Source organism: Dipteris shenzhenensis, chromosome 32 (genome assembly GCF_047967505.1).
Source record: "Dipteris shenzhenensis isolate YYH24624 ecotype China chromosome 32, Dip_SZ_1.0, whole genome shotgun sequence".
Lineage (NCBI taxonomy): Eukaryota > Viridiplantae > Streptophyta > Polypodiopsida > Gleicheniales > Dipteridaceae > Dipteris > Dipteris shenzhenensis.
Genome location: NC_141627.1, coordinates 35,605,184 through 35,677,272, shown reverse-complemented (window position 1 = coordinate 35,677,272; position 72,089 = coordinate 35,605,184). Strand labels below are relative to the sequence as shown.

The 72,089-nt window shown below is 43.2% G+C and overlaps 1 protein-coding gene across 2 annotated transcripts; it reads right to left on the bottom strand.

Annotated features, from left to right (window-relative positions):
- Positions 1-14,621: 14,621 nt before the first annotated feature.
- Positions 14,622-55,821, bottom strand: PIE1 (SNF2 domain-containing protein / helicase domain-containing protein). 2 transcript variants are annotated; one of them, XM_087370420.1, is made up of 15 exons: positions 55,762-55,821; positions 55,325-55,432; positions 49,333-49,413; positions 49,090-49,178; positions 48,289-48,811; positions 48,036-48,171; positions 44,647-44,756; positions 44,401-44,536; positions 41,577-41,669; positions 38,439-41,354; positions 37,268-37,329; positions 34,597-34,655; positions 33,657-34,410; positions 32,869-33,494; positions 14,622-16,139 (listed from the first exon to the last, which is right to left on the bottom strand). In XM_087370420.1, the coding sequence occupies exons 1-15, from the start codon at positions 55,777-55,779 to the stop codon at positions 15,050-15,052; spliced, it is 6,801 nt and encodes a 2,266-aa protein (XP_087226546.1). In that variant the 5' UTR covers positions 55,780-55,821; the 3' UTR covers positions 14,622-15,049. The 2 variants fall into 2 exon arrangements, with proteins under 2 accessions (XP_087226546.1, XP_087226547.1); XM_087370421.1 differs by having other exon boundaries at positions 44,647-44,747.
- Positions 55,822-72,089: the final 16,268 nt, after the last annotated feature.

The following is a 72,089-nucleotide window of genomic DNA, read 5'->3' as shown; positions in this document are numbered from 1 at the left end:
CAAATCAAGCTTTTCAAACTCTTTCTTTCCCCTTCTTTTATGGGCTGATTTAGTCTGCTTCCCATAGAGACAGTGCTCACAAAATTCAAAATCAGAGAAGCTCAAATGCGGTACATAACCCAAAGGGCATAAGAGTTTCATTCCATTCTGGCTCATGTGCCCCAACCTGCAATGCCACAAAGAAGTGCTTGGCTGCTCGGTTATTGCAACAACATGATCAAATACCCCTGATACATGTAAGGGATACAAAGTCCCACACTTGGCACCCCTGGCCAAAAGCATAGAGCCCTTCTGAATTTTCCAACTCTGAAAGCCAAAAGTGGTGTGAAAACCAGCATCATCTAGCTAACCCACTGAAATAAGACTCTTGGTCAACTTAGGCACATGTCTCACATGTTTCAAAATAAATGTAGACCCATTTGCAAAAGAAAACTTTATGTCACCTACTCCCACTATGTCACATGCATAGTCATTTCCAAGATGCACACAACCTGTCTTTCCACTGTCATAAGTGGAGAACCATTCCCTATGGGGAGTAACATGGAATGAAGCACTAGAATCCCAAATCCAATCTTGGGAATATGCGTCATCTGAAGTGGTAAGCAACTCTGCAGATAAACTAGACATGAAGAGAACGTCATTGTCACTATCATGTGTGACTGCATTGATCTCCTCAATCTTCACTTTTCCTTTGTCCTCCTTTGGACTCTCTTCCTTTTGATTTGCACCACAATTTGCATTCTTTTTCTTATCCTTTTGCTCTCTTTTCAGCTTGTAGCAATCCTTTTTCATATGACCCTTCTTGCCATAGTGGTAACACTTAATGTTCCATGCCCTAGATTTGCTACGAGACATCCCTCTTTCTTGGGACTTCCCCCTAACTGTGATCTACCCCTTTGCACATTTAAGGCTGCATCCTGCTTATTGCCATCCATAGACTTCCGTCTAATCTCCTTGGCCAACAAGCTACCCACAACATCATCAAATTTCAGTACTCCACCAAGTGCAGAGTTACTGACAGCTGTACGGAAGGTATCCCATGAGGATGGCAATGAACATAAGAGAAATATTGCCTTAGTCTCCACATCAAAATTCATCTTCTGAGCCTGAAGCTGGCTGAAAATAATATTGAATTCATTCAAGTGAGAAGCAATGGAGACCCCTTCCTTCATCTACAGCTCAAACAACCTCTTCATGAGGTAAACTTTATTAGAGGCAGTTTCCTTCTCATAAGTGGCACACAGTCTCTTCCACAAATCTTCCGTAGTTTTCTCATTTACTACTATGAAATAAGCTGACTCTGCAAGATAAAGTCTAATAGTAGACTTTGCTAATGCATCCAACTCATTCCAATCATCCTCAGACATATTTGCAGGCTTAGCTTCAATCCCTACCAAGGGTTTAATCTGCTTCTTTTGAATAAGCACATCCCTTATCTGTTCTTTCCACAAAGAAAAGTTTGCCCCATCAAACTTTTTAATGTTGAAAAATTCCTTTTCAGACATGGAAGAGGATGCCATAATGCAAATAAAGCAAAATCCCAAATGCTAGTGCCTACAAGAGAGAATCACACCAAATACCAGGTGCACCCAAATGTGTATGCCACAATGGAGTGAAATATCACCAAAACTCATGTCTCAAAGCATCAAAAAAAAAGATGCAGCTGACTCATGTGCATGTACTATGCATCCATATGAGCAAATCTGGCCCAAAAGAAAATGCCAACTGCAATGACAACCCAAAATGCCAATAGGTGTCCAATGGCTCAAGCATAAACACTGTCCATGGGCATATGCATCAATAATATCTCATCCAAGAGAGCATAACACTATCAATGCATCACCTGCAATGTGTCAAAGCTCTCCCTCAGCATAAAATAGCATCCATGTGCAAAGCGTCCATAAAAATAGCATCCCACAAGGTAATTTGGGCCTATCAATGCATCCAATAAGGACCGCAATGCATCCAAATGGCCTATAAATCATCCACTGCAACCCAATGCACACCATGAATGAGCGCACACTGCTCAAACTGCAACCAAAGTGATCTGCATAAGGTATGCTCAAGAAATCATAGTCCCATGGTAATGACCGCTACTGAAAATAGAACCTAAGATGCCTCAAAACATGGGCGCCATTGCATAATCGGACTCAGCAAGAAAATCTGCAAATATCTCTTCTCTTTCGGAACTCCAAAATCCCAACCGATGAGTGAGAAATGGGAGTCAACACTTATCCACTGCCATGTGGCATAAATCTAAGGTTTCAAAACCCTAGAATGAAAAATGCATAACAGAGAGATGAAATTGAATACACAGAGATCTATTAATCTGAAAATCCTCCACCGAATCACGTAAGAACTGACAGGTAGGGGTTTTTGGGCGTCCGGAATGCAATGGGATAGACGGTTTTGGAAGCCATGGTCTCAATCACTGGGTCTAACACACGGACTGAAAAACGTTTTTGGAAACAAAGCTGTTTGTAAACTCCATCGGAGTGCGAATGATGAGCAACATAGAAGTTTTAGGACTCCTGAGTCCATCGAAACTGACAGATCTGCAAATGGTTACTCCAAACTTGAGTTCCGACACCCAAGCAGAAAAACGCAGAAACTGACACAGTGAGTCAGAAATCCAATGAAATGATCCCAGATTCAAGAATGAAGGTGTTTCCAAGCTCCTAAAGTGAAGTGGATACCAAAAGCAAGCAATACTTACCTCTACAAGTCAATACGGAGTCTTTGTCATCGAACAGAACAGGGAAAAGCTCAAAAAACGACTTTTTCTTTAAAAAACAGGCTCTCAAAACCACTTCGCAAAGCCAAAGTGATTTTTCCAAAGGTTCCTCCAAGGTCTCTACACACTCGGATGCAAGTAAAGTTGCCCACAAAGCTTCCCACAAAGCTTCTCCTTCGTCCCACAGAGCTGCTGAGCTTCCAGGTATTCACGCACACTCAGCTAGATCACCCAAGCTCTGATACCAGTTGAGAATGCTCTCAAGAGAAGCAAGAACGGAAGAGGGAGAGAGAGAAATAGAGAGCCACATAAGTTTTGGTGGCTGCAAAACCATCCTTATCTTCTTTTTCATTCATTTATATATGTGTTTGAGTATTGTACATAACCGAGGTAAAAGCACAGTGACCTTTAACCCCCACACTTGATATCTCAACACTCCCCCTCAAGCTCAATCCCAATTCCTGCACACCAAGTAGGTCTCTCAACTTGTGCAGCTTCTCTGTGCCCAATGCCTTCAAGAATATGTCAACTACCTGATCCTTTGTGCTGACATAAACTAGATCAATAAAACCTACTAGAACCTTCTCCCACACATAGTGATAGTGCACCTCAATGTGCTTTGTTCTAGCATGATAGACTGGGTTATTACTGTTCATGTTGTCAATAAATGACAACTGGCCCATCTGTAGACTATGCATATCATAAAGTAGCTTATGCAACCAAACTGCCTCACATGTAGCCATTGTTGCACCCCGTACTCAGCCTCTATGATCGACAAGGCAACTGTAGGCTATTTCTTGCTGCTCTAAGTGACTGCAGCACTCCCAAAAGAGAACACATATACACTGGTAGATCGTCTATCAGAAATACTACCAACCCAATCAGCATCAATGTATCCATGCAATTGTATCCGAGCCCCAATCTTATAAAATAGTCCATACTGCAATGTGGACTTCACATACCTCAATATGTGTATAGCCACATCTAAATGTAGTTTCCTTGAGCCTGCATAAACTGAATTACCAACCCAACAGCATAGCTCAAATATGGCTTGGTAATAATCATATAAATCAAACTTCCTACTATGCGTCTGTACATAGTAGGATCTTCCAGAAGCTCACTTGCATCTGCACTCAACTTCACATTCTGCTCCAAAGGAACTGAAATAGGCTTATAGCCTGTCATCCCATATTTGGATAGCATGTCCAATCCATAGTGCCTCTACAAAAGCCATATCCCACTTGTGGATCTAATCACCTCAATGCCCAAGAAGTAACGCAGCTCTCCCAAATACTTCATCTCAAGCTTCTGCTTCAATAGCATTTTCACATGAAGGATATCTTCATCACTATCACCTATGATGATCAAGTCATCAACATAAATGACAAGCAGCATAATACCCTTCTCTGTTTTCCTCACATAAAGTGAGAAATCTGCCTTGGATTTCTAAAAGCCAATAGTGACAAGATACTGTCCTATCTTGTCAGACCATACTCTGGCTACTTGCTTCAAGCCATACAAGGCTTTCTTCAACCTACAAACAAACTCAGGATGAACAGCATGAATAGAACCTGGTGGCTACTCCATATAGACCTCTTCTTGCAAATCACCATACAAGAAGGCATTCTTTACATCCATCTGATGTAAAGACCATCCCTTTGATGCAGCCATAGCAATGATTGCTCTCATGGTTGCCATCCTTGCAACCAGACTGAATGTTTTTCATAATCAATGCCATATGTCTATGCATACCCCTTGACAACTAATCTTGCCTTGTATTTGTTCACAGAACCATCTGCATTGTGCTTCACCTTATAAACTCACTTACAACTAATTGCATTCTTGTCTTTAGGCAAAGGCACCAATTCCCCTGTAGCATTTGCTTCCAAAGCATCCATGGCTTTCTCCCATTTTTCTTTTCCCATGGCTTGCTCAAAAGAAGTGGGTTATGGTTCATGTATCACTTTGACCATATAGGCATATTGAATGGCTATAAATCCATCATATTTCAACCTATCCACAGGATACCTAACTCTGGTATCCACAAAATAGGCTCACTACCAGGTGCTCTCAAAACATCCCTTGTCTTCCTTACTCTAGGTATAACAATAGAAGGAATACCCAACTCATCATTAAGGCTCTGTTCTGAGCCACTGGATTCACCATCCACATAAGAGTGACCTGAATTCACATCAACCATGGGCTGATCTATTTCTCTTTTCCTTTTCATGATACTTGCATGCCACTATCTGCATTGCTTTGAGGAGATTCTCCTGATCTCATTCTGCCTGTCCATGGTGAAGTATGTGAACCACTGCTATAGGACACTACAAGTCCACTAATATTTTGTGATTGCTGCTGTGAACTCTATGCAACATTACCATTTTGTGCATCTACATCATCAATCACATTTACTGGTTTATACCAACTGCTCATCTCTGCTTACTGTAAACTTACAAGTAGAAGGGTTATAGCATCTATACCCTTTTTGCTGTAGAGAATAACCAATAAAGATGCACTTCTCAACTTTTGGATCCAACTTGGATCTCAACTCATCTGGCACATGAACATAGGCAATGCAACGAAAACTTTCAAATGAGATATATCTAGTTTCCTACCAGTATACATCTCCTCTCTATAGCAAGAAGGCTCCCCATAATCAGAAAGCATTATATAGTTTGCCTGTAGTTTGCCTGTAGACTACTGTAGCAATTGCTTCAACCCAATAATAATCTGGTAGGCCTTTTTCGTTGAGAATGGCACAAGATACCTCTCCAATATGCCTATTTTTCATTTCTACAAGTCCATTTTGCTATGGGGTATGACTGCATGAATATTGCTGCTTTATGCCATGCTCCTACAGGAACCTTGCAAACTCATTTGAGAGGTACTCTCCCCCTCCATCTGACCTTAGGCATTTTATTTGCAAGCCTGTTTCTTTTTCAACCATAACTTTAAAAGCTTTGAAATGCCCAAACACTTCACTTTTCTTTTCATAAAATACACCCAAACTTTTTTGCTGTAGTCATCAATAAAAGTGACAAAATAATGATAGCCTCCAATAGATGCAGCTTTAGTAGTCCACACATCAGAGTGGATTAATTCCAATGGCCTCTTACTCTCTTGAATATGTCTAGGAAATGGTTTCCTTGCCTATTTTCCAAATTGATAGGCTTCACATACCTTATGCATTTCTGCAACCTTGAACTTAGGCAATCCTGCAACAATATTTTGGGCCTGCATTAATTTAAGTCGCTATACATTAACATCACCAATGCGTTTATGCCAGATATCAATATCTGCAACTATGCCGGTCCCATGTGCAAACATTGCCACACTCAATTCAGGCATGTCCAAATCCAACATAAACATCTTGCCCTTCTTCTTCCCTTTTGCTATCAAGCGACCTTTATTTTTCATATCCTCAACAAAGCATCCATGAGAATTAAATCTGACCTGCAAGCCATGTTCAACCATTTGACCAATAGAAACCAGGTTCTTGGTGATATTCAAGATATAGAATACATCAGACAGGTATTTCTTTTTCCCATCCTACATAGACAAAGGAATTTTACCAATCTGCACAATAGGATGTGCAATATCATCACCAGTCTCCACAAATCCTAGTCTTTCCATTTTCCTTGCATCCTGCATCCACTCTGCATGACCTGTCATGTGGTTTGACATACTTGAGTCAACATACCACACATCATTGCTTTCTTCTGCACTTGACACAGAATTGGTCATGTGCTGCACCATAAATAGATTCTCATTTCTGTCATCACCCTGTCTACTAGAGGATGCATAGTTGCCTTGCTGCAATTTTCCAATCATGATGTCATTCTACTTTTTATAGCAGTCTTTAGCCATATGACCCATTTTACCACAGTAGTGGCATTCAACATTGCTGTTTGCATTTTGGCCTCTCTACCATCCACCACGACCTCTTTGGCTCCCCCTGCCTCTAAAGTTACCACGCCCTCCTCCATAGGACTGGTTTTCTTAAATTTGCTGCATATTCTGATTTCTGCCACGGCCTCCATATTGGCTTGCTCTACCTCTGCCTCTACCTCTTCCAGCATTTGTATAGAAGACAGTTTCTTTTGAAGTTCCTCCTGAAGAAGATGCACCACCATTTCTCTACTCTTGAGAAATTAGAAAAGCAATCAACTCCCGAATTCAAGAAAATTCTCACGAACGGCAATGGATGTCCGAAACTGTGCATAATCTTTTCCTAAACCATTCAAGGTCACAACAACTAAATCATCACCTTCCACTGGCGACCCAATAGAAGCAAGTGCATCTGCAATCTTCTTCACCTTCATGTGATAGTCATTGATGCTCATATTTTCTCTCTACATATTATGCAACTCCTGCTTGAGCTGCATTTTCCTGACTCGCGTATTTGTGCTATACATTTTTGTCAAAGTATCCCACGCCTCCTTCGGCGTGCTTGCATCCTGAATATGCACAATCATAGAACCTGAACAGCCAGTACATAACTTTTCTGGCTCTCTCATGCCAGCCTTTAAATGCCTGCAACTCCTATTGATTGGGAACATTAGGTATAACTGGTTCTTGTTCAGCTCCAGTAATGAGCTCCCAATAGCCTTTTCCCTTAAGGAAATTCGTCATTCTAAACTTCCATGCTTGGAAGTTGTTCTTGTCAAGCTTTTTAGTGACTATCTGTGAAAAAGCATCGGACGCCATTACAGAACACTGCAAAAATATTATGTCACTGCAAAAAACACAACTTCTACCTCACAAGGGCAAATCTACAAAACTGAAGAAAGTGGTATTTGACCACACAGTCACTTCCTAGTGACGATTTTGCATCAATAGGCAATAAGAATGATTTTGTCACTCCCAATATCTATGCGCACAGGCATACGATGCAATTTCTGCAGCAACTTTTCACTGACCTACAGTCGCACAGCAAAAACAGGGCACTTTTCTGAGTGCCTACGAAAAACTTCCGCCACCAAAACGGGCCCCGAAATGGCCTCGAATCAAAAAAATAATGTCACCAAGGGCTTTGCCTACTCCCGCAGCATATACTACCCTCTCGCCACACCGCGAAGGACATCCCAATCTGAGACAGTGCACTCTTGCACTTTTCGGCTATGCTACCTGCAGAGATTTGCTCCCAAACTCAAAAAAGAAAAGCAACATTGATCCTCTTACCAAGACACCAAGAACTTGGTTTGATTTCTTGAGCTCCTTACCACGACGAGCTCTAATACCATGTGAAGAGAGTGGGAGAGAAGGAAGGAGTCTCACTTGCAGCTTTCTCACATACACAATGGGGGAATATACACAAAGGTGGAGGCTGAAAACAGTTTTCCTCTTCTTAGTTGTGAAAGCCAAAAGAACTCTCTAAGTACAAAAGGAATAGGTGAATCCTATATGTGGGTCTCAAACCAAACTTAGCTAACCTAGGTGGCATACTAACTGAGCCACTAACTAGAGTACATAAAGATAGCTGTCATCCAGCTATTATTCATGGGCGGTGTACCAATCACATCTGCAGCTAACAAGTCAGTGACATAAATGCACAATGGCGACCCTGGCATATCACGAGTGGAGCTCGATATCTCAACACCCTAATGCAAATCTTTTTTAGCTCATGTTAAGAAGCAATGACCTCTCGAAAATTGTTTGTTTTAATGTTTGGAATATGCTACAATGGTGCCATCATTAGTTATACTTCATTGCATTGACTAATGATCACGCCAATGAAATATGGGGTTTTTTAATGCAAAGACAAAATGCATTAAGTGCCCATAGTTCAAGGGTGTAGTTGAAAAGCAAACTAACAAATACATAGAGTTTTAGATTTGACAATCCTAGAGAATATAGACCATATGAGTTCAAATCATTTTGCATATATTATGCACAAATCAATTCATTTATAGGTACATGATACAATAGGATGGTATTGAAAAACCTGTTCTAGAATTACCAAAGGTCATCAAAACAAGGATTTGAATTTGAATGTGATAGATTAAGTGCCTATAGTGCAATTGTTGTGGTAGCTATAAACCAAAGATTCCAACCAATCTTATACTTAGTTGTTCACCATTGTTTTGTGTCGTGGGGAGCTATTGTTTTGTTATGTAGAGGTGGAGTAGTGGAGTTTTTGTTTGTGTAGAGGAGCCATTATTGAGTATTAGTGTGGTCAAAGAGATGTGTGTGCCTCCACCTCTCTTGTAATTCAAGAACTCCTCTCTTATGTGTATACTTGTGCAATTATTGAGCTCAATCTCCCCCCTCTTCCACTATGTCATTATTGTTGTCTTGTTTTGTTTCATGGTATTAGAGCTCCAGACATCTTTTCACATGATATGAGAGCTTTGTGATTTTTACATGGTATTGGATCCTACACAGCTAAAGGTCTAGCACAGTGAACATTGTGTGTCTTCCTCAATCAAGAGGTTGAAATTTTTTCCATAGTTATTGCGGAGATTGATATTTCATCCTCCGCCAGTGTGAAGGATGACATCTCATCCACAGTCAATGTCAAAAGCTCAAATCTGCAGACATTGTAGAGTGTTGAAAGCTCAGATCTGTAGACAAAATGCAGAGTAATGAAAGGATTTTTATGTTGCAAGCAGTTGTATTCTCTCTGAGTCAAAAGAAGTTTGGGTTACATTGTCAAGGCTAGACAATGCTCTTTGTTGCATTTTTGAAGGTCGAAGGCCACTCTACATGAAAAGGCAAAAGGAAGGTTTAGCTGCCCAGAGACCTACAACAAGCTTTGGTAAAATATCCTAAGATACATACTGAATCTTGGATTAGTTATTAAAGTAAAATTGTAGAGGAGATTGAGATTGAGAGATACACTTTTTGTTTTTTACATCACCTCAATGCAAAAGTTATGGTCGCCAAAAGAAAATCACTATAATGCAAGGAGAGACACTCAAATTGTCCCAAGGGCCTATATAGCATTTGAGTTCCTTCATAATTTTTTATGCCTCATACAAACTAGTATTTCTAGGTATGCACTTCACAAAGGCCCCAGATTGCATTATGATGACTTCAACTCATTTTTGCTAGATTTGCTCACTTTTGTCCAAATTTACATTGTTATGCCTCTATAGATCAATTTCTCGCACAAATCAAGGCATTTGCTGTGAATAGTGAGATTGTGTTCTGCTATTTTTTTGTGCTTGCTACCCAAAGTTTTTAAGTTTGAGAAAATGGATGAGAAAATTGGTATCGATAAGTGTTAGGGGTTAAGTGAAGATATTTCCCATGCTCCTCACAGGAAATATATTTATGTGGATCGCAACTCGAGACCTAGGAAAATTGGAATGAAAAGGATAAGAAATTTGCAAATGTAACAGATGGCATGATTGGCCATATACAAGACTTGGAGACTGCATAGGATGCATGGGAAATTTTGAAAAGGTTGTATGGTAGCAATACAAAGGCCAAGAAAATACAACTAAAGGATGAGCTCAATTATGTCAATAAGAAAAATATGTCTATGAATGACTATGTGCTGAGAATGAAAGAGATTATTACTGATGCATCACATCGTGATGCATACATGACAAAAGTGATGCAAAGTGATGAACCTACATGCTGTGAAGAGGCTCGTGATCTTGCTAAATGGGATTCAGGATTGGATTAAGATAGTAATGCACTTGAATTGAAAGGTACTTGGGATCTAGTACAATTGCCAGAGGGAAAGAAACCCATTGGCTGTAAATAAATGTATAAGGTGAAGCATCATGCTAATGGACAATCAACACATATAAGGCAAGGCTTGCTGCCAAAGGAGAAGCACAAACATATGGCATTGATTATGAAGCCACCCCGCCATCCCCCTCCTCTCTCCACTCAACCATCCCCCTACCTCTCTCCACACCTCCTTCCTCTCTCCACCCCACCAACCCCTTCCTCCCACAACTCCCTTCTTCTCTGTAACACCCCCACCCCTCACCTCTCTCTACCACCCTCACCCCTAACCTCTCTCTACCCCCATCCAGCTCTCTCTAATGCCCTCTAGCTCCCCTTCACCCTCCTCTAATCCCCCACTCTTCACCTCTCTCTACCACCTCATCTCTCTCTATTACCCAAGAAACATTCAGCCCAGTTGCCAAGATGGCTACCATGAGAGTTGTGATAGCATTGATGCATCAAAAGGATGGATATTACAGCCATGGATGTCAAGAATGACTTCTTGACTGGGGACTTGCAAGAGAAAGTATATATGGAGCAACCACCCAAAAGGGTATTTGCACCCAAATGTACCACAATATGTGTGTAGGTTAAAGAGAGCATTGTATTGGCTTAAACAAGCACCAAGAGCTTGGACAGAGAGGATAAGCAAGTTCTTGAAGGATGTAGGATTTGTGATTGGTGAGGTTGATCATTCCTTATACATATGAACGACAAGTGTCGGAATGGTGGTGATAGTTATCTATGTGGATGACTTGATAATTTTAGGAACTAATTCGGCTGAGATAGGACATGCAAAGAACATGCTCTGTGTACAATTTGATATGAAAGACCTTGGTGAGCTAAGGTACTTAGATTGGGAATTGAAGTGATTCATACTTCTTATGGGATATGGATGCTACAGTGGAAGGATATATTAGATATGCTCTAGAAGTTTGGAATGACATGTAATTGGAGAAATCCAACCATGTAAAGGAAGTTGGTTGGAATTTTGTTGCATGCTACCTTGACTATGCCAGATATGTGTCATGATATAAGAGTGTTGAGTCACTTTATGTAGCACCCAAGGAAGCCATGTTTGGATGCAGCATGGAGGATGCTATGGTATGCAAAGGCTATGCTGAATTATGGGTTGTTTTATACGTATGGTACATCCATAGAGGTGTTTGGATAAACTAATGGAAATTGGCTCTTATGATAGAAGATCGGCCAGTGGCTATGCATTCACTTTTTGGTAGTGGCATGGTAAGTTGGAGCAGTAAGAAGCAACAACAGTTGCATTGTCTAGTACTGAGGCTGAGTACAGAGGTGGAGCAATGGCACCATGTGAGATAGCTTGGTTGAGAAAGCTACCGCATGACTTAGGAGAAGATGTTGCCAAATCAGTCACATTGTATTGTGACAATATGAACAACATTCAGCTAGCTTACAACCGGGTATATCATGCAAGGATGAAGTACATAGAAGTGCATTATCATTATGTGAGCGAAAGTCGGATGTATGCTAGGATAGATGAGCAAGTGGATAACATATTCACAAAGTCATTGGGTATAGAGAAGCACCAAAAGTGGCGGACCATGTTGGGTGTGATGGAGCTTGGGTTGAGCTCAAGGGCGTGGCGTGATTTCTTGTAGCCCTAAACCAAAAATTCTAGCCAGCCGTTTACTTAGTTTTTTAGCATTGTTTGGTGGCATAGGAAGCTATTGTAGAGGCATAGTAGAGGTGAAGCTATTGTAGAGGCGGTGTAGTGGAGGAGTTGTTTTGTGAGTGGAGCTATTGTTTGTGGAGCCATTGTCGAGCAGTTTTAATGCGGCCAAAGAGCCATGTATGCCTCCACCTCTCTTGTGAAGGAAGAACTCCTCTATTGTGTGTATACTTCTCTGGTTGTAGAGCTCAAGCTCCCCCCTCTTCCGCTGCATCATTGTTGTTGTCTTGTTTTGTTTCATGGTATTAGAGCTCCACAAATCTTTTCACAATAGCTTCATACTATTATAAGCCGACATCAATATCTATACCAATGACACCAACACCGACATATCTAAAAATTACATTATGAATTCAATCATAGATATTATGGTCCATTATACAAGACAAAAATGAAGAATCAAAAAAGGAGAAAATAATATATCATACAATGACAGAGGTGAGAAACAACAAGAAGCTCAACTTCTTGAATCAAAATATATTTTAATCAAATCTATACATTGTAGCGTTAGGTGATGCCACTCTCTTCACAACTCTCCAATGTTTGCAACATATTGGAGTAATTATTATATATAATGAGGCTTTTATGAATGGGTATCCATGTCACCTCTGGTTAACATGTCATAAGGGCCATTAATGATTTCTTCCACCAATATTTTGATCATTTCACCATTTGTCTACTTATATTCTGCCACATGTACTCCTTGCGGACCACCTTCAATAAGTCATCAAATTATTTTCAATTCTTTAGGTACTTACTATATCAAGAGCACGTTCAGCATTTGGACCAAGTAATTTCTCTTCAAAAGCTCAACTCTACATTATCTTGCAAATTTGGCCTTTTGGGATGACTCCCTTAAAGATCTTGGTTTCACTACCGCCTCTAGTGGAGTGAATATTGATGATAATCGTCCGTACTTGCTCCCTCAAGATTTTGGTTCAGTGGAGTAAGTAATGATGCTAAATTAAAGATCGTCCTTACTTCTTCCATCTAGATCAATGCTCATTGATTTGGAAGCTTTGTAGGCTTAGCCATTTGTACTCATTTTGATATTGAACCAACAAGAAGATGCTCTTGACCACTTTCAACCCTCAATGTCAAACCTCCTCGTATACTTTGTTTAATCAAAGGGTCGAAACCAAGCCCCTACTTTGTAGGAAAAATGGGAAAACCGGTCTTCTCAAACAAAATGGATGATAATCTTACTTGCCCTTCTCAAATCAATACTCATGGATTTGGAAGTTTTGTAGGCTTAGCCAATTATACTTGGAAACAGGTACAATTGTTTGCAATTTCTTACTATAATTGTTTGCTCAACCTAGAGATGTACTATTTTCACTTTGATTTTGAACTGACGAGAAGCATTTCTTGATCACCCTTACTACTAAAGCTCCTCTACAAAAATACTTTGTTCAATCATAGGGTCAAACCCAAGAACTTCGTTCATAAGATCAAAACCAAGAGGGCAAACTATCTTCTCACACAAAATGGAAAGATATTTTCACTTACTCGATGTTGCTGAAAGCATTAAACTGAAGCAAGGAACTCGTGACATGGATCACAACCCCAACTAACCATTTGAGCACCAATCAGCTCATATTGCATGACATTATATAGTCATTATCTATCTGTATCCGTGCACTTTTTACCTTTAGTATAGCATATTAGAACTACTATAATGTGCAATCAAGAAGAACAGAATCACAATTGCAAAACTAATTGTGTATGTTGTGATGCAGACATTGAACTAGGATTACTTATTCAAGAGTCGTATTAGACATAATTGATGCATAAAACTAGCATTGGCTTTTAGGGTTGGAAGTATTCTTCAGTGGGAACTCAAAATACCTATCCCACCTATGCCACAATTGCATCTAACCATGCCCTCTCACCTACAACAATTACTCACAGTTTATGGATTACTTGCAATTATGGAGGCCCCAATTAGATGGCTCCTTGCCTAAAGCCTGAAGTTGTTAAGGTATAGCACACATACGAAGAACCACCTGCTCCAAATGGAGGACCTCAAAAATAGGACAACCATCAGCAATCCCAATGTCTCATCTTCATTTGTCAACTGCCAAAAATACTATTGTGCCAGAATTATTGATTGCAGGTTTGATCAACTTCATATGGCTTTGTCTCAGAATAATTGATCATGTTCACAGCATGCTAATAAGCATCTCTTAGATTGTTGTGGCTAGAACGAGGGGGAATATATTAAGGCATATAACTAGAAGTGGGTGGAGTCGCCTCCAATGGGGCCACGGCACAGCCAACAAGGAACCCAATAAATGGGGTGTCCTTCAATGCACAATAGAACTTTTAATCGAGCATCTCACAACCGCAAAATTATACCAATCGACAGTCAGCCACATTACTGTAAGACAATAGATTACATGATTTACACTTCCTTCCAAAACATTATGGCAACATCCAGGGAAAAAATAAGGAATGTGGTATCTTGAAGGATCCACATCAATGAAAAGCGGCAAGTGTGATCCAAATGCTGAGGATTACGCCATCAGCAAGTATAAACACATTTGACAATTCAAGGCATCAGCCTACAAAAAAATGGTGTGTATGTATATAGACAACAGCTTTCCTCTCCAGCATCATTTGAACGTAAAAATAAAAATCTTACAGTAAGACTTCCCACATTTGCCTCATAGTAAACATGTTACAAGCTTCATACAAGCCAGGTGTCATTGGTAATACCACACGATCCAAAAATGTGACCCGTGAGTATGCAATGAATTGTGACAATGAAGAGGTGCATGTGTATGGGATTTCATATATATTGAGACCTGAGACCTGCCTATTTTAAGGATCGACCGCGATGAATCCCAATAAAGCTCAAATTAAGATGTGACTAAGGTGCGGACAAGTGTTAAAATGATTTAGATTATGATGATGGGAAGGAGTTACTGATGATGGCTAAGTGAATGTCCAGAAGGTGTTATACTAGCTGGACTGTTTGTGGCTATTGCTAGATCAAAAAGCTCAGTGGAACAGGTGCCAACAGAATTACTATGTGCATTAGGAAAAAGAGGCAAGCTCGGAAATGTGTTCTGCAAAAATTGAGGTGAAGTTCCAGCATCAGAGACAGGAGAAGCAGCCCTTACAGGCTGCCTCCCTGTTGATGGGCAACCTCCTTCAATAAGCGGTTCTGAATCCCTTGTTTGAAGCACCTTGATATTACACGGGCTTTGCAGCATACCACTGCCTCCTGATCGGACATCTGACACTAGCCTTACGGCATCCTCCATCCTCAGATCTTCCAACAGACACTCCGCCGTCTCAAGCAGTTGCCCTTTAAGATGATCTAGCACTGCTACATCTCCCACAGTTTCCCTGAAGCTAACACTTTTTGCTTCACCTGCTGATGGCCTTTTCATAACATCTAGTGCAACATCCACACCAGACAGTGAGGTATCTGGTAGGGAAGAAACACTTGCCGTCATAGCTGATAATTTAAATTCATTTTGTGACAAAGCAGGGGACGCTTGGTAACCAGAAGCATCCACTGATCTTCCTTCATGACGAGTGATAGTTGAAATACAACCAGACGTCTGTACAGACATGTCTGGGAAATTTTTCTTTTCAAAATCTGTGGGGCTAAAAGTGGATGAATCATCTCCAAATTCATTTCCCCTTGCTGGCAGAGCTTGTGAGATTGTTGTCAGTGTTGCAGCTGCATTAACCTCTACAGAATCACAAGCATCATTTTCAAAGCGGACCTTTAGAATCGGATCAATACTATTTCGACTGTTCAAACCAGATACACCATCGGCCTGAGACACAGTATTAATGTCCTCAGTTTTGTTCTTGTCTTCCACTTTTGATTGGCGTCGTTTCTTTTGCTGAGATGCTTTCCCTGCTTCCAACACAAGGCGACGCTTCCCAGAAGCCTGGACTTTGGAAGTTGATGGTCCTCCCACAATGCCTAGACCTGTGCCAGCAGCAGCTGCCCACTGACGGCATTCTCCTTCAGCACTCATTTTACAGGCCATCCTGAAAATGCGATCGTATTCCAAAAAATCAGCTACCACAATAATTTTTACTTGAGCAAAACCAATGTACAGGCAATTAATCCACCAGTCCAGAAATAGGTAAAATCAGCTTCACAAATACATTTCTGCACAACAAGAAGCTTCATGAAAAACCAACTGTGACTTTGATGCAAGCTCTGCTCACACACACAATAGGAAGCAAGAATGAAATACATCCTAAACCCAAATAGCGTCCTGCTCCATTAAAAGTTTAAGGCTCTTCACAGGAAGCAGTCCAAAACGCCTAGATATCCCACTCTCAAACTATCTGACAATGTCTGATATATATTTCTTGCACACTCGCTTTTAAAAATCATAGCTCCCCTGATGTAAATTACAGAAACACATTAATGTCATATGATAGAATGCTATTTGGAAATCCCTTTCCAAAAAGCATTATAAGTTCAGTGCATAGGACCTGACAATACTACTCTCAAATACCATATCATAAGCAATCAACTTTAGACATAAGGCGACAAAGGTAACTGTATAAACTAACAACCTAAACCTTTGAAACTTAAAACAGTACTATCCTACGGCCGATTCTTTGACTAGAGGATTTGCTATTATGAAGCAGCGGGACAAATCTGGATACAGGGGAAAACTTTCAATTTGGAGTACAAATACCCAACCATTTCTTTCGATGACATCAGTAGTTCAAGAATCTAAGCAATAACTTTGACTCATTTAAACTTTTCTAATTTCCAAAGCCCACTAACCACCTACTCACACAAAGTGACATTCAAATGCACTCTCTACTTCTGAAACACTATCACACACCCCACTCGAATACACACAAGATTACACGTTTGTTATGTAGGCCATTCTATGGGCTATCCATAGGTGCCACTTATTCCTTGGTATATGCCTTGTAGGCCTAGTTATATAGTCAGTTAGGACTATTGGTACAGCTAGTACATGTAACACCTAGGTCAGTTACGACACTTAGTCCAATTAGGGCATTTAGCCCTAGGGTTTTGTCAAATTGGCTCCCTCTCGAGCCTCCACTCATTGTAGCAGCATTTTCAATACAGCAGCTCGTTTTTGCTCTTCTATCACTCATTTCTGAGCTTCCATTGTCCTCCATAGCCAACAGTGGTATCAGAGCAGGTCAGGGTTCAACCCCACAGCCATTTTCAGCCACCCCAATGCTGTTGGAGGCCTGTTTTCTTGCATTTCTGCTGCTTTTCCTGCTGGTCAGTTCATTTCCCAAGGCTCCTTCCACACGTGTGAGCATTCACGGCTTCTCCAAGCTTTTCTGTCGCTAGAAACTTCTTTCAGGAGCTCCTGCTGTATTGATAACTTGATTTCGGAGCATCTGAGCCTTACTGCAGATCTGTACGGACCCTTTTACAGCATACGGCTCCACACGTGTGAGCCGTAATGTCCGTACAGACTGTACGGACAGCTGACGAGCTCATAAAAGCTGTATGGACAACTTACAGAAGCATTGAAGGCTGTACGGTGCATTTAGGACTGTGTACGGACCTGTACTGACTGACGTCAGTTACTGCTGCATTTACTGCAGTACGGCATCCGTACAGACCTGTCAGAGCTGTACGGATTGCATTTATTGCATTTTGCTTCACGCGTGTGGTCCGTACACCCTGTATGGACCTGTACGAAAACTGCCGCAGGCTTTTAAAGCAGTTTGGTCTGCCTGGAAGTGTGTGCCAATCATTTGAAGCTGTTTTTCCTGCATCTCTCTTCAGGTCGGAGCAGTTTGGTGCTGCCTCGTGAAGCATGCCAGCTTTTGGAGCAATTTGGCACTTGCTAGAGCACCTTTGGGTGCCTATTTCCACCGACTTTGGAGTTTGGGCCTTGCTGCTACACTTTGGAGCATTGAAGCCATTTTTAGCATTTGGGACTGGTTCTTGCACTCTTGAAGCCACATATTCGCTGTTCATTCAGCTTCTTAGTTGGGACAGCAAGTTATTTGTGCAGTTGAAAGCCTTGAGGCTTGTGCAGTCACTAGTTCTTGCAGTTGAGAGTTGTATCTGTCCTTTTTGCCTTTGTCCATTGTGCTACTGCTTCTCTATTTGCATCAATGGCTAGCAACAAAGATGACCTTTTTGAAATGCTTGGGCCTGATGACAAGCTTGATGGGACCAATTATCCCATGTGGTCATGCATGATGGGACATGTTTTGGTTGCCAAGAATTTGTGGCATATTGTTTCAAAGGCCAGGTCTACACGTAATGCCGCTTCTGGTGCTACACCTATCGCCTCTAGTGCTTCTTCAAGTGATGAGTCTTCAGGTGATGGTTCTAATGCTACTTCTAGAGCACGTACAACTACTATTACAGGTACTTTACCTCCTACACAAGAGCAGATTCAGTGCGATAATTGTGATGCAAAAACACATGCCTTGATTGCTCTTTCAGTGAAACGGATTATTATCCCTCATATCCGGTCTTGCAAGACAGCTAAGCAAGCATGGGATCAGCTTGCATCCTTGTATCAGGTGCGGAATGAGGCGAGGGTTGCCTATCTCCGCAAGCAGCTTGAAGAGGGTGGTAACATGGATGCCTATCTCACTTATGTGAAGGATTTGAAAGAGCAATTGGCCAACACTGATGAGATTATGCATGATTCTCAGCTTGTTTCTAATACCCTTGATGGGATGCCTGATTCTTATCAAGGCTTTGCTACTACATTGAGGTTGGTTGCAAGTGGCAATGCCAACCAATTCTCATTTGACCAGCTAGTTGCTCTTCTCCATCAGGAGGAGCAAAGTCATGCAAATCGCAATGCTTCTATGGCTAGTGATCAAGCCTTTGCAGCCCAGCACAAAAACAAAGGCAAAGGCAAGGTTTCAGCAAGTAAACCCCCTCATTCACATGGTGCCTCTTCTTCAGGGGATAATAAAAAGAAGAGATGTAACTATTGCAAGAAACCTGGGCATGATATTTAGGATTGCATCTGAAAAGAAAAAGAAAGAGTCTGGTCTTATAGTATTTGGTTCTTCTGGTGCAGAAGATCGACATGAGTTGGCTAATTTTGCACAAGACCACCATTGGGCTTTCTTGGTTACATGTCATTATAATCTTGATGTTCATGATACTTGCATGGTAGTTTCAGATGTTCCCGATGCCTGGTTCTTTGATAGTGGTACTAGCAAGCACATCACTTTCTGCAGAAAGTTATTCAGCTCATTAGAGCATACATCTCAGGGGGGCAGTGTCACATGTGCTAATAACCCATCATATACCGTGAAAGGAATTGAGCAAGTTGCTCTTGCTTCTGTCTCTAGTGATATTGTCACTCTCGAGAATGTGCTTTATGTTCCAGGCATTCGTAAGAACCTCATTTCTATTTCAGCTATTGCTACATGTGGCTATTAGGTTCTTTTTTATGGTGTTAGGTGTACAGTGTATGATGCTACATATGCCTTTACCATGGTCTTGACTGACACATTGACTAGAGGTCTTTATAGACTTCATGCATATGACAAGTGTTTGGATGATGCTACACTTGCAGATGCACATGCCTTTGCTCTTGATTCTACCATGACAAATATTGTGGCATGAGAGGTTTGGACATCTCAACTTTGGAGCTTTGGTGAAGTTATATACGGATGGTATGGTTGTTGATCTTCCCGAAATGCATATGTCTTCAAAGCATGTTTGTGAACCATGCTTGCTTGGTGAGATGCACCATGCTGCATTTCCAAAGGATGGGAGAGTTGGTGCATCACGCAAGCTTTATCTGGTTCATAGTGATGTTTGTGGACCCATAAGCGTTTCACCTGTTGGGGGATTCTATTATTTTGTCACTTTTATTGATGACTTCACCAAGTACACTTGGATTTTCGCCTTGAAATCCAAATTTGAAGTTTCTTCATGCTTCAAGCATTTTATTGCCTTGGCTGAGAATGACAATGAGCTGCACATTGCTCACCTTAATACAGTTAGGGGGGTTGAATACATGTCAAAGGAGTTTGCTATTTTTTTGGCTTCACGTGGCATACATCATCAATGCACGGTGCCTTATACTCCGCAACAGAATCCCGTGGCTGAGCGGAAGAATAGGTTAGTGATGGAGGTGGCCAGGTGCATGTTGAAAGGCAAACATTTGCCTAACAAGTTGTGGTTGGATACCGTCATGTGTGCTAATTACATTTTGAACAGTGTCCCACAAAGGCAATGCAGACTATCACACCTTATGAGGCTTGGAGAGGTTGTAAGCCTCGCATTTCTCACATGAGGACTTTTAGATGCTTTGCCTATGCTCATGTGCCCTCACAGACACGCACCAAGTTGGATGATAAAGCTGGCAAGTGCATTTTTATTGGGTATAGCTGAGAGAGCAAGGACTATAAGCTCTATCAGTCCCGCATGGGCAAGTGTTCGGTTTTCCCCCCTGACCATAGTTAGTGGATTAATTTAGGGTTGAGTTAGTGGATCAGTTTATGGTTGAGTTAGTCATCACATGTATGCTGAACCTAGTTGGGGTTCATGCTAGGGTTTTGTCTCTGTGACTACCCTAGTGTAATCTCTTAGTGTCTGTCCACAATCTTTTGCTTCTTGCACACTTTCCAAGGCTGGCTGCTCCTATTGGAGGTCGTCTAGAGCTGTACTCTTGCTGGTCAACCCTGCTGGGAACTGTTTTGGATATTCTAGAGCTGTTTTTCAAAAGTTAGAATGGTCCTTTGCTGTTTTGGGAGCAGTTTTGAGCTTTTGGAACAGCATATGCTGCTGTTTTGGTATTGTTTCAGCAGCTACTGTTGGTGGCAACCTAAAACAGTCATTTTCAAACCTGTTTTGAATCTTTCGGAGCACATACTACTGGTTTTGTGACTGTTCTACTCTTCCCTGACTCACGGCAGCAGAGATCGTCCTTTTTGAAGGAGTATGGACCATGTTCCTTCCCCTACCGAAGTAGAGAAATCTATGTTCTTTCTTAGGCTGAGAAGACCATTGTCTGGAGCACATCTTGAGCTGCCTATCTGTCACATTTGAGGAGCATATGCTCTATTGCATCAAAGAATTTTAGGACTGCTCAAAAAGCCAACTTTTGCTGTCTGGTTTTGACAGTTTGGGAGACATTTTTGAAGTGCATCCTCAAGCCAAGTATTGGCTTTGAAAGTAAGAATTCAGTTGGTTGTGCATTGTGTTTACAGTATGTGAACTTGTCAGAGCTTGTTGAGTTCGTGCATTTGTTTCAGATGGCCCAGAATCCAGGTTATGTTTTGCACTACCTATGCGGCGTTTACTCCTAAGATAGAAAACGTTGTATCATCTAACACTGTATGGTTAGAAATCTTTTGGTTGCCAAGGGACTTAGGAACTTTATCATTGGCCACGATGTCTGTCTGACCCAAGCACTCCTCCCAGCAAAAAGGGGAAGGGGGGGGGGGGGGGGTGGTTGACAAGCTCCACCACAAGTATGGTTACTATCAAACGCCTCTGATAATTTTATCAAACACTTGGAAAAGGCGTGTTTCGAAACTCCGAAAGCCCGCTGCTTTGACAACACACATTTGAAATTTTTCCAAATGTTTGAAAACGTTTGAAATTATTCACATTTGAAAAAAACCGTAAGGTCCAAATTCGAATCCTTTTGGGCATTTTGTTGAAGTCCATACCTGCGAATGACACAATTTGTAGCTATGGGTGAATCGGTGATAGAGGCAGCTCCTCCACCTGCAAGTTGCTCCACACGCATCCCAATTCCCCTTTGGCTGCTCTCTAGAGCCCAAACCCTGTAGGCTGCTTGAGTCTCTACTCTCCTACTCCCTAGACAGGTCAGAGATTCGCAATGCAGAGTCATACGTTGAGCATGCTGCAGCTTTCTTTTCTCCACAGGAAAATTTTCAGCCTCTAATCTTAGGTACATTTGGGAAGAATTTGTGTTCTGATACTATAACGTGTAGGCTATTCATTGGTCACTCTAGAGTCTATGGATGTTTTGGTTTTTCTTAGCTATCTAGTAACTAGTTCATAGTGACTAGTCAAGGGTTACGACTTGACATTGGTGACACAATGAGTTGAGGATGTTATGGCACAAGAAAGTTCAGCATGGACAGTCCCTCGCTGGCAGCTCCGTACTTTCTATGAGAGCAAGCTCGCTACACCACTTCCTGGCCACACACGTCATGACACTAGAAACCTTGAGGATGCCAACTGTTTTGATTCAACTTGGGCTAGTTGCTCGTGCGTACTAATGCTGCAAAAATTGCAGAATACGTTTTACATGTCTCATTTGGGGCTGCTACGCTGTTACTTGAGCATTCAATTTGTGCAAGATGACAAGGGCACGGCACTGGTTTGTTGCAGTCCAGCTACATTGGAAAACTGCTTGAATGGTTCAAATTTCAGAATTGTAAGCCTATTGCAACTCCTATGGAGCCTAGTCAGACTACCCCGGTGTCATCTATGACTACCCTAGTTTTGTCTCTATGACTACCCTATTGTAATCTCCCATTCTATGACTACCCTATTGTAATCTCAATACAACTTGCTCCCGCTTCGTGCTCTCCTCAACCCTAGCACCATCTTCCTACAACTTCCTCAACAAAATCGTAATACACCTGTAAGTAGCTTGGATATCCTAGCTAGATTCTCTGATTAGGGTTCTTGTAGTGGTGGTGCATATATAGGCCTTAGGATGGTTGTAGGTTAGATGCTTCTAAGAGTGGTGGTCCATGAGACTGGCCATTATGTTTATCTATAATACACATGTACATCCCACCTTGAGCATCATAACTAACTCCTCTTTGTTGCGATGTTTAAGGGGGTACTACACGATTAGGTTGTAGTTGTGGGTCCCTTGTAAGGGCTTCCAAGGACAGTGATCCTATTTTGACAATTGCCCTCCCTAGGGTTTTTGGGTCAACAAATCATCATCTAGAAAAGATTCCCCATCCAGACATCTTGTTCAATAGTAAAGCAAGGATGGGGTGGGCTTCTAGCTAAGTGCACAATATCAGTAATCTACCAATCTAGTTGGCAACAAAGAATAAATCCAATCATTGCCATGCTATTATATCACAAAGATAGAGAAACTGATTGAGAGAGAGAGAGAGAGAGAGAGAGAGAGAGAGAGAGAGAGAGTACATAGTCGTAGAGAAAGTAGGGAGTACACACCTCAAAGTAGTGACCGCATCAAACATAAAGTACAAATGAGTTGTGGGTGCTATAGTCCCCTTCCAGGAGTGTACTTCACCTCATCTATGTCCCCACACTCCCATGGGGCCCATGAAATCACTAGTGCTAATCTTCCCATCCTTAGCAAAATTTACAGCCAGCTGTTCTTAAAGAGCTTTGCCTTCACAATAATATGATGTTTGTCCATCATGCTACCAAATACTTCTACACAACGTGCTCTCAATGCCACAGCTTTTTATATTCTATTATGCCTAGAAAGATACTCCATGTAACCAAAGGACCAAATCTCTAAACATCATGGATCATGGAGGTGGATGGTATCTCCAACTAATTTGTTACTTCACCAAATTTCTATAGGGACATAATACATGTGTGCCATATTATTGTTCGTGTGATCCTTTATGTATCTTATCTGCATAGATCTCTTTTAATCTAGGCCTCTTGCATGTTCCACTTGGCCAAACTGCAAAAGACCTTCCATCTTCTTCAGGTATTTTCCCGCCTGCTACTATCTACAATCAAGTTTGCGACCATGAAGGCAATCCAGCTTCACATCCCTAAATTGTCTGAAGTAGACTTATCGCAATAGAGATTTGTGTTTTTGAGAAAAAAAGGAGAGGATCCTTAACTACATGTGCCTTATTCTTGTACTTTGTCAATGTAGCTATGTCAGATCAATCCACCCTTGCAAAAGAAATCCGAGAAACCAAGAAGATACACCCACATCGTTCCAAAGACTCAAAGGCTCACTAAATCTTTTGCCAAAACTTTGGAAGAATCAACACTATCAGTACTGCTAGCAAGATCCAAGTGGCCACACCTCAATACATTCCAGTGACCATCTAAAGAAGCCAAAAGTACATCAACAAACATTCTACTCTATGATTCGTTAAGATGATCACTATTTTGTCAAGATAATGCGCTCTTGCTGCATGGAAATGACCAGTTGCTATTTCATGTTGTTGAAAATCGATCCACGAACCTTCACAAACTTCCAGGAAAACCACGATCACCCACATAGTTTTGCATAACCACAAACCAAAACTGCATCACATTTGAGGGCTGGCCCATCCAAATCTTCAACGGCCTCTAGAATCAACCAAGACTTTTTCCACGAAATCGTTTGACGTTCAGTATCTGCATATCTTTGAATCCACACATATACTTCTCAAGCTTTATGATGACAAATTCCTTTTTTCAGATTTCCAAATAACCTGAACAACTCTCAGATTCGCAAATAATGTGGCTCTGATACCAATTGTTGGAATTGGTGCTCAAGCTAAGCTATTAACCCGAGATGATTCCTTGAAATCTATCACATGCAATATCAATTGATCATGCATAACAGAGAGAGATATTGCGACCCAAAATGACAACATATATCATGAAGAACTCGACTCAAGACAATAGACCTCGACACACTATCCAGCTCATCCCTACGGGCCTTGTTGCTGGTTACAAAGAAGACTCAACACAACTATGGACCCTATCAGAGATTCAACTCAGCTGAGAAGACCTTAAGACACTATATTAGCTAGTCGTGAAGCCCTGGCAGAGACAAGGAACCTACAATCAACTCTCATGTGAGAGGCTGGACAAAGAGAGCTTCCTCCTTCGCAGCCCAATGCTTTGTAGAACACTCATGTCGCCTATGATCCTGAAGTGTAACATATTGTCACCGCCATCTGCATGCCGCCTTTGGAACTTGCTACGAGTACCCTAGGGCAACATACGCTTCTCCATGAGGATCATTCCAGCAAGGAGAATTACCAATTTGGTGACATTCCTTCGGCTTCTAATAAGCTGTCCTCAACTGAAAAGATTCTTGATACAACTGTAAAACTTGAGGATACCTCCTTTCTTGGCATCAATTGCCTAATAGTTCTGGTATTTGGCAAGATACGTGCATATAAACTTGCCTCTGGGTGCTTTTCTTCTCTGTGCAGTACAAAGTCTGTTCTAGTTGGAGTAGGCAGCCATACGCCCTTCCTTTCTTGGCGAATGCAGACCTTTTTTTTTTCTTGGCAAATCCATGCCCTTGTTTCTAGTGGAGTTGACGGCTTTTCCTTTCACAGGCCCTGACTCTTGCCATTTATGCTGGTGTGGAAGAAAAGTGTTCCAAAACAGTCATAAGACTCTAATAATAGAAATCCATCAATTTTGCCATACTCTGCTTATCATTTCTTTGCAGATAACCTCAATAGTTCTGTAATAAGATGGGTTCTTCTTCCAAGGGATCTGTATTCCCCTTGACCTCTTTGGCTGCAACTCCATCTTTAATTCCCAAATAAGAGAAAGAAACGCTTGCCCAATTATCACTTGTACCGATACTTGAGATCAAGCTCTAAAGACTTCTCATTTATAAGTAGTGTTTCCTTGAAACATATTCAAGAAAACAATCCACTATTCTCCTTGCATTGCCATACAAGGGTTAGATCTTCATAAGGCAAACTTTATCAACATAAAAGAGATACTTAGCCTTAATAAAACTATTTCTTGGAATCTTTTCATATCCTCTTTCTTTGAGGATCCTCTCAAATCTTTCTGAATGAAGTGATAAACTTCATACTGATACTCGTACAAGTATTGTAAGCTCAACTTGGAAGCTCCTTTGGAAAGAACTGTGCATTGGATAATATATGTAATTGTATTCACTAATCTGGTGCTCTCTTATACATAAAATATCTTCCTACCAAGATCTTAACTGTACTGGTTAGGTATACACTTACTGTCTGATGGCTTGTCAAAAACTTTCTTTGTCCAAAGAATTTATTACCGATATATAAACTGTAAGGCTGTATCATGTTGACCATACAAATCCAAGAGAGACCATAAAATTTCTCGTATATTCCATAATAAACCGAGCTATAGAATCTTAAGGAAAATACTTGGTCAATAATGACCATATGAAATTCCACTTTGAACATACCCTCAAATAGGGTTTGATCTTGAACCTCAGAGATACTCATGTATATAACTCTTGCAAGTCTCTGATACTTCTCTTCTTTGGCATAAGCTGCTCAAACCCACAGACTGATCACTGGATACAATAACTTTGAAATTCTTTTGTTCTGGAACTGTGTATACCATGAATGCAAAGATTTGATGAGACCAAATAGTCCATAGCCTTGACCACATAGGGCACAAGAAACCTGTTCTATAATAGAGACCGTATAATTCAAATACTATAACTTGGAATCCTCCAAAAATAAGAAAACTGAAAACATATAAATGTGTCATAATGGGATATAGGCATATTCATGACTGTTGATTGGGCTAACTTAGAACATGCTACCCTCAAGTGGGGTCTGTCCTTAGATGTCAAGGGTATTTGTTTCCCTTTTTATAAGAACTCTTCACGCTATGCTTGAATCACATAAATTGATTGATTTGGAATTAATTGAGGACCAAGCTGTGCACTTAATAGAAGGATAGATCATAGAAGGTCCAACTGTGTATTTCTCAATATCCACGAAAGATATCCATTTCCTTTGCAATGGCAAAATTGTAAGTCCATATTCTTGACTGAATAGAAGAAACTAGTTTCTTAACAAAAAATATATAATTGGAATCCTCTAGAGCTGAAATGTAACGTGAAATAGATAGCTAGGTGAAAACTGATTTTGAAACTTGACGAACACACCCCTTGATTGAGGTAGCGTTCCCTTGAACTTTCTTAAAGAATCAGAAAGACAACACACTTCTCTACCTTAGCGCATCCATGCTTACTTTGCAAACACCTCTTGCAATTCATAACATTCATTCAATCTCGCCGATCGTAGGAATGAATCCCATAACTCCATATATCTTTGGAATAAGAACTTGAATATCTTTGCTATGTCCAATGCTTGGGTTTTATCCCATCAAGGAATTCTTCCAAAATCCATGGAAGTATAACTTCGATAAATAATCAAACCAAGTGTGTATTAATCTTGTTTCCCTAAAATAAACAAGGAAAACAACACACAAATATTCAAGGCTTAGGGACAAAATAAATAAATAAGTAAATAATAAATAACTATCAAATATACTTAGCCTTTACTGGGAATCCCTTTTTAATAAGGAGTTTCCACATATATATGATCCTTTGATCATGCTTGTAATCTTTGTGCTCCTTAGCTCATTGATCTTGTATTGAAGCACCGTGGTGGGATTTCTTTATGGACTTGAAGGTTATGGAGCAGTTCTTACAGGTTGGACACCATACTCATCCCAAGTATGTTATTTTATCTAAAATGAGGGGTAAACAAATGGGTGGACAATTATATGAGGAGCTGAGAAGTAAATCACAGGTTTTGCTGAAGCAACTATTGATGATCAGGATTGAGCATTTTAGAGCATGAACAGAATTTTAGAATTGCTCGGGCTCTTTGTGAGCGTGCAGTTGTTGGCTCTTTATGGGTAGGCCATATTTTTAGTCTATTCAAGTTGTTTGGTTGGCTCAATTTTCTGTTCGATTGGTTGATAGTTCAAGTTCCACGTTTCTTTTGGGAGTAGCTCGCTCTTGTTGCGGGTGATGGTAGGCTACGATGCCGTTCATGGAACTTTGCTATCGACTTGGCAAAGGATTACATAAAGGATTTGTGTATCTCTAGGCTTGTTTACATTGGCATATTTGTGTGTGGCGGGCGTAGTATTTTCAGAATTGGCTCTTGTCAGTAGACAAATGGAGAATTTGAAAGTGTTTTGGCCGTTCATGAGCCTCCTTCAAATGAGGTGGCCGGTCTTGTGAACGAAGTCAAATTTGTTGAAGGGTATTTAGGACCCGAGCGCAATTTCAAGATTGCTCTGGCTTATGGTAGCGTGCAATTGTTTCAGATGATCTCAATGAGTAGTTCATGTTTAGGTGTTCGGGTATAGTTTTCTTAGTGTTGGTTACTTTTGTTCTCTTCGACTCCGTTTTCATAGGCTTCTCCATTTTGGTTTTGGGGGGGACTGTTGGAATGATCCTCATGGAGAAGCGTATGTTGCCCTAAGGTTTCATGGAGAATTGTGATTGGCTTATAGTCGTGGAGCTTGTGTTTGATTGGACCACGCAATGGATTAATGTATGGACAACCATGTGGCAAGACTTGTGTGATGATTGGCCAAAAGTTGCATGGTGGTTTGGGAGATACTCGTAGCAAGTTCTAAAGGCGGCATGCAGATGGCAGTGACTCTATGTGACTCTTCAGGATCACAGGCGACGTGAGTGATCTACAAAGCATTGGGCTGTGAAGGAGGAAGCTCTCTTTGTCCAGCCTCTCACATGAGAGTCGATTGTCGGTTCCTTGTCTCTGCCAGGACTTCACGACTGGCTAATAGTGTCTTAAGGTCTTCTCAGCTGAGTCGAATCTCTGATAGGGTCCATGGTTGTGTTGAGTCTTCTTTGTAACCAGCAACAAGGTCGGTAGGCATGATCTGGATAGTGATTCGAGGTCTATTGTCTTGAGTCGAGTTCTTCATGATATATGCTGTCATTTTGAGTCGCAATATCTCTCTCTGTTATGCGTGATCAATTGATATTGCATGTGATAGATTTCAAGGAATCATCTCAGGTTAATAGCTTAGCTTGAGCACCAATTCCAACACTCCCAAGACATAAAAAGAAATCTTTATTACATTGACGATGGCCAACAAAGTTGACTTTGGTTAACTAGAATAAGCTCCGTACATCCGTACTGCGCTGCTGTCCGTACAGCCACCAGCAGACACAAGATGTAGGTACTTCTATTTTTGCAGCAAGTAATATTTAGCAGGCACATTGCATTTTTTAAGACAAAAATATGGGGCTTCTGTACATTCTTGGACAAGTATTGCAGGCAGATTGCAGATTTGTCAAGAGTGGGGATTTTGGACTTGCATTGCAATTTTTGCAACAGTCGGGGCTTTTAGTCAATCTGCCCTCTTCTGGTTGCAATTTCTAGCAAGAAATTTGGGCTTTTACAATTGGATTGCAATTTTGCAAAAGGACAGCAATTTGGGAGCTTTGCATGCTTTTTGGACTCAGTTTGAGTCACATTTGAGCACATTGGCAGTAGAATTTACTCCTTTTGCAGATAAATTGCAAATTGGGGCTTTCAGACAATTTGCCCCTTTTAAGTTGCAATTTCTTGCAAAAATTTGGGGCTTTTTGCTTTACACAACAATTTCTTGCATTTTTGGGGCTTTCAAGCAATTTTGCCCTCTTTTGGATGCAATTTCCCCAACATCTTCGCTAAAATCATAGCTAGGGCCTTCTGTCCATGTGCAAAATACTCTGTCTGTAGTCCCTCATGGTCTTGAGCTCTCCGATTATGGAGTCGGCCAAGCACCTCCTGTATATTCTGTGTAGTGAACACGCGCCATGTGGCGGGCCCGGGCATGGACAAAATATTGGGTGGTGTCTGCATCGGGACATCGTAGAGTGAGCTCGCATAGGTGTGCCAAAACCCCTGGATCCATAATGGGGATAGGCGGCTTCCCCTCGGATAAGAGCCCCCATCCAATGGTAGGGTCTCCCCCTCGTATCACCTCCTCCATCCTGTGTGTGTGAAAGTAAGAGAGGGAGAGAGAAAGTCCATTAAAGCCTTCGGAAGACCAAAAAAAACTATGAGACTAAAAGAAGCCAATACAAAGAACTGGAAGCCACTAAATGGGCATCAACACCCAGGATGCATACAAATCCAAAATCCATAATCCTGTCCAAAACGGCGTTGGTACATAAAAGGAAAAGATTCTCTAAGTGGAAGCCGACGAGAGTGTCAACCTAGAAGGAGGGGGTCGATGTGTGAGGATGTTGCAGGGGCAAAAATCTTGTGATAGGGCATTGGTGGCTATTGGCATGTACAACCTGCTAAAGTCTCCTGGCTATAGCCCTGCAACGAACAAACGCCACAATCACTCCTGTGGGTCGTGCATCTAGTCTAGTAAGCATGGAGGTAAGGTCCCCTAGCCTAATCTGTCCCTCAATACGCTAGCGAGTCTAGTGCATCTCTGGCTCTAGCTCGGGTCCTCATGGCAGTTGCCTCTGTGAGTCCTGCTGATCAATATTGTTTGCCCAGAAAAGCTCGGTGATCGTACTCTGGGCGGCATCTAGATGTGTGTCATGATCTCCCCTACGTGCTCTGAGCAACCGCTCCCTGTGCCATACAGCCTCATGAATGAAAGCTACCGAACATCTCTGATCTGGGTAGGATAAGAAGCTAGGTAGGGAGCTGAAGCCGCCTTTGAAAAAGGCAGTGATACCGAGCTCTGATCTCGGAGAAGACCAGTGACGTTCCAAGGAATCGCTCAGGTTATAGATGCAGCCCTCTCTAGGTATTGTTAGAATTATTATTATAATTCAGCAGTGACCAATGTAATGTAATAAGTAGGTTAGGGGCACTTTTCCCTCATTTAGAGGTTTTTCCCCCTAACAACAGTTAGTGAAGGATAAGGTTTTGTCACTTAGACAAAACCCATCCCACTGCTTGTATTAGTCACTTCTTCTATTGCAAGCACTACGTTCAGCTCTCTTGCTTCCTGCTCTCTCACTCTCTCTTTTATGTAACATTTGGTATCAGAGCATGGCATTTGAAAACAATCACTCCCTATGAGGCATGGCATGGAAGAAAGCCTTCAGTGGACCACTTCAGAGTTTTTGGTTGTGTTGCATATGCCCACGTGTCTGTGGAGTTTAGACACAAGTTGTCAGATAAGGCACTAAAATGCACTTCAGGTATGCAAGCTGAATAAAGCTTTGTATGGGCTGAAACAAGCCCCACGTGCATGGTATGCCAAAATTGATGCCTTTCTGACCAGCAAGGGGCTGCACAATAATCCAACTGATAGCACCCTCTACATCAAGAAGGATGGGGGGGATAATTTGGTCATCATTCTTTATGTAGATGACATGCTGCTCACCGGATCAAATGAGGAAGTAATTGCAGATTTCAAGGCCCAATTGAAAGCTACATTTGATATGTCAGACTTGGGCTTGTTACATTTCTTTTTGGGGATCCAATTTATTCAAGAGAAACGTGGCATTGTTATGTCTCAGTCCAAGTATGTTCAAAAGCTCTTGGACAGATTCAACATGCGTGATTGCAAGCCTATGTCCACTCTCATGGAGCCGGAGCTGAAGCTTACAATGCATGATGCGGGTGAATCAATTGATGTCACACTCTATAGTCAGGCTGTTGGATGCCTCATTTATCTCTGCAATACACGACCTGATATTCAGTTTTCAGTTTCTCAGGTGAGCAGGCATATGCACAGCCCAAAGATTATGCATTGGCAGGCTGTAAAACGCATCTTCCGTTACTTGCAAGGTACAAAGTCTTTTGGTTTGATGTTTCCCAAGGGGGGTGACTTGCAGATGCATGCTTACACTGACTCAGATTGGGCTGGAGACTATGATACTAGGCAGTCCACCAGTGGGAATTGTTTCTTTCTAGGACATGCTTGCATTTCTTGGTTGAGCAAGAAACAGTCTACAGTGGCTACCTCTTCATGTGACGCTGAGTACAGGGCAGCTTTCACAGCGACAGTTGAATCTGTTTGGCTGCGTCGTTTATTTGCTGATCTTCATCTTTCATTGGAGGGTCCTTCTCCGATTCTCACTGATAGTCAGAGTGCTATAGCAGTGGCAAAGAATCCTGTGTTTCATGCTCGCACGAAGCACATTGAGGTTCACTATCACTATGTCAAAGAGAAGTTGCATGCAGGAGAGATCAGTATGATCTATGTGTCAACACATGACAATGTTGCAGACATCTTCACCAAAGCACTTCCACGTGAAAAGTTTGAGGCATTTCGCAGTGCCCTGAACTTATCTCCTTTTGGTGATTGATCATTTCCTTGTACATGACATTGACACTGCAGGGGGGTGTTAGAATTATTATTATAATTCAGCAGTGACCAATGTAATGTAATAAGTAGGTTAGAGGCACTTTTGCCTCATTTAGAGGTTTTTCCCCCTAACCACAGTTAGTTCACTAACTACGGTTAGTAAAGGATAAGGTTTTGTCACTTAGACAAAACCCATCCCACTACTTGTATTAGTCACTTCTTCTATTGCAAGCACTACGTTCAGCTCTCTTGCTTCCTGCTCTCTTACTCTCTCTTTTATGTAACAAGTATGCCCTCCGCTCTCTACAGTTTGTGAAGCTTTTGTGGACTCCTAGCAGCCACAACGTAGATGAGGGCATCGACACTAACGCCACATCTCTTATTTGGACCTAGCACGCATGTTGATACTTTGAGAGTTGTTTTCGTTCAAAGTTCACAAAGTAAGTGAAAAAACAAAGGAGTAGTTGGACTTATTCAGGACGGATGGAGAAAGAGAGAGAGAGAGAATAGGAGACTTTTCAGACAACCACGCTTTACCCATAATAAGAACAACAGTTACTTTCAACGTCTTCAATGCATTCTCGCTTTTACTGTTAAGCTAAGCACAAAAACAAAAAGCTTAATTATTCTGTCACACTAGACACCTGTCCTACTAAGCTTCAAATCCTAGCAGCAATATATCATAACCATTACTGCTGAGAATGGGACAAACTGGACGTTCAAGCTTGTAAAAAAGAACATTCTGAAATAACATTGAGATATCTGATAGTAAATTCATCATGATCAGCGTACCTGTAGCGTTGCTCAATGAGCTTTTTTGAAAAGCGGCGGATAGAATTTGCAGGAGCAGGATCTAAATGATGAGTGCTTGAGGTTGACATGGAACTGGGTACAGTCATCACAATACGTTGAGGAAACTCATCATCATAGAATTGACTTGCATTATCCAAGAATTCTACTGTTAATGCCAAACAATCCTTTCCACTGCTGCTTGTCTCAGTCACAAGCTTCAAATCCTTTCCACTGCTGCTTGGCTCAGTCACAGAAGCTTGAGAATTGGCTGGACCTTGCAATTCTGTGGTATTGTCTTTACTGGCTCCACCCATGACATTATCATTGTCTAGCTGGGCCAATGCAGCCGCAACCAGGTCAACAGAAGGTGGTGATTTCTTATCAGCTGGTAAAGAACCTTTACCAGGCAAGGCATTGCCAATGGAACTAGCCCCTGCTTTTGGAAGAGGAATAAAGGGAGGCCCATGAGGAGAGCGGCCTAACTTCAAGAAAGAACTTTTATAACCTTTAGAAGATTGTCCACCATGAAACCCCACACTTGTAAGCACAGCAACAAAGTGACGCTGTAACAACCATTCATCATCAGGCAGCTGTTGTACTGCTTCTAGAAGTTGTTTAATGTGCTCCTGAACACACATCAAGGATGAATGAGAGTAGGTCATACGACAACTTCGCTTTGATACCAATTAAGTATGCATAATTTTGTTAATCACAGAACTATTCTTACAAAATGTAGAATTCAAGATTTAGCATGTTAAATGTTAAAGCAAAAACAATGTATTTCTTACTTCCGTCACTTTCAATTGCACATTATTAGCTGCAGACGAACCCCCTTTTTCGCTGGAGGTCTCTTTTGTGGTAGTTATTGATGTATACTTTGCTAACAGTTGGCGGAACCTTTCCCTGCAGTGAACCGGGTGCCTGTACCTACCCCTATAGAAACCACCATCAGGAAGGCCAGCCAAAGTCTCACTTGCAAGTAGCCAGTTTCCACCATATTCATGTATAACTGCAGAAAAAACAGCATCCTCTGCTGGCATCCAGGGGTCTGCAGCAGGAAGAGGATCTCCTGATCCATCCTTCTTTTTCTCTTTCTCAAGTTTCATCAAAGGACCCTTCTTCAGTGACATTGACATAATACCACCACGATTCAGGGACTTCGCACTATCAGAAGGATCCAAAAGCATGAACAAAGAACCTGAATCACCAGCTCCTAATTCCTCAGGTTCTGTGTCCAAAGAAAGCCTACGGTCCGTCAATATAAGATCCTTCCTCATCTTTTTCCTGTAAAGTTTGAAAAGCATTTCTTCCTCAAGAAGCTTTGGAATTTTTCGTTTCCTTTGGGAAGGCCCTCGATATGGAAGCCATAGTGAAAGCATATCAGGACTCTGCCAATCAGCATCATCAATACTGTCAGCTTCAGGATCAAGAGCTGTTGCAGTCAAAGGACCTTTCTTGAGTGACTTGAACTTCGCCTTCTTCAGTCTACTTTTGAGCTCAAATGTGCTGATTCCCAATGCTGCAGCTGCTTCTGCCTCCGCCCTACCAGAATTCAACAAAGTTCAAAATTTCAAAACCGCTAATTGGTTACAAATCAAATGTCTCCATCTGCACATGCATGCATGGACAAGCCCAACCATCCGTACAAACCCAAAAAAATACATAATTTTCAGAACAATCTCAAGAAAAGGAAACATAATTCTTCAACATTTACTACAACCAGGGTACCTTTCAGCATCTTGCATCTCCTCTTCCATCTTCTCCCACTCCCGCTGCTGTTGATACTCCTGAACAGAACATTTATAAGAATGCACCAGACAGTCAGTTATGATTTTCTTCATAAACAAAATAAGATACCCCCACAGATAATACCCCCACAGATGCTGCACAATAAATACAAGTCCCAAAACACACCTCGCAATAGGCGAGAATTCGACTTTAACTGACCCATAAAATTCTATTCAATACACTAAAGAATGTTTCTGCGAGTTATAAGCATCACTGCATACTACAAATAGCGCAGCTGACCACTGAAAAATTGCAACATAAGTTCATCTACCCTAGCATGAAACAGTCCTGTGAGCATTGGAAGAGTTAAATTAACGTCTTGCTTGCTTGGAGGGCCTACTCTTCTCCACTTTTAGTGTCTAAACAGTTTTGAGAGAGGTCCTTGGGTGCAAAGTACAATATGGTCTGAATAAACCTGTTGGATAGCAATGTGTCAATCTTGCACTCAAAGAGGCATGAGGGCTCCAATGTAATTGCTAGATAATGGAAAATTAGATAAGTTATATTCAAGTATAGAGTGAAAGAAGAGAGATACAAGTCAAGACACCTAAAAAGGAAATTCAAAACACAAACACATTCTTCAAATTTATTTCAAGCTTTCAATCTCAATTCTCAAGTTTCGACTTTGGACCGTTTAATATTTATGCCTTTGACTCTAGAATCTAGATATAATGAATCATAGATTCATAAGACAAATCACATTTTAATCTTTGTAAAAACTAATGAACAAGTTATAAACACGTTACAGACACGACATGTCACAAGACACAAAGAGTTATCCCAAAAGCTCATGAGTCATAACTCATAAGTTTTCAAAATGTCAAGCAAAAGCTCATCTCTCTCTCTCCTCTCTCTCTCTCTCTCTCTCTCTCTCTCTCTCTCTCTCACACACCCAAAAAAATTAAAAAATTAAAAATTAAAAATGCTACGTGCAAAGCTTTTCAACCTAATACGAAACATTTCGTTGCGTTTTGACAAGACAAAACGTGTTTTCTTGTGACTGTGACTAGACCCTTGCAATAAAGGGGGGGGGGGGGGGGGGGGGGGAAGAGGCCTTGTTAGGGAAAGCCCTAGGAGCTAAAAGGAAGTAAGGGGTAGGACTATATATGTTCTATTTCCCTCTTGTGTGGGTACGTTTTGATGTTGGCACTCCTACTCTAAGTTACAGCTCCCTCCAATTGTAAAAAGAGCCTTGATAGGGGAAGCCTTGGGACTAATAAGAGTTGAGAAGGGAGATGTTAATCAGACCAAGAGTGCCAACATCAAAATGTACCCACGCAAGAGGGAAATAGAACCCATATTTCAGCCCTGCGTTCACGGATGGCCATCTTCTGGGAGACTCACTTGCTTCCCACATGGTGGCGAATCTAGTACAGTGGACTATCTACTAGGCCCACTAGACTTTGTCTCACGGATACATGACTTTGCCATACCCCACTCGAAGCTTACCACTCATACTTGGCCTTCCATATCTCCACCACCATGCCAACCACAGGGAGAGCTCCTCCCACGCGTCCACGCACTTAGATCCACTTTGACCGTGCTCTTGACCCAGTGTACATGAGCCATCTAGCCAGGGAGCTCCCGGCTCTACTTGGAGATGACATAGACCTCACCAGCGCCTTCGACACCCTTGTCTCAGTGGTACAGGACGCTGCTATCAGATCTTTTCCGACGACTCGATCCGGACGGGCCAGGGATGGGAAGATGCCTCAGAACCCTTGGTTCGACGACGAGTGCAGAGAGTCAAGAGCCCACTTCACACAACGGCAATGTGAAGACGATAGGATTTCATTTTGACTCTCCCAAATGAGCATTTCTAAGCTAAAAATGCTTAGACAATCTACCTGATAGGACACTGCACCACTTAAGATGGAAAGAATTTATTCTCTAGAAAAAAAAAATAGATAGAATTTTTCTCAATATTGCTAATACAGCCGGAGCATATATCCAGACGAATCCACGAACATGCCCAAAGTCAGCATAACACATAGTGCAATTTCGATCTCATGAAAATCACTCACAAGGTTTGGAGCACAAATGGCAGGGTCATCAATGTCCAACAGTAAATATAGACCATAGCACGGCCATCAAGGCCCAACGGTGAATATAGACCATAGTATAAACATACGCTCTCACACATACATATCCGGGCACCCACACAAACTACAAACAAATAACTCATTTCTTCATAAAGTGAACAAAAGATCTAGTCAATTGTATGGTGGAGATGATATAACTGACAACTTTGGTCAATGTGCTGGGCATCCTGAAGTATATATGAAAAAGGCTCCAACCAGGCACATTTCGGCATGGCCATTGGCCAGTGGCCACATGATCAACGTCTCGCTCTGATTCTTCAGATCTAGCTTAATTGGCTAGGCCATGCAGTTCAAATGCATGAAGAGCCTAGATATACTAGCACGAAGGATCAAGGCCTCCTAAGCTATGTCTTCACCCTCCCCAATCAGCTTAGGACATTCCTACTTCTGAAAATACCTATTTTGTAATAAAGAAACACTATACGCTAACATAGGGTGGATTCGTGACCTTTCCTTCATCTTCTTTTAACAAAAGTATGAACACCGACGGTGATGAGAACCATACAAACCTGTTGTGCCAAAACCTCCACTTGGTGGCGATATGCTTCATCAGCTCGTGAAACATCCCAACCTAAAACCACAAGAAAAAAAAATACCCAAATGCAAAAAGTAAGAGACTTGAAACCAATTTCCTTTCATATATCAACAATCCATCCTTGCTTCATTTCACTTCATTATACAAATATAATCTTGCAGCTCATTCGATTATGGATTTTCTTATTGTAGTCTTTTGGGGAACATGGGACAAACTAAAAGTAAAAGAAAGGACCCATGAGATTTGTGTATGTTCAACACATAAATCATCAATAGTTGCCTATACTCAGCCACAATTTAATCCATGAATAGTACATTTGAGGCCATAAAAACAGCATTTATGTGCAATTTATTCCGCTAGAATGGAGATAGGGTACTGACAAACTCTGATGTGAACATCTCCTTTTCTATTCTGCAGAATGGAGATATGGTACACACAAACTCCTATGTCAAAAAGCAGCAAGAGAAGAGGGATGTAGGGTTCGGTTTCCTTCACACTGCCCATTTGAAAGAGTCCATCATTCATCCATGGCAGTCCAACAAAGCTTAAACCCTGAACGCCCCCGGCCCTTCACTGCTGTTCTGAAAAACTACTCTTGTCAAGGAGATGATGGCAAATGATGCGTAGGATGTGGAGGGACGAGTGATGGTTGTGGGAGGTCAATGCAATGATAACAAGCTTCAGAGCTTGGAGCTCAAGAATGCCCTCATGGAAAGATATGGCAACTGGTTATAAGATGTATTTCAAAGATAAATTCAGGAAGCATCCCCATATGCAAGGGGGGCAGACAAGGAAGGACGAACCAGGCCAGAGAATTTTGAGCCAGGTGACAAGAAAGAAAGATGGATTGACGTCAGCCACCCACATTCAACAAGTTTAAGACTCGCAGCTAAGCAAGTAGCCAAAACATCTCTTTCGGCACCCAGGGCTGCTGAGACTAAAGAAGGTGCATATGGCAAACCAGCATGCAAACATATCCTAAGAATACCAGATATGAATTTCTGTTTTAGAAAAACTCAACATAGACATTTACAATTTTAAGCTTGCCAATGGGTCTCTCCATGCATTTCTCCAACACAGCTTGGTAATAAAATATAGCACTCTACACGTTTTGTAAAATAAAGTCCAAAACTCAAAATGCTTACTTTCATAAACAAGAGGTTCATTGTCTTCATCAATATCAGCTTCCTGCTCTTGTTTGAGTCGCTCTAACCGGTCCAATTCCCACTCTGTTTCTTCAACTGCAACTTGCATCTGAACTGCATCTTTGTCAATTATCGGCTCCCAGAGCTCCAAAAAGCGCATGGCATATCTTTCAGCAGGAGAGAGTTGATCATCAAATGAGACAGAGCCTTGCCCAGCTGCAGCTGCAACTGCAGCCATTTGTTTCACATCAGCCAGCATATCCATGTCCTCATCTGGATCTGTATGAATAACAGCTATGTCTTTGGAGTCGATGACAACAGGAGTATCATCTGCCTCAGATTTTTGGGTCCCCGAAGGACCATCCAGTGTGTGACTTCCTTTCTCACATAAAACCTTGCCTTCATCAAAATCATCAGGACATTCGTCCTCATCAATATTACCAGAATATCCCTCCTCCATGAACTCTTGGTTCTCAGCCGCTTCCTCCTGTTCTACTTTTTTCAATGCCATATAATCTGCTTCATCTTCTGCATTTTTCAAAGCAGCCTCAACATCTACATTAGAAAGCTCATGCATTGGACCTTGGACAGTCACAGCTGCCTCAGAAGCCAATCCAGAGACTGCACGTGGCCCAACTTTCACTCCCTTCAATCCAGACAGAAGCTCCATAGGATCTAGTTTTTTGAAAAACTCGGTATCATAGCTTCCTTTCTGGATGACAAGATCATCCAGGAAACGTTTTTGATTTGCTTTCTTCAAAATATTCTCTTCAATTGTACTTTCACTAATAAGTCTGTAAATGTGTACCTCACGAGTTTGACCGATGCGGTGGCATCTATCTTGAGCTTGTTGGTCCATGGCTGGATTCCAGTCACTATCATAAAAGATCACAGTATCAGCACCCACCAAGTTCACTCCCACACCTCCACTTCGAGTAGAAAGTATAAAGAGGAAAATCTTAGGATTTGTATTAAAACGTTGCATCAAAATCTGCCTTTCTTCTGGCTTTGTTGACCCATCAAGTCGCAAATACGTATATCCATGTAGATTAACGAAACTCTCCAAAACGTCGAGCATCTTGGTCATCTGTGTAAAAATCAATGCCCTGTGACTCTCTGACCTCAAGCGGCGTAACAATACTGCCAACTCCTGTAGCTTCCCACAGTCAAATTGAAGTAGCCTCCTATCTGGGAAAAAAAGCTCACGACGAACAAGAATCCGTCTCAGGAAGGTCAATAAAGAGCTAACCCTTTCTTTGCAATCATCGTAAAACTCTGCTTTGAAGAAAACACTGGAGGTTGAGGGATGACTACACCATGCGACAGGGGGGGGAGATCGTGCTGCTGGTATTGCAAATACAAAAGCCTGAAGTAGGTCCATTAGTCCTTCACAGCGTGTGGATGGTAATTGTACCAAATCAGTAATATTAGAAGCTACTTCCATGTAACGAAAGGGATCTGCCTTGATACTGTGAGCATCATACACAGGATGCTCAATGCTCAACTGTTTTCTAAGCTGCAAGCCATAAAGTGGAGCTCTATTACACCACAAAGCATTCAGCAAGCCAAGGGCTGCAGTCCTTTGCTGCTTCCTCTCTCTTCGTCCTTCACTCAAAGTCTTCTGGATCTCATCAATGATGCTTTCACTTTTGACGTCTGTTTTATCGGCATCCCAACCATCTTCCCCTGAGCTTCCTATCTCCTCAATCAATCTTGCTGGAGTGGCAAGATTCTGCACCTCATCAGCTTCCCAGGCTGACAATTCAAATTCAAGCTGACTGAGAAGTAGGTTCCATTTCACCAAATCGGGCATGTCAGACAATCCACGGATTGCTGACGAAACAGCTGCACTCAAGTGGAGATCAATACCAGGCATGTCAAATGAGCTTACGATTGGCCGGCCTTCAAATAGATCTGGGTGATTGCAAACCTTTCGCAGCTGCATCAACACATTTATTAAGCCAAGAAAATTCCCACTTGCTAATGTGGCTTGAGTGTCTGAACTTGCCATGAAATCTTCATACAAGTTTCGCTGGCGCTTTGACAACCTGCATCTTATCACATGCTCAAACTTCTTAGGAAGTTGCTTCTCCACATCCTGTTTCAAACGCCTCAGTATGAAGGGACGCAACACATTATGCAAGCGATCCACGAGCTCCTTGTTAATCTGCTCTTGACCTTCTATCATTCCTGTGATCGGATTGTTAAACCAGTCACGAAACTCCTGATGTGACTGAAAAACATGAGGCATAAGAAAGTGCATAAGGGACCACAGTTCCATGAGATCATTTTGTAGTGGTGTCCCTGTGAGAAGGATCCTCCTCTTTGAGTTGAAATTTAGCAAAGTTTGCCACCTTTGTGATTTCCAATTCTTGATCAGATGTGCCTCATCCAAGATCAGATACTTCCATTTTTTCCGTTTAAAAGCCTTTGCATCTTGTATGACAAGCCTATAGGTAGTGATACAGACATGAAAGGAATTTGCTTTAGACCAACCCTGCCGTTTAACCTTCCGTTCTTTTGCAGACCCAAAATAAGTCAAGATTTTAAAAGCAGGACACCATTTCATAAATTCCATTTCCCAATTGAGCATTACACTCGTTGGTACCACGATAAGATGGGGGCCCCATATGCCTTTGTCACAAGCCAAATGAGCCAGCAAAGCAATTGTCATGATCGTCTTGCCAAGACCCATCTCATCTGCCAGAATCCCATTCAGCCGCCTTTCATACATAGTGACTAACCAGTCCAGGCCTATGTGCTGATACTCCCGAAGAGAATGCTTCAGCAGAAATGGCAGCTTTGTGCGCACCTTAGTTGTACAAAATGTGAATCCTGTTGGTTGTGCTGATCGGGCTGCAGCAGCTGCATCAGCAATGTTGTTGACAGTCTCCCCCTCCTCGAAATTGTTGCTCCCTATCAGAAACAAATAAGTTCAGGAACAATTCCATGTGAATCTTTGACAAAAAACCAACAAATGGAAAAAACAGTAAATGTGAGAAACAAGGATCTAAATCTGGTCCTTCCAAATGTAGGCAACGTTCTTTACTGTTTGGTGCACTAAACAACATGAAACTGGCATATACACCTTTTTTGGTAAACAACCAAACAACAAGTAAAAGGTGGTCTGGAAGCTACCATAAATAATCTCTGCTGGTTGTGCCAATTGAGTTGCAGTAGCTGTGTCAGCAGTATTGTCACCAGTCTCTACTTCCTCCGTATTTTTGCACTCTGACCAAACATGTTGGGTTAGAGACAGTCCCCTGTAACTTCTTGGCAAGTTCACATCAAAATACAAATGATCAATTATCAATACTACCAGACATGCCACAAATAAGGAAGTAAAAATGACAAAGCCAGATTTAATTTTAAGCCTTCTGAAGATAAACTCGGAGACTTGGGCTACCAACTTCAAGAATTTTTTTGGGTGACTTAATTTATATAATTTTTACTCATGCATCCAACTTGTGAAGATAGACTCCGAGACTTGGGCTATTGATAATTCATTTTCTGATATGTGGTGATTTCTATTTCGCATATTTACATGCTTTTGTACTAACGTGTTATGCATCCTTGTAAATCCTTGAAGCATCTAAAGCATCATTCTCCTCCCATTGTCGTAGGAAGGCCCATAAGCAACAAACTTGGCACATGGGCAGTCCGTTGTACAAAATTACTCCCACCACTATAACTCATCTTCTGATATTTGGTGCTCTCTATTTTGCATATTTACATACTTTTGTACAAACCTGTTTTTGACCTTGTAAATCTTTAAGCATCTTAAACCACCTCTCCCACTCCCGTATGAAGGCCCATAAGTGACAAGCTTGGTGAATGGGGGTCGATTGTACAAGATCACTCCCACCACTACCATAATGGATCAAAATAAGGCATGCCATGACTTCTCATGTGAGCACCTAGAATTGGTGATGTATACCACTATTTCTTAGTCTTTTCCACAGTAATTTATTACACAATCCGTCTTTGGGTTTTGACCCAAACAAGGCTTAAGGACCAAGGAAAACACAAGGAGAGACATTGTGAGTGCACAAGACTCTTGATTAGGCTCAACATGGGTGAGCCGTGCTCAGACAGAAGGGACCCTCGAGGTCTTTCTGTACGAACGGAGGGAGGTGAGATGGAGGGAAGGACCAAGTGACTGTGGGACATGGGGCTTTAGTGCTTTCTAAGCCCACCCAAACCCCACAGGTTACCCCCAACCCCTATGGAAGGGGGTGCCAGCACTTAGGGAAATCCGTGGTGAGCCATGTACAAGTTCTAACACTCACTAAAAAAGATCTAAGAAGAAATCCGAGAAGATAGGGTGAATCTCCACATTGATAACTTCGTTGGAAGTAACCCACTACTAACATGTTACACCTTTAGCGTTCTTATATTTGGTTTCATTGAATGTATGATTCAAGAGTTAATTACTGATGTATTTAACAGCTTGGACATGGATGATGAGGATGAGGAATGGACAAAAGACGACCCTAAGGTGTCAAATCGGGGGATCTAAATGCCGAGGGCCCAAATTTTATTGTTCAATTTTGGGCTCATATGACATTTTGGTGATTGTAAACTACTTATGCCAATTAAAGGCATCCAAAGCCTTGTTCAATTTTGGGCGCATATGGCATAGTGGTGATTGTAAACTCTTTATGCCAACTAAAACTTCTTTCACTCAAATTTTCTTTGTGTAAGCTAATATACCTAGATGAATCCAGGAACATTCCCAAACTCATCCTCTAAAAACACAACATAGTGCAGTTTCAATCTCACGAGAGTCACTCATAAGATTAAAAACCATAAACTCCATCACGCATAGCAAGGACTAGCTACTATGACATCCCCACTGACATCATCAAACAAAGCCACTTAGCCTGATTGCGTTGTGCAACCTTACCATATCTAAGCTAATGGTAAGCTGCAACAGTGATAGCCATTTTGACATTCTCAACTACCGTTAAAATGTATACAAGGTCTATTTCAAAACAAAATTTGTTGATCTACAGATGATTGGAAAATATTCCACATCTTAACAAGGAGCTTACCTATGCAGATACTCATTGAAAGAATCACATAACTGTTAGCATTATATGCATCTCCTGTCTACAGTGTACTTGTGTGCACACTGCTCTGAGTGAGGGCTTCTTTGTGGGTGTGCCCGCCCCTCGTGAGGTTCTTTCATTCCCGATTCTACACTTGTATCTGACACTATTTTCCATCGGTCAGAGGCTATTCCTACACTCAAAGGGGGCACCCACGAGACAGGGCCAAAGCGGGGGATAAAGGGGGACAGCTCCTGGCCGACCAGCTGGTCGGCCCAGTTGGCTGGCCGACCAGCTAGGCCAACTGGACCGACCACCTACCCTGGCCTCCCCTACATAAGGGCCCTTCCCCTTCCTCATTTGATATCTTCTGGTGGAGCTCCTCCTGCCTCCTCGCTCCAGGCTCCTCCAGCCTCCCCGTTCCTAGGCTCCAGCCTCCTCGCCTCAGGCTCCTGTCTCCTCGCTCCAGGCTCCTTCTACCTCCTCGCTCCAGCCTCCTCGTTCCTAGGCTCCAGCCTCCTCGCCTCAGGCTCCTGCCTCCTCGCTCCAGGCTCCTCCTGCCTCCTCGCTCCAGGCTCCTCCAGCCTCCGTGCTCTCAGGCTCCAGCCGCCTTGTGCCCCTATCCTCTGCTCCAGTTCAGCCCCTTCTGCAGCTCCTGTTCAGGACTCCTTGTATTACAGTTGCTGCCCTGGTTTATGGGCTGAGTTACTGCAGATCTGTTTGTGGCACATCTTGTTGTCTCTAGTATTCTCTGTGTGATTCTGTAGCTTCAGTTTGCCTACATCTTCCGCTGCCACTCTTGACAATAACAAGTCATTGGATACTACATTAGCAAATTCTTTATTAAAAGGAAGACACATTTGGATGCCAATGGCTTTGAGAGAGAGATGATGATCAAGAAGTTTGAATACCTCTTCCAGAGCTATATAATTTCAATAGATCTTCAAGCGGAAGAGAGGCCTCTCTTTCGAGTTCAAGCAACTCCTCTTTTCTCTCATCCTCTGTGATCAGCGCTTCATCAGCCTCCAAAGTAGAGAAATCATCCTCCTGCACAAAGCAGAGTTGCTTCATCATAACATGCTTAACCAATGAATTCCCCAACCACGGACAATTTTCATGTAAAAAAAGATACGTTGCAAAAGATCCAAGTCTCACACCACGTCTTCCGCGCTTTCCATGGAGAATTCAGCATCTTCCTCCTCTTTCTCCAGTTCCATGTCGGCCCTCTCAATTTCATGTTCACCTCTCACCTCCGTCCCTGCATCACCTTAAAATGTCCTTTAAAAGAGTCAGCTCTATAATGAGTTTAAAGCACAAGTGTTAGTCAGCTCTATAAAGCGTTTAAACCACTAGCCATTTTGATTATAGACACTGGTACAAAACAGACACTCGTAGATTTAGATTAAAACATGAGATAGTTCAAAATAAATTGGCAGTATTTAGCTGAATTGGAAATACTTTGAAAGCTAATTGGCAGTATTTAACTGCCCATAATAGAAAGAAAGGATATAATAAACGGAAGACTAATGGTCTTGTAGCAACGTGTCAATTTTGTGAGGTTTCAGCTTGATTTCCAAGCCTGCCAGGTGTAAGGTGTTGGAAAAGGCAGTGTCTCCCGTCAGCCCGTCACGGGACATTGGGCCTGCCTGGGAAATTTTGGGTTGGTTTATTATGCCCTGATTTGGTGCAGGTGTAAGGGCTGGAGAGAGATACTTCTTGGATTAGTTTTTAGGGCTGTGTGGCCCTGTGTTTAGGCACAGCAATAGCTGCTGGAGACTGCAGTACAGCAGCCGCCACTGTGACGGAACTGACCTCTGCAGTGCGCCTTTTATAGGCCAGTGAACATGTCAACGAGCAGCAGACTCGTCGGTAGCCTGTTGGTATGCTGGACAGGTTGGCCAAACTCTAAAAAGGGTCGGCCCGAAACAGGGCCAGTCAGCCAATAAGGGGCTTTCCAGCCACTAAAAACAGACCTTCACAGCCTCTCCTACATTCTCCCCCTACTTCCAGTGCATATCCCCCCACCTACCTCTGCCTACTGAGACTTCTAATTGAGGTCGTGCAGCAGGAGTGTTGGTGCAGCAGTGTTTCCTACATATTGTAGGAGTCCTACAGTGGACCATTGCTTCCAGGTTCACTATTTTGTTGCTACAATACGTATACAGTACAGTTTACTATGTTTTTTCTAAAATTATTTGATGAATTGAACTCGCGTGAGCTTTCTATCCTGGGCAAGTCTCTCTCTCTGTTTTTCTACATGGTGTTTCACATAGCACTCAGTCCAGCCAGCTTCTCAGAGCCAACTCCTCTCCTCTCTTTTCTTCTATCCTGGAGCTCCATGTGGAGAGTAATATTTCTGTGGAAGTGTATGGCATTGTCTCTTGTAGGTCTGAACTTCAAAGTTCACAGAAGCAAGCATGCTTGACGGAACGAACTATCCTTTGTGGAAGTTCAGGGTAAAGACTCAGCTTCTTCTTGCATTTTCTGTCCACCAACAGATGTATGCCTTCAAACTCCAGGGGTTTATTCCGAGAATAACTATTCCATAGTGATTCAGGCTAAGCATCATTGGAGATAAAGAAATATATCAAGTATTACCCCTATTAGGGGATAGACCTCATTCGCAGGTGGTGCTACTCATTAGCTCCGACACCCGCTGTAGTGTGTGAACTTTGCCCACCACTTTCTTGTAGAGTCACCATTGCCCAAATGCCATCGTCTGCAATGTGTAGCACTCGATTCATGAGAGAGCAATTCACAACATAGATAATAGGGCTGAGAGAAAAATAAAAGAGACATGGGTACCTGATGGGATAGACCTTGGTAAAACCAAGGTCATGGTGTTCAATGCTAGTGACGCCCACCTTCGACATGTCACATCTCTACACGTACTTGGGAATGAGTGTTCATGAGCGCCAAGTGTACCATGAAACCAGCATATATCTAGATGAATCTAGGAACATGCAAAAACTCAACACAGTCTGTAACTTCAATCTCATGATAGTCACAAGGTTGAAAACCATAAACTCCATCACGCATAAAAGGACTAGCTACTATGACATCCCCACTGATGTCATCAATGCCCAACAGTGGATGTAGACAATAGTTAAAACATATGCCCTCACAAATACACATCCACACCCCCCAGACGTATTTGAGAATCCATTCATACAAAGTCTTCATACTGAGAATCTATAAGCACTCAGAGGTGAAGGGCAAACTCAATTGTGACAAGGGCTAGCACTAAAGGCGAAGGCTAATCAAAAAGTAGTCCACTCTCTCTTCTTAGACAATCTAGCCGATAGGGCAGCGCAGCACTTACAATAGAACGAATTTATTGCAATATCAGCAAGCCGCAAACATGGACAAAAACTTCACAAGGTGCAATTTGGATGCCCGCTAATATGGCGGGAGCTTATATCTAGATGAATCCAGGAACATGCCCAAACTCGTCCTCTGAAGCCATGACACAGTGTGCAGTTGCAATCTCATGATGGTCAATACAAGGTTGAAACCCACAAACTCATCACCCATAGCAGGGACTAGCTACTATGACATCCCCACCGACGTCATCAGTACCCAACAGTGGATGTAGAGCATAGTATAAACATATGCTCTCAAATACACATTCACACCTACACACTTGAGCATCTATTTATGCAAAGGTCTTTGTACTAAGTTTCTGTCAGCACTCTGGAGGTGAAGGGCAGACTTAGTCATGACAAACGCTAGCACTAAAGGAGAAGGCTAATCAAACATTAGTCCACGTTCTCTTCATTCAAGCTACAATTGCTTGTGAATACAATACAAATTCATTTTAGTCTTTCCCAAACGAGCATTTAAAAGCAAAAAAATGCTTAAACAATTTACCATGAAACCATCAGCCCAGGCCATCTAGCCACAGGACAATTCTCTTTGACTCTTCAGTCGTACCAGCAGCATTATATGCAGGGTCTCTCTGCGGAGTAGATCTCATAAGAGCAATGAATGGGTCCGATTTGATTCACTACAGGTGATAATGCCATCATGCATGATTCCTAGGGCATCATATTGGCAGATTTTGCTGCAAGGCCTCTACACACAGATGCATCACATATGAATGGGTTAACAAGTGGTTTCAGTGGCATGTCCATGGACCACCTTCTCCCATAACAATACTTTCCTGATGCACCCTACCTACATCTGACGCAACAAGAGATTCACCAGATTATCAGAAATGATTTGTGGCACGTGTATACCCAGAGGACATGGTTGTCCCCAAAGCAGCCACCTGCCACATTGTGCAAAGACCATTTCCTTCGCTTGACAAAGGATAGGTTTATCCGACCTGGGTATCTACAGATCCAACAGTCACACGTTGTATGGGTAGTTTCCTGAGGCATTACAAGAAACAGACCTATAACAAAATTCAAAAAGAACCAATTTGAGATCATAACAAGCTAATACTCACTGTATCAGCACCTTCTCTTATTTTTCAATAAACAAGAATTTGGATGCCAATGGCTTTAAAATAACAACAAGATCAGAACTGGGATGGTAATGATACCTGTTCTTGAACCATACAATTTCAATAGCTCATCAAGAGGAAGAGAGGCCTCTCTTTCCAGTGCAAGTAACTCCTCTCTCCTCTCATCCTCTGTGATCAAAGCTTCATCAGCCTCCAACGTGGAAAAATCATCCTCCTGCAATTAGCAAACATTTTTGAAAAGCTGACATGCATATATCTGGCATAACCAATCAGCATATATACAGTACCAAAAGGAAAACAAGATTTTGGCAACAAGTTTCAAGTATCGCACTTCTTCCATGCTTTCCAGGGAGAACTCAGCATCCTCATCCTCTTTCTCCCTTTTTATTTGGGGCCTCTCACTTTGATGTTGATTTGTCATATCTGTTGCAGAGGCAGAATCTATCCATCTACCCAAATTTGTGGTAGAATCTACACCCTTGTCTACGTCAGAAACCAAGTGTGTTTGTGAATCTCCTTCTGCAACTACAGATTCTTTCTGTTGGTGTCCCACTCCGAGAAGTCTCACAGACTTTATGTGTGTTTCTCTTGCATCCATGGAATGATTCTGTTTTGATTCTTCTACATCAGAATCCGTCTGCTTTGGTCCCTGTATATGCACACCTATCGAATTGGTCTCCGTTTTGCCATCAATTCTTGCCTCAACATCGACATGCAAAGGTTCCTGCTTTAAAGGACTGTCTCCGATTGTCCCATCATCCGAAGTTGAAGCAGGTGGTGGTAACAGAAGCAGCCTGTTTTCAGGCTCTGTCGTTGGAGCATCAGCCCAGATCTCTGCCAGCATAGTTGAATATCTGCCACAACATGGTGGAAGTTACCAGCATAAGGAATATGCCCAAAAAAAGGGCATATGAACTCTAAAGATAGAAGACCGCATACAGTATGATTGGAATCGTGCAGTTCAAGTGCTTTGAACTGATCTGGAAGGCATATTATCTAATCTAATCAGACAAATGCTCAAAAGAATAGCATCTTAATTATAAAAATAGAAGAAGGCATACTGTAAGTTTTAGAATCTTGCAGCTTAGGCAATTTGAACTAATAGCATGCATCTAAACAACAGCGAGATTACCTTTCTGTTTGGCCAACAAGAAAATCAAGATGTTTATCCAGCGCCTTTTTTTTTCTCCCTTCAAGCTCTAACTGGTGCTTATAGATAATCTGTAGACTCCAAGAAGCAAATGAGAAAAAAGGGCACTGCAAAGCAGTCCTCCACTTTAAAGGACAATCATTCTCCCCTCAAAATTAGGTCAACTGAATACCTTCTAATATCAAGCCTATTTTCTGTTATCATGAACAATTGAAATAAATGTACCAGTTTTTCAATCTTTGTCCAGAATTTCTTCACATCCTTTGCAATGCTGCTCGCGACCCTGCGAATGCGCTGTTCCTCTTCCTGTAGACATACCCTTGAAATCAGCATCTTAACACTTCCTCTGATAAATACAGACCTTCATATGGCAAGCATTGCAAAGAGCAACCAGATCAGGAAAACAATCTTGCCTAGTCAAGAATAAAACCAGGTGCCTATACAAATACTGAATGCCCCTTGCCTTGCAATCTATCTTAGTCAAGCCATGTGCTGGAAGTTACAAATTACCATTTTTCTTTTTTTTAACAAATGCTTTTTCCCTTCTGAATATAAGCTTTGCAAAAATCGACATGGTTTTGGACAAACAAGCCAGAACATGATCAGTATAAAGATTGAGAAACACACGAAGCACAAGTAGATGGGAAACTATAAGCAATTACATATGACAATAAGCCACAATGGTTGTCCTCCAAACAGACTACGAAATAAATGTAAAGTGTGATCATGGTGTTCAAAACACTCTAAAGAATCAATCAGGAACTCAAATAAGGTTACAAGCATGGTTCCCAGGAGTTTTGGAAATGGGGAATGGAAATGGGCAGGAAACGGAGTTTCGGAGTTTCAGGCACCAAAAGAGACAGTGGAAACGGAGTTTCGGTTTTTAAGGTTAATAAAATATATATTATATATGTAATTATTATTAATACATATGTCATACAACAAGGCCTGAGAGGACAACAAGGAGGAAAGGAGAGGGCAAGGGCTGAGGAGAGCAAGGAGAAGAGGGCAACGGCTGAGGATAGCAAGGAGGAGAGGAGAGCAAGAAGGAGAGGTTGGAGAGGAGAGGAGAGGAGAGGAGAGGGCAAGAACTGAGGAGAGCAAGGAGGATATGCTAGAGAGGAGAGCAAGGAGGAGGGGCAGTGGGCTGAGAGGGGGGTTGTAGGATGAGAGGAGAGCAAGAGGAGAGGCTGGAGAGGGAGAGCAAAAACTGCCCTACCTGCTGATGGGGTTCTAACGTCTTACTCAGTGGTTGAGGCATGTGTGTGTGTGTGTGTGCGCTGGTACTTTGCTTCTATAGCTGAGCATTGGTGTCTACAATTTAACCTTCAACCCCCGCCCCCCTTAACAATCTCTCATTTCTATGATGCTTCACACAACAATCTTCATGCCCACGTGACGTAACTACGTTTTCTGTTCAGCTGATGTTCACCTTACCATCCCATGCTGTACCAATCATGGTGGAATATTCTTTCCAAACTTCAGAATAATGGAATCAACAAAGAAAAAATCCACAACCAACTCGACTTAAGAATGCAAATAGATAGGAACTTATGTTCTCTCAGTAATTATGTTCCCTAGCTCTCAGCAGGACTTAATCAGTATTAAAGCAAGTACAGGACAGCCAGCTTGTCCCGACATGATCATGAGCTTCAAGAGCTCAATTAAGGTTTCCTAGATTTGACCAGTAAATTCCTTGCTTCAAGCACACCACAATGAAACATGGCAAAATAAGATTTTCTCAGAAGGTTCTGCATTAGGCAAGAAACAGGTCCTCCATAAGCTTCGAACACATTGAAACCCCTAACAATTTGCCAAGGTTTCTTGTGACTTCTAAGTAATATTTTTAGCTGGCTTGAATGTCACAGAAAACTAGAACCTGGTACGTATAACGATCACAGTTGTAATCGCATCCTTATCAGCTGCATGAGCAAAGGATCTTGAGCTGGTCAATCTCGTTTGTCATAATGTAAGTTGGGTTTTCACCATGATGTTGCTGTCATTGCACCATGATGTCATATTATAAGTTGGATGTTGCTTCTTGATGCTGTTTGTTCAGCATTTTACTTTAACACATTTACATCAGTCCAAAGAAGATCCTGGGCTTTAGAGAAAACCTGATTTGGAACAAAATATCTCAATAAATGGAGGGGCTTAGGGACGACAAGAACTTATGGCAGCCACAAACCATTATATATATGCACCCCGAGGTTTTTTAGTTGCTCGATGCATGGCACTCTTGTATGAACTCATCACCTGATGCAACCAGCATGATGACTGAAACTCTCTTGCAAGCTTGCCCATGCTATCTACTGAGTCTAGAGCGTGGATGCTGACTTAGATAGCCCCCATGTACATGCATAAGATCCATGATGTTGATGTCACACACTCCTTTTTTTTTTGTGAAATCCATCTGTCAATATATTACAAAAAACAGGCCCAAAGAAAGGGACTAAGAACTACAAACATCAGAAGACATCGTTATATGACAAGAAGGCTGGATAATCTATGTCCCGTGCCTGCAGACAATCATAAAATGATTGTCGCAAAGAGGCACGAAAGAACCAATATTTAGCCAGAGGGGGATCACCAAAGACCCAACGGTATGCCGTCCTTCCAGAGGGTGCAAAGTGCCCAACAACGCACCCAATAGAAGAGAAGATCATATCCTGCCTCACCGGATGAAAACCACACACACCATGGATCTCTCTCTCACACACACACAGACTAGCTCACAGGAATACCTACAGCACAGTTTTGGAGCTGGGAGGTTTCTGTGCCTCAGATTGGGCCAAATGCTCAACTTCAGGCTCTTGTTTCATGCTGTGTTAGGTGTCATTTCATGGTTGAGCAAGAAACATCCAACGGGTGCCCTTTCTTCCACGAAGCCAGAGGACAAAACTGCTTGCGAGACGTGGCTCAGATCAATTTTGGAGAAAATGGACATTCTTCAGGAGGATGCAACGGTGATCTTGTGCAAGAATCAGAATTGCATCGCCATTGCAACGAACCCCATGTTTCAAGCACAAACGAAGCACATCACTGTCTTACCATTTAATCCAGGAGCTCATCATCAACGAGATTGTGGAATTAATGGACTGTCCGACCTCTGGCAACATCTCAGCTGTGTTCAGAACGGCTCTTCCTAGAGACCAACTGGAGCACCTCATTCGCCACATGGGGATTGGCCCAGAATTGAGTCATTGAGAGGGGATGTTAGAAGTCACTGACCCACCTGTGAGACCCCATATGAGGAGGGGCCAGGGCAGAGCAAAAGTCAGGCAGATACAGTCAACACACCAGTTGGGTGTTGGCACAGACTCAGTGGACACACCAGTTGGGTGTTGGCACAGACTCAGTCAGGGCAGGGTTCAGCCCTCTGCCTATAACTAGCCTCCTATCTGAGCATACTTTTGCCCAGCACCTCTGCTGGATACGTTCAGCTCTTCTGCGAGCGATTTCCCACATCCATAGATAAATAAAGACTGAGTGCTCCTTCTCTTCTTTCTGCTGTACATTCTCTGAGTGAGGTTTTTGGTTTGTGTGTCCATCTATAAGTGTTTGGAAAGAGTTTCCTAGATCTATCCACTGCGTGAGAGGTTCAAGCAATAAGGACTCTATTTTTCGAATAGGATACTTGTCATTAGGCTGAGATGCCAAACATAGCAGAGCTAGGCTTAAACATATGGCCATTGCTAGCTTGCATTGAATTGGCATAAAACAAGTGCATGAAAGACAAACTCAGATCTATTAAAAACGACAGAATGTACTGAAAAGCTGAACCTCTATTATGCTCCACCAATGCGTGGGCTGATGGTACAAGAAGTTGCCACAAAGATCAGCCAAATGTTAAGCTTGAAACTTCACGGTTCTCCATTTGCACTCTTCCATGACTCAATGTTCTGGCAAGCATATTGCTGAGCATGATACAAAGTAAAAATAATTGACCCAATCCAGTTATACAATCCTCCTCCAAGTGATTAAGAGGTTGGCACTCTCCGAATACAACTTCAACCCTTCCAAAGAGGCAGTTGTAAAGATAAGTGGCAACTCTGTTAATTACATATACTGTCAGAGTGTTTCGTCGTTCCACAGCTGCCACTTCTTTCTGCCACACACTCCCGCACTGGAAGAATATATCCAAGCATAAATACACTCCGATAAACTAGTATGCTAGCCACGGATACAAATCTAGAGCATGCTCATGAAGTAGAATAGCCAAAACATGAAATAGATTACACATAATGTTCGAAAACAGAGATGGAGGATGCTTGCTGTAGCCAACACTCCCACAGTGGACGAATATGCCCAGGGATCATGCTACGCATAAATCACATCTCACTCCGATAAACTAGCATGCTAACCACAGATACAACTCTAGAGCATGCTCGTAGAATAGCCAAAACAAGAAATATAGATTGCATATAATAAGCAACCCCTGTTATAAACTCTCGTGCTCAAACCACCACCATCTAACAGTCTATGTGCTACCTAGATTTGGACTGTTGACACTGCCATAGACTGCCTTCTACCTTCACAGACCTCTGATCTTCCTCAACCTGCATGCTTTAATGGAACTTCATTGGGCTGGAAAGATCCAGCTCCAACACCTCAATTTGCTGCTCTTCTTCCTGCTGAAGATCTGATGGTGCAGCGAGTGTTCTCTTGAAGTATTCCTAGCCTACCTGCTGCTCTGGATGCAGCCCAAACCTGAGGCACAATGGATGCTGATCCCTGGCCTCCCTGCTGAAGCAGCTCAAACCTAAGGTCCGAGATGATACCTGGACCCTCAACAATGGGGCCCCTTTATATATGCTGCCACATGGCAGGCACCTATTGGCCTGATCACCTCCTTTGAGAGTGCTCCTGTCTGGCCGAGTGCTTTCTGCAGTCTGCCAACCTGTCCTGCTATTGCAACTGCCCAGACTGGACTTGACCTCAGCCAGCATGCTGCCAACTCAGTCTGCTCCTTTTGCCATCGGACACCTTTTTCCTGGGCCTGGGAATAGTGCCTGAGCCGCCACAAACCTGCTGTTCCCACTGCTGCATATGCTGCTCCACTGTCTGCCCTTCTGTCCTCTTCCAGGGCCTGTGCATTAGTTCCGTAAGCTACCTACATGGCAGACTTCAAATGCACTCAGATCTGCCAGCCTGGCTACCTGTGCACATGGCCTCTCTCTGACCTTTAACATGCTGCTGGTACACCTCCCCCATGTCCTCCTCATGAGGGCTCTGAGGCGGGAAGGTGATCCGTAAAATCCAAACATGGTCACAATCCAATAGCTTTGCCTCATCAAACAAAGTTCAGCCTAATTGGCTTGCTTGGCGTTTTAGAGTACGAGGACTTCTAGAGATCTCCCTTGCAGCAGATCCTGTTCTATTCATTAAAGTACTAGGAGATAATTTGGTACCCTTATAAAGTGTAAACCTCTGTCATCGGAGGTGTTTTCTCTCTCTCTCTCTCTCTCTCTCTCTCTCTCTCTCTCACACACACACACATATATAAAGATCAATCACGAGCTTGAGCTTGTGCGGTCGGCGACACGATTAAGAATGTGGACTTCAATTGTTCTTATATCAATGCTTGAATTGCTTACGCAAGTTTTGGACATTTGTAGCATAGAATTGTAGACTGACATTGAACAATTCGTGGCAAGCACACCCAAAAACAGACCCAAGAGGACCTCCAAAAAGTCTTTGAATTCTAGGAAGGCTCAAGTATACGGACTCTGAAGCTCGTTTTCATAAAGAACAAACGTAGAGAAAAAGTTGCCAGAGACAAGAAAAAAAAGAAAAAGTAAAAGACAAAAACAAAAACAAGAAATTGGTAAGCAGTACCCAAGCATAGGCTCAAATATTGTTGCCGTCTGGCGCTACATTTGGACTTGATATTTTGCCCCACTATAACTCGCCGGAGATACGATAGGCCGTAGGTGCGTGCTTACCTTTCCTTTTGCATGCTTATTAGCAGCCTTTCGTGAACGATTCTGTTTTGTTTCAAATTAGAAGTCTATGGTGAGATTATGCGTGATTCCTTGCCGCAAGATCATTCATGTGACGTCAAAGAGAGGCCCATGAACGATAAATGCACAGGGCACGTGCACGATGATGGAGAGACTATCTGCCGCACGCCATTCACTTCACACATTCAATATTGACCAGAATTTGTTCGTGACAGGTCTTTGTCAACCTCTATAAGTATGAGACTTAGGTGTACCTTTTGCCGCCGTTGTCCTTTGGCTTCACTGGACAGCCCACTCTTGGACACCTTCACAGCCACCTTCTTGGCCTGGCTGAGCTTCAATTTGCGCTCGCTTTCGAAATCCTGAGAACCGCAATTTTTGAGTGACGTGTCAGCTGCGATCTATAGCGAAAAAGAAGAGTCGCAAAAAATATAAAGCTGGAACTAAGCACGTAAAAGAGCATTGGACATTATTCCACTAATACCAGACACCAATGCTTCCAGGAAAAACTTGATCTTCGAGCTTCAACTAAGGGAATGATAAGTCGTTACCAAGCAAACTCAAAGGAAAACCGCATGCGTTTCAAAGAAACGATGCGCTTTGGAACAGCGACAGCAAAGTTCAAAAAAAGAATCGAAAGAGTTCGCCATGTTCCACAGAATTAAGAAACAGGAAGCCAACGCGCGCACACCTTAGCGAGCCACGCCATCTCTTCGAGGACATAGTCCCAGTGGGTCTTGGAGCGAGAGGGCTCCTTCCCGCGGCTGGCGATGCGCCGGTCGGGCTCGAAAGAAGCGGCAGGGGGGAGGGGAGGGGGGGGGTTCCACATGGCGGGGTGGAAGGGAGATGCTAGAGAAGGGGAAGGGAGGGAGGAAAACGAATGATGATGGGAAAGGAAGGGGGGGAGGGGAGGAATGGGGGAGGGGAGGGGGAGGAGGGCGGCATGGGGGAGGAGGGGAAAGAAGGCGAGCTATGGCGATGAAAGGTGAGCTATGGCGGTGATGAAGAAGCAAAAAAAGTGTATAATTTAGGAAGATGATGAAGAAGAAGAAGAAGAAAACCAGAGCTCTGAAGCAGCTGCTGCTGCAAGCAGCAGATCAATGAAATGAAAATAGACCCATAAAGTGCCATCTATTTTGCTCTCCTTGCTTTTGCCCGGACTCCACACCCCCTCTCTCTTTTCCAGTTTTTTCCCACCCCTGGCGTCCGCTCCTGATTTCTGCTGCTCCTGCTAACGTGGACTTCAGTCCCACCGTGGCCCCTCGATGATGTGGTAGACTCTCGTTCAAGCAGAACTTGAGCCGCCGCACATGGAGAGTTCGCACCACCTCATCGATATAGCGGAACTTGGGCGACTGGCGAAGGGTTCGTCCCACACCCCGAAGTCGCGATGCACACCAAAATAGGCATTTCATCCTCCCTAACCGGCACCAATCAGAGCGTTTCGTCATTTGTTTCTGCACTCAAACATCAACTCGATGTGAACATAAATAGTTGCAGACACCAACTACGGTCCTCTTCCTGCCTTCCCCACCCACAAACTAGGCATAGCTTGGGCAAGGATCGGTTGTGTGCAACCGCCCTCAGACAAGATCTCAAAGGCCGCTCTCCATAGCTCATCGTTTGCCTTCCTATTAATAGCCGTCAACCTCACACCTGCAATCACGACCCCCGCCCATCTTGGATCAGCAAAACTCTAGATGAGCTAGCAAGGGCATGGTTACTCTAGCATTGGCCATGTTGGCAGTAGTCTCTATGTGCAAGGCACTGTAAGTCGTGAGATTTGCTTCATCCCTTCTTATGTGCTCTCATGCTAGCCTGCATAGTGCCTACAAACCATCCTTGTCGATGAAATGAAGATTGGGGGGTTTAAGACATCTGCAGGCCTGGTAGCCCTGAAATGCTTGCCTAGAGGCTAGTTTTTTCTGTCTCCAACAATGCAGTGCAACGCTAAGTTTGGATGTGGGTGTTGGGTGGGTAACTAATGGGAACCATGCAAACCTTACAAAATTAAAAATTCCCACACAACTAGTAATGAGCAGGAATGGGCTATTATTCTGCTCACCTCTGATTCAGCAAGCCCCCCTGAAGAAGTGCACTTGCCACCGGTGATAGCAAACAACAAGCTTAGGCCACGTACACACTACCCAATGTGTGCCCCATGTAAGGTCAAGGGGTGGCAATCTTCACTCAGCAAGGTGTTTACACGCTGCCCAAAGCAACCATCATTTTAAGAGTTAGTATCCAATGCATTGCTGATAATTTTAAGTGGAGGATTGAAACTCTGCTTGAATTTGATTGGTTGGTAAGTGGGTGACCAAGTTAGGCAGCCAACTGTGGCCACCCAAGAAATTACTCATCATGCATCCAATGCATTGCTGATAATTTTAAACGGAGGATTGAAACTCTGCTTGAATTTGATTGGTTGGTAAGTGGGTGACCAAGTTGGGCAGCCAACTGTGGCCACCCAAGAAATTACTCATCATGTATCCAATGCATTGCTGATAATTTTAAATGGAGGATTGAAACTCTGCTTTGAATTTGATTGGTTGGTAAGTGGGTGACCAAGTTGGGCAGCCAACTGTGGCCACCCAAGAAATTACTCATCATGGGCACCAATCACCTGAACATAAGAAATGGAAAGAGGTTTGGCAATGTATAGAGGGTTCTGCAAGCCAACAAGGTTTTAAAACTTGATTGGGCCACATCATCACCCATCTTTGGGCGTCCTTGGTGTGTATCGGGCCTTAGGGTGGGTATTGCCCTCATGCATGCCCTTCCCAGTGTGTATCGGGCCTTAGAGTGGGTACACATTGCCCTCGTGCCTGCCCATCCCTTGAGGGATGGATAGGTGTGCTTTACACATTGGGGGACGGAAGGGGTCCATGGTTCAAGAGTTGGGCAAGGGATGGTGGACAAGGGAGTTTGGCTGCCCAAGATTTTGTCCACCCTACTTTGGAATGTGGCATCCACCTCCTCCTAACCCCCTCAACTGCCCACCTTTGGACATTCGGTGTGTAATTAGATAGCTTGAAACCCATTCTTCGTCTTCGGCCATATGTAAAGTGCATCCAACAAAAAGGGCTACCACAGAGTTGACTTGGAAAAAAGAGCATTTTTGCTCTTGTGTGGAGATATACTACTCTCCCAAGATGGTGAGCACCACTTCTCCACATCACCTTGTGAAGGTGGAAATAGAAATTATAATAAACAAATCATGCCTACCTATAACAAACCCCAAAAATCCTTTGAAAGAGGTGGATCGGAGATCCACCAAACTCATAGAGTCCATCGGATACAAAATGGTTGATACTCCTAGTCTGGAATTCTCGAAACCTAGATCCAATTTGAAGGGGGATTGAAGGCCAATTAATAGACACCAAGAGTGAATACAGCCCAAAGACTTCAAGCTTGTATCTGAATTTTGAGTGTGAGCTAATATCATGATTTTCTAGGCCATTCTGGCGTTGGTGTCCCATGTGCCATTTGAACATGCCTAAGGAAGTATGCACATCCAGTGTTTTAGCAATCCTATGCACCCTTTGTGAAAGTAGCAACATAATGCAATGTACTAGGCCATGGCTTGGAATACTTGTTCTTAAGCAACCAATGATCTACATATAAGGTGGACATGTTCTAAATGCTCTTTAGGTTGTAATCACCTCCTACTTGGTGGATAAGTCAATCCAATCTAGAACCCACTATATCATAATGCTTGATCTTTGGGGATCGAATAGAAAACAAGGGTCTCAAAAGCCCAATGATGGCTAATTTGTAAGAAAACAATACAACGTCTGTGCTCAACAGATAACTGGATCTTGTATGCAAGAGAGAAAAGCAGATAGTATGGAGAATAAAAAATTTGATTACTGTAAAACTGATACAATAGATGGCGCTGCCTCCCAACCGTGCGCTCATGTGAAAGAAGCTTCGATGGCGAGCTGGAAACAATAGAGGACGGAGGCTGGATGCTAAGGAATCAGGGTTGCTGTAGCCAGTGATGAAATGGGCTTCACGGGATTCCTCTTATATAGCCACCACTAGTAGTCGGTTGGACCCAATTGGGTGACCGACCCAGTCCGCCCAAAACGGTCGACTGGGGGTCGGCCACTGACCACACGATAGAACCGTGGCGCAAAATAGAGCAACTAACCTATGGTCTCCGTTCATCCAGGATCATCTGAGGCTCCAAACTAGCCCCGCAATCCAAGAGGGGGCTGCCCCAAGAAATGCTCCGTCTACCCTCAGTGTGGTCAGTCATGGGATGCCTTCCCACACTTGCATGTAGCCTAGTTGGCGGTGTGCCAACTTTATCTGAAGCCGTCCAGCCATTAGGCCACACATGGCCCCCATCTGGTGTCCAAACCAGGACCTACCGGATAACCGAGCTACTCAAATGCCTTCTCCTCATATGGGGGGCTTACAAGTAGAGTTAGCTAGTTCCCGTGTAGTTACATGAGAGTGGAGCATTGATATCTAACACCCCCCCTCAATGTCCACCCACAAGTGAACTTACCTTTTCGGCCCAATGCCAAGTCGATGAAGATGCCTCTCCAGCAAGTCTCTTCCAAGAGCCTTCATGAAGATGTCCGCAGCATTCTCTATAGTCGGACAGTACACCAAGTCGACCTCTCCATCCATGATGAGCTCGTGTACAAAGTGATATTGAATCTCAATGTGTTTTGTGCGAGCGTGGAACACAGGGTTCTTTGCAATCGCCATGCAACTTTGATTATCACATGATAACTGCGTAGGCTTGTTCTGCACTGCACCCATGTCCCCTAAAATCCTCCTCAACCACACTGCCTCACAAGAAGCAAAACATGCTGATTTGTACTCAGCCTCGGTAGAAGAAAGAGCAACTGTGGGTTGCTTCTTGCTAACCCATGACACAGCTCCAGATCCAAGTGAGAAACAGTAACCTGTCACTGATCTCCTGTTGTCCACGTCTCCTACCCAATCCGAGTCACAAAATCTGGTCAAGATGTTGCCCTTGGTATAGGTGATGCCATAATCAAGTGTGCCTTTAATGTATTTCAGCACCCGCATCCCTGCCCTCTAATGGTTCTCCCAGGGCTTATTGGAAAACCCCGAGAGAACCATTGGAGGGCAGGGATGCGGGTGCTGAAATACATTAAAGCGGGAAGGGATGCGGGTGCAACACATGGTTCTTCCTAGCAAATGCTTCGTCTGCGAGATCTTCTCTTCATGGTTCCCTGTTATGACAAGGTCGCCCACATAAAGGACCACGATCATACACCTGCCTCCTTCTTTGAAGATATATAAATTTGTATCAGATGGGCTCCTCCTGAACTCGTTTTGCAGAAAGTAGGCATCAATCGGCTGGTACCACACTTGTGGGGCTTGTTTCAGCCTGTAAAGTGCCTTCTTCAGTTTACAGACTTTACCTTCTGAACCGAGGATCTCAAAACGTGGTGGTTGTTCCACGTATACATCCTCTTTAAGATCTCCATTCAGAAAGGCGGATTTTACATCCATCTAAAACACGGGCCAACTTCCCTGGGCAGCTAAAGCCAAAACAGTACGAATTGTGGTTAGTTGAGCTGTGGGAGCAAAAGTTTCTTGATAATCAAAACCATATACCTGTGCGAATCCTTTTGCCATGAGCCGAGTCTCGTACTTATCCAACGTGCCGTCGAACTTGTACTTGGTCTTGTACACCCACTTGGTTCCGATGACCTTGCATTTTGGTGGTCGATCCACAAGGTCCCAAGTGTTGTTCTTCATTATGGAGCCATACTCTGACTGCATAGCCTCCATCCACCTATCATCACCCTGTGCCTCTTCAAGACACTTGGGTTCATCAGCATGGATCACCTCTGTCATCAAAGCATAGTTGACCAAGTGTTCCTTCGCCCTTCTTTGCTCCTCTAATCTCTTGGACCGATAGTGTTCGAATGGTTCCTCCTCAATGGTTCGAGGTTCTCTACCATCCAAAAGCTGCTTTACCCACTTCGGGAATGGCCGTTGCCGTTGTGGTTCTGCAGGCTCTTCTTTCTCTTCTTTATCTTGAATCCTCCCAAGCGCCGTTGGGGGAGTTCAGTCTGCTGTTGGTGGTTGTACTGGATGGATTCCTGGTCCTGGTTGTCTGGGAAGGAAGCATCCTCCTCCAATTGATGCGGCTATTCTGAGAAGACCACATTGCGACTTACTATTACCTTCTTGGTAACAGGGTTATAGAGACGGTAACCCTTCGCCTCTTCATTGAAGCCCAAGAAAATACACTTCCGGCTCTTTGGTTCCCATTTGGTCTTGTTAGCATCAGGAACATGCACAAAGTAGTCACATCCAAAAACTCTGAAATGTGCAGCTGAAGGTTTCTTACGAGAAAAGGCTTGCAGTGGAGTCATCCCATTCACAGCCTTCGTGTAGCTACAATTCAGAATGTAAACTACCGTGTTACATGCTTCAGCCCAGAAAGTCTTTGGCAAATCTTTCCCTTTTATCATACTCCTGACTTTTGTAGTAACTTTTGAATTCACTTGATGTGAACTCTCCACCTCTTCTGATCTCAACTTTTTCACCTTCCTCCCCGTTTCCTTCTCGACCATTACATGCCATTCTTTGAACTTACTAAAAGCCTCGTCTTTCGCAGGAAGTATATCCATATCCTTCTACTGTAGTCATCAATCAACGTCATGAAGTAGTAGGAACCACCCAAAGCTTCCATCTCCATCTTTCCGTAGAGGTCCGTGTGAACGAGCTCTAGAGGAGCCTTTGCCCTGCTGGCCTCTTTAGGAAAGGGCTGCCGATGCTGCTTGCCCATCATGCAAGTTTCACATACATCGGGTAGATCTAAAATTTCTGGTAGGTCTGCAATCATTCCACTTTTATGCATCTCCTTCAAAGAACTAAGGTTAAGATGACCAAACCTCTCATGCCACAGCTTAGTGTTCTTCACATCGGCTCGAGCACTGAAAGCTGAGAGTTCGTAGATGTTGTGTCGTCTACCTTTACCAACGACCTTCCCTTGAAGATCCAAAATCTGTGCACCATTCTTATCGAATTGAACTTTGAGGTCCCGATCCGTGATCGCAGAAACGGACAATAAGTTCCTCTTGATATTTGGCACATAAAGAACATCAGACAATTGTTTTACAACTCCATATGACTTGAGAGCAATCGTATCTTTTCCTTTTGCTGGACATTTTGCATCGTTGCCGACTGCTACTAGGATGTCATTCCCTACCGGCTATAGAGAGGTATACCAATCCTTCCAACTGGTCATGTGGCGCGATGCACCACTGTCAATAATCCAAGGTTCATCCGTAGGTACATGAACTGCCTCCGTGCAAATCTCCTCAATGGCAATGAATAGCTCTACTGGTACTGCCTGCACACTGTTACTGGACTCTTTCTTTACTCCGTTCTTCTCATCTGCAATCTTCTTCCGGTACTCATTCTGCTTGTGCCCTGCCTTGTTGCAATAGAAGCACTTGATTTTCTTCTTTCTCTTTTTTTTATCATAAGAAGATGGGTTACCAGAGTCCTTACCCTTACCTTTCTTTGATCTAGCATAGAAAGCCGAATCTTCTCCAGTCCTCGTCTTTTGACGCATCTCCTCCTCCAGAAGCATTGTGTTGAAATCCTCAAAGTTAAGGGGCGAATTTCTATTCTACGTATTCAGCGCCATAACAAGACCATCGTACTTTGGTGGGAGAATCTGTATGCACCTTCGTGCTAGATTCTTGTTGGTGATGGTGATGCCAATCGTAGTCATCTGATCGCACAGATTCTTCACCCTGGTGATGAACTTCTCTACCGTTTTAGACTCAGATAGTTTCTCGTTCGCGAGTTGAGTCTCCAGATTCTGAATCCGTGTCTGATTCGTGGTCTCATACTGATTTTTCAAGATTGTCCATGCCTCCTCCACTGTGGTGACATGTTGAATTAATGCCATGATAGAATCACTTACACTGCAGATGTGTCTGATGATTCGTGGTCTCGTACTAATTTTTCAAGACTGTCCATGCCTCCTCCGCTGTGGTGACATGTTGAATTAACACCATGATAGAATCACTTACACTGCAGACAATAGAACACAACGCATTTGCATTTCTTCTTGTTCACGCGAGAATCTCATCTGCAATTGGTACTATCTGTTGTGCTGCATTGGCTGGATTTGGTCTTGGAACCGGCTTCAGGTCCACACCCCAGTAGCAGTATCCCAAAGCTCGTATGCGCTTAGGATGGTCTTTATTTTGAACTTCCAGAGTGGATAGTTGGTGCCGTCCAACTTTCCGCTTTCGCCGAACGGTGGGATTCGCAGTCTTGCGGGCTGGGCCATCTCTCACAATCTGCTTGCAAATAGAAACACACTACCAAATCTTCTTGCTAGAGTCCAGGCTCTGATACCATGTAAGAAAACAATACAACATCTGTGCTCAACAGATAACAGGATCTTGTACGCAAGAGAGAAAAGCAGATAGTATGGAGAATAAAAAATTTGACTACTATAAAACTGATGCAATAGATGGCGCTGCCTCCCAACCGTGCGCTCCTGTGAAAGAAGCTTCGATGGCGAGCTGGAAACAGTAGAGGACGGAGGCTGGATGCTAAGGAATCAGGGTTGCTGTAGCGAGTGGTGAAATGGGCTTCACGGGTTTGCTCTTATATAGCCACCACGAGTAGTCAGTTAGACCCAATTGGGTGACCGACCCAGTCCACCCAAAACGATCGACTGGGGGTCGGTCCCGAAATAGGCCACCGACCACACGATAGAACCGTGGCGCAAAATAGAGCAACTAACCTACGGTCTCCGTTCATCCAGAATCATCTGAGGCTCCAAATAGGCCCTGTAACCCAAGAGTGGGCTGTCTCAAGAAATGCTCTGTCTACCCTCAGTGCGGTCAATCATGGGATGCCTTCCCACACTTACATGTAGCCTAGTTGGCGATGTGCCAACTCTATCTAAAGCCATCTAGCCATCAGGCCACACATGGCCCCCATCTGGTGTCCAAACCAGGACCTACCGGATAATCGAGCTATTCAAATGCCTTCTCCTCATATGGGGGGACTTACAAGTAGAGTTAGTTGGTTCCCGCGTAGTTACATGAGAGTGGAGCATTGATATCTAACATAATTCTCCCTTAGAATGAGGTAGGATCACCATTTTCCAAGCCACCCTAGCCTTGAAGCCATCCCAAAGGAACCTAAAGAAAGTTGCAAACCCAATATTTGAGTGATCCTATACACCCTCTGTGAAAGCATTAACACGATGCAATGTATTAGCCATGGCTACTAATACTTGATCTTAAACCACCAATGTTCTACCCTGTACAGTAGAGTTTGGTCTTAAACTACCAATGCTAATACTTGGTCTTAAAGCACCAATGCTCTACTTTTAAGGTAGTGTTTGTACAGCTCTAATACAATAACTTAACACAAATGCTCTCTAGGTCGGAAACACCTACTACAATGTCAATCTGTCAAGCCCAACCTAGAGGCTACAACCCAAGATATCATAAGGCATGATCTCTAGGGAACCAATAGAAAACAAGCATTAGGGGAGAGATGGGGTCTCAAAAGGGCCTCCAATTAGTGTTTCTTAATCTAAGAAATTAGTAAGGTGTTTGAAGTGTACAAATGAGCATGTTCCTTTCTGTGCGACAATGCCATGTTGAGGTGGAGGGTGGACAGTCATGCAGTCAGTCCCTATTGGTCATTCCTCTTACATTGGGGACCGCCAAAACCATCCTTCCACACCCTTGACCCCTCCTCCCATGTGCACCAACCCTAAATCATCCCTACTCTTATTCAAACTAGAGGGTGTAGAAATCCACCTTGGAGCCGTATGGGCCCAAGTGCCTTAAAAAAACAAGGAAGAGAGCGAAGAGGTAAGAAATAATAGGATTGGCCCTCCCTTCAAAAGGTGGAATGTATAAAAATCCAAAGGTTTGCCTTTGGTCTTCATTGTTGTATACAAACATTTGGGAATACAAGTTCTCTCCCTCTCTTCCATGAGTTATTCTCTTGTTTCCTATCATAGTGCCTTTGTGATTGCCACTCCCTTTCCCCCTTCTTCCCTTCTTTACTAACTCTTTCCTTCCCCCTCCTCCTATCTTCTCCCTTCTCCCCTCCCCTTCTTCCTCTCTTGGAGTCACATTGCAACAATCTGGAAGCTACTTGCATGACACAAGAGGACAACAAGCCTTGCATTGCTCCTAACCGTGGGAGTGTTAGATATCAATGCTCCACTCTCGTGTAACTACGTAGGAACCAACTAACTCTACTTGTAAGCCCCCCATATGAGGAGAAGGCATTTGAGTAGCTTGGTTATCCAGTAGGTCCTGGTTTGGACACCAGATGGGGGCCATGTGTGGCTTGATGGCTAGATGGCTTCAGATAGAGTTGGCACATCGCCAACTAGGCTACATGCAAGTGCGGGAAGGCATCCCTTGATTGACCACATTGAGGGTAGACGGATCATTTCCTGGGGCAGCCCACTCTCGGGTTACAGGGCCCGTTTGGAGCCTCAGATGATCCCAGATGGCTCTGGGCTAAATGGAGATGGTAGGTTAGTTGCTTTGTTTTGCGCACCGGTTCTATCGTATGGTCGGTGGCCTGTTTCGGGACATACCCCCAGTCGACCGTTTTGGGCGGACTGGGTCAGTCATCCAATTGAGCCTAACCGACTACGATTGGTGGCTATATAAGTAAAAGCCCGTGAAGCCCATTTCATCACTGGCTATAGCAACCCTGATTGCTTAGCATCTATCCTCCGTCTTCTACTGTTTCCAGCACTCCATCGAAGCTTCTTTCATAGGAGCGCACGATTGGGAGGCAGCACCATCTATTGTATCAGTTCTACAGTAATCAAAATTTTGATTCTCCATGCTATCTTATTTTCTCTCTTGTGTACAAGATCCTGTTATCTGTTAAATATAGACATTGTATTATTTTCTTACATGGTATCAGAGCCTGGACTCTAGCAAGAAGATTTGGTAGTGTGTTTCTGTTTGTGAGCAGATTGTGAGAGATGGCCCAGCCTGCAAGACTGCGAATCCCACCGTTCGGCGAAAGCGAAAAGTTGGACGGCTCTAACTATCCTCTCTAAAAGTTCAAGATGAAGACCATCCTAAGTGCATATGAGCTACTGGGGTGGACGTGAGGCCGGTTTCGAGACCCGATCTAGCCAATGCAGGACTACAAATAGTACCAACTATGGATAAGATTCTCGTGTGGACAAGAAGAAATGCAGATGCGATGTGTTCTATTGTCTGCAGTGTTAGTGATTCCGTCATGGCATTGATTCAACATGTCACCACAGCGGAGGAGGCATGGACGGTCTTGAAAAATCAATATGAGACCACGAATTAGACACGGATTAAGAATCTGGAGGCTCAACTCATGAATAAGAAGTTGTCTGAGTTTGAAGCGACAGAGAAGCTCATCACCAGGGTGAAGAATCTGCGCGATCAGATGACTGCGATTGGCATCACCATTACCAATGAGAATCTAGCACGAAGGTGCATATGGATTCTCCCACCAAAGTACGATGGTCTTGTTATGGCGCTGGATACGCAAAACAAAAATCCACCCCTCAACTTTGAGGATTTCAGCGCGATGCTTCTGGAGGAGGAGATGTGTCAAAAGATGAGGACTGGAGAAGATTCGGCTTTTTGGACCAGATCAAAGAAAGGTAAGGGTAAGGACTCTAGTAACCCATCTTCTTCTGATGATAAAAAGAGAAAGAAGAAGATCAAGTGCTTCTATTGCAACAAGGCAGGGCACAAGCAGAATGAGTGCCGCAAGAAGATTGTAGATGAGAAGAATGGAGTAAAGAAAGAGTCCAGCAATAGTGCATAGGCAGTACCAATAGAGCTGTTCATTGCAATTGAGGAGATTTGCATGGAGGCAGTTCATGTACCTGCGGATGAATCTTGGATCATTGACAGTGGTGCATCGTGCCACATGACCAGTCGGAAGGATTGGTATACCTCTCTACAGCCGGTAGGGAATGACATCATGGTAGCAGTCGGCAATGATGCAAAATGTCCAGCAAAAGGAAAAGGTACGATTGCTCTCAAGTCAGATAGAGTTGTAAAATAGTTGTCCGATGTTCTTTATGTGCCAGATATCAAGAGGAACTTGTTGTCCATTTCCGCAATCATGGATCGGGACCTCAAAGTTCAATTCGATAAGAATGGTGCACAGATCCTAGATCTTCAAGGGAAGGTCGGTAAAGGTACACGGTGCAACAACATTTACGAACTCTCAGCTTTCAGTGCTCGAGCAGATGTGAAGAACACTAAGCTGTGGCATGAGAGGTTTGGTCATCTAAACCTTAGTTCTTTGAAGGAGATGCATAAAAGTGGAATGATTGCAGAAATACCAGAAATTTTAGATCTGCCCGATGTATGTGAAGCTTGCATGATGGGCAAGCAGCATCGGCAACCCTTTCCTAAAGAGGCCAGTAGGGCAAGGGCTCCTCGCGGAAAGATGGAGATGGAAGCTTTGGGTGGTTGTTCCTTCTACTTCATGACGCTGATCGACGACTACAGTAGAAGGATATGGATATACTTCCTGAAGACCAAAGATGAGGCTTTCAGTAGGTTCAAGGAATGGCATGTAATGGTCGAGAAAGAATCAGGGAGGAAGGTGAAGAAGCTGAGATCAGACAGAGGTGGAGAGTTCACATTGACTGAGTTCGACAGTTAGTGCAAAAGTCACAAAATCAAGAGGCAAAAACCCCTGCCACATACATCATAGCAAAATGGAGTAGCAGAACACAAGATGCGCATCATCTGTGAAATGGACCGGAGTATGATGAAAGGGAAAGATTTGCTAAAGCCTTTCTGGGCTGAAGCATGTAACATTGCAGTTTACATTCTCAATCGTAGCTACACGAAGGCTGTGAATGGGATGACTCCATTTGCAGGCCTTTTCTGGTAAGAAACCTTCCGCTACACATTTCAGAGTTTTTGGATGTGACTATTTTGTGCATGTCCCTGATGCTACTAGGACCAAGTGGGAACCGAAGAGCCAGAAGTGTATTTTCTTAGGCTACAGTAAAGAGGCGAAGGGTTACTGTCTTTATACCCTTGTTACCAAGAAGGTAATTGTAAGTCATGATGTGGTCTTCTCAAAACAGCCGTATCAATTGGAGTAGGATGCTTCCTTCCCAGACAACCAGGACCAAGATATCCATCCAGTACCACCCCCAACAACAGACCGAACTCCCCCAATGGCGCTTGGGAGGATTCAAGACAAAGAAGATGAAGAAGAGCCTGCAGAACCACAATGGCAATGGCCAATCCTGAAGTGGGTAAAGCAGCTTTTGGATGGTAGAGAACCTCCAGCCATTGAGGAGGAACCATCCAAACACCGCCAGTCCATGAGATTAGAGGAGCCAAGGAGGGCGCAGGAACACTTTGTCAACTATGCTTTGATGACAGAAGTGTCTTGAAGAGGCACAGGGCGATGATAGGTGGATGGAGGCTATGCAATCGGAGTATGGCTCCATAATGAAGAACAACACTTGGGACCTTGTGGATCGACCACCAAAAAGCAAGGTAATCGGAACCAAGTGGGTGTACAAGACCAAGTACAAGTCCGACAGCACGTTGGATAAGTACAAGGCTCGGCTCGTGGCAAAAGGATTTGCACAAGTACATGGTTTTGATTATCAAGATACTTTTGCTCCCATAGCTTGACTAACCACAATTTGTAGTGTTTTGGCTTTAGCTGCCCACAGAAGTTGGCCCGTGTTTCAGATGGATGTGAAATTCGCCTTTTTGAATGGAGATCTCAAGGAGGAGGTATACGTGGAACAACCACTAGGTTTTAATATCCCCAGTTCAGAAGGTAAAGTCTGCAAACTAAAGAAGGCACTTTATGGGTTGAAACAGGCCCCACGAGCATGGTACCAGTGAATTGATGTCTACTTTCTGCAAAACGGGTTCAGGAGGAGCCCATCTGATGCAAATTTGTATATCTTCAGAGAAGGAGGCAGGTGTATGATCGTGGTCCTTTATGTGGATGACCTTGTCATAACAAGGAACCATGAAGAGAAGATCTCACAGACGAAGCATTTGCTAGGAAGAGAGTTTGAAATGACAGACCTCGGACTGATGCATTTTTGGTTGGGGATTGAAGTTTGGCAAGAGCCGAAACAGATCTTCTTTTCACAGCTGAAGTATGCTGGAGAGATACTGAAGGCATTTGGCATGGCTGAGTGCAAGACAATTGGTACCCCTATGGAGGTTGACGCGAAGCTCTCAAACGAGGATTCATCACCACTGGTGGACGAAGCGAAGTACAGAAGGCTTGTGGGCAGCTTGATCTACCTATGCAACACACGACCGGACATCAGTTTTGCAACTGGTGTACTAAGCAAGTTTTCCAATAAGCCCCGGGAGAACCATTGGAGGGCAGGGATGCAGGTGCTGAAATATATCAAAGGCACACTTGATTATGGCATCACCTATACCAAGGGCAACATCTTGACTAGATTTTGTGATTTGGATTGGGTAGGAGACGTGGACAGCAAGAGATCAGTGACAAGGTACTGTTTCTCACTTGGATCTGGAGTTGTGTCATGGGTCAGCAAGAAGCAACCCACAGTTGCTCTTTCTTCTACCAAGGCCGAGTACAAATCTGCATGCTTTGCTTCTTGCGAGGCAGTGTGGTTAAGGAGGATTTTGGGGGACATGGGTGTAGTGCAGAACAAGCCTATGCAGTTATCATGTGACAATCAGAGTTGCATGGCAATTGCAAAGAACCCGGTGTTCCACGCTCGCACAAAACACATTAAGATTCAATATCACTTTGTACACGAGCTCATCATGGATGGAGAGGTCGACTTGGTTTACTGTCCGACTACAGAGAATGCTGTGGACATCTTCACGAAGGCTCTTTGAAGAGACTTGCTAGAGAGGCATCTTCATCGACTTGGCATTGGGCTGAAAAAGTAAGTTCACTTGCGGGTGGACATTGAGGGGGGGTGTTAGATATCAATGCTCCACTCTCGTGTAACTACGCAGGAACCAGCTAACTCTACTTGTAAGCCCCCCATATGAGGAGAAGGCATTTGAGTAGCTCGGTTACCCGGTAGGTCCTGGTTTGGACACCAGATGGGGGCCATGTGTGGCCTGATGGCTAGAGGGCTTTAGATAGAGTTGGCACACCGCAAACTAGGCTACATGCAAGTGCGGGAAGGCATCCCTTGACTGACCGCACTGAGAGTAGACGGAGCATTTCCCGAGGCAGCCCAACTCTCAGGTTGCAGGTCCCATTTGGAGCCTCAGATGATCCCGGATGGCTCTGGGCCGAACAAAGACCGTAGGTTAGTTGCTTTGTTTTGCACATCGGTTCTATCGTATGGTCAGTGACCTATTTCGGGATCGACCCCCAGTCGACCATTTTGGGCGAACTGGGTCGGTCACCCAATTGAGCTTAACCAACTACGACTAGTGGCTATATAAGAGCAAGCCCGTGAAGCCCATTTCATCACTGGCTATAGCAACCCTGATTCCTTAGCATCTAGCCTCCGTCTTCTACTATTTCTAGCATGCCATCAAAGCTTCTTTCACAGGAGCGCACGGTTGGGAGGTAGCACCATCTATTGTATTAGTTCTACAGTAATCAAATTTTTGATTCTCCATACTATCTTGTTTTCTCTCTTGCGTACGAGATCCTATTATCTGTTGAGCACAGACGTTGTATTATTTTCTTACAGGGAGTTGAGGGAGTGTCCTCGGTGTGTTGGTGAACTCCCCATGACACATGAGTCACAGACAGGACTACACATTTTTTTGCTTGCATGACATGAGTGGATGACAAGCCTTGCATTGCTCCTCACCATGGAAGTTGAGGAGGGAGTTTAACCATGTGGCAACAAGGACCAAAAGTGTAGTCTAGAACAATGATAATGAGGTCATTGTGCGTGTACAGTAGCGGCAAAGCTTTGCTTGTAATATCGTGAGCCTAAAAGATGGTATGATGAATCTTAAAGGATGAGGATAACCAAAATTCTCTCTAGAAAAGATCAAATCATACTTGCAAAATCATGATCTAGAGCGATAAATATTAGAAGTAGAGAGAGAAATACTACAAGCCTACAATTTTTGAGGTCTCCCCACTTTGTGGAGGGACTCAAAAGGTCCCCCCACTTTGTGTAGGGACTCATGAGGTTCCCTCACTTTTGTAGGGACTCATGAGGCTCCCCAACTTTGTGTAGAGACCCAAGAGGTCCCCCCAAAAGTGGAGGGACTCTTGTTAAAAAATTCCCTTACAAAAGAGGTCCCACCCTGGAGGTACCTATGAATTGTGTAGAGACCAACATGTATAAATCTCTCTCAATGGAATGAAGCTCCGTGACTCTTTGGGGTTTTGTGTTCACACTCATTATTGTGTTCATTCGATTGATCTCCATTGCATCCATGATCCCTTATACTATCGTGTTCTAGCATGCCCTTATCCTTGCACTCCCTACTCGTCCTACTCCCTCCTCCTTCCTCCTCCCTCCTCTTTCCCCCTCCTCCCTCCTCATCCTCCCTCCTCCTCCTACTCCTCCTCCTCCTCCTCCTCCTTCTTTCTCCTCTCTCCTTCTCCTCCTTCCTCCTCCTCCCTCCTCCTGCTCCTCCCTTTTTCTCCTTCTCTCTCCTCCTCCTTTTCCTCCTCCTCCCTTGTCCCTCCTTCTCAACCTTACCCCTCAACATCACAAAGAGACAAGCTCTCCACTCCTCAACCCTAGAATCCTCCTAAATCCTATAAACCTCTCAAAACCTTGGAATCCTAGATAGCTCTCTCAACCCTATACCCCTTCTGAACCCTACAACCCTTGAGCTTTTGCGGAGGTGAGAGCCTCCATCCATTATTGTGATCAAGTCTTCTTTCTCACTCACTCATGCATGAGGTCTACTTTCCATGCTTTTGCCTACACCTCTCATCAGAATACGACCCAAGGACCTATGCTACACTGTGAATACCTATGCTACAATAGTGGGACCTCTTTTGTAGGGGACCTTTTGGAAAAGAGTCCCTCCACTTTTGGGG

Bases quoted from the DNA above. Each gene is read 5' to 3' on its own strand.
- PIE1 (XM_087370420.1), bottom strand. The intron at 49,179-49,332 runs GTACATTTATTT...TGGAGTCTACAG, and splicing joins GGACAAAGATTGAAAAACTG to ATTATCTATAAGCACCAGTT. The intron at 41,670-44,400 runs GTATTCAAACTT...ATGTTTGGTCAG, and splicing joins ATTATATAGCTCTGGAAGAG to AGTGCAAAAATACGGAGGAA.